The following is a 71,461-nucleotide window of genomic DNA, read 5'->3' as shown; positions in this document are numbered from 1 at the left end:
TTAGGTGGGAATTTACTCTGGATCTCCAGGGTCTTTGTCTTCCCATCTCTCATCCCAGGGGGGCGACTCCGTTTGATTTCCTCTGGAGACGGATGTGGGGGTGGATGCTTCAAAGCCCGTGTTTGTTTGTGTTTGTGGTTCTCACGTGTAGGGATGGGTGATGTCGTAACACAGTAGCATGTACACGTGTGAACAGACTTGTGTGAATGGAGCCAGGGACTTGTGAAACCATCGAGCGCGGATGTAGGCAGGTTGAAGTGAGGAAGTTGTATGGTCGATCTGGTGGTAGAGATGTTACAATGGAGGTCTGTTGGTGGTCTGTTGGTGTGGTCTGTTGGTGGTTTTGGTGGTCAGTATTTTGTGTGAATTGTTAGATGGACAGGCTAAACAGAATTAATCATACAGCAACCATACAGTTATACACACATGTTAGAATAAGGTATCAGATTGTTTAATATGTATGTAATTCAAGTATTTTTTTTGTGTAGGGCACAGGTGATCTGTGACCTATAATATCGAAAAAGGGAGTGAATATATACAGGTGGCTCCTAGATATCAAATAAACAATATAGTTGCATGAAAAATCATCAATTAATAACTATAGGCTACCCAGCTAAACATACATAACAATATACTGTGACCTATGCTTAAACCTAAAAAATAGAAAAGGTTTAATTCATTCATTATTGTTTAAATATCATCAAACTATAGTAATATTCAATATTCAGGTCAGGTGACAGCGCTCAAGTTTCAAAGAGTGCGGCTTCTCTTTTTGAAGTGATTAAGGCAGTGTAAGCCATCTTCAAAGCGCATCTTCATCATTATCGTCAATACACCGTCATCTTCATTCATCATCAATATCACAATCAGCATCATCATCGTCATCATCATACATTGTCATCCTCATCTTTAACCACGTCGTCATCCTCATCTTCATCAACATCACACATAGTCATCATCAGTATCATCTTCATCATTAACATGATATCCAAAAATAAGTCCAGTAATTTAAACATTATTCAGCTTCTTGACATCCATTTTGATGAGCTGAGGATCAGAAACAAAAGCAAGTAATGAACAGACACACCTGTAGGCTTACATCTGAATACACCTCCACTGCAGCGGGCCCTGTCATCTCTCAGAGGAGTGATGCCGTGTGAAGGTAATTTGGTAGTTTGCCGGCGCTGACACCAGCATGTTCGCTGCCAACTGTCCTAGTTTTCTTGTTTCCAGCACCGCTTTTGTCTCCAAGAAGAGACACCATCAATTAAAGTTTGACTTGGTACTCGAGCCGTGCTAGAGCAGCGCTTTTAGCGGTGGGGGGAAAAATGGTTTGAATATGATTTATTAGATGCTTCCACCAAAATGACTGACAGAAATATTCATTTATTTAATAATTGAATGTAACTCTCCCAGAGTATATGCAGATACTGCAGCTACCCTTACGAAGTACGTACTGTTGCACACAGTATGCATAAGATTGGGACATACTTCAGGGGATGTCACTGATTAGCACACCTGAAGTTCCACCCACATATCTTCTGCTGTGCAGAAGATTGTGGGGCAAAGCATGCTGGCTTGTATACTGTGATACACGACTGGATGTAGTACAACATCCAGGTTTTTTTTGACATACTACATTCTCCATACTATATATTGGGACAAACAAAATATATTTTTTAGCATTCTAAATAGTATAGTAGTATGGGTATTGGAACGCAGGGAATGTTTCCTCATAAGTTATAAGGGATAAGAGCATGTGACGCCATTGACATGTGACCAAATGTAATGCACCAGTAATGTGGATAAAACATAGGATGGGATACTGTTAGTACACTACTCAACCTTACCCTGTAGAACATAGGTCTATTAGTCTTTAGATATTTCAATGCAGAAATGTTACATATTAACATAACATAACATTTACCTTTGAATGTTTTAACTAATGTTTTAACTTAAATTGTATTTAATTGTATTTTATTTTCAATTGACTTATAATCATGTATTTGTATTTGTTTTCACAATCACAACCTATAATAGACCTCAACCTGACACACTCGCAATAAAAATGAATCAATCATTGCAGATGAATTCATACGAGGATAAGAATAGTGACAGTATGCTCTTGCCAACACAGATTTCTGCAGTTGTCTTGTTTATTTTTATGATGCCACAGCAATCCATATTTGTCAAAGAAATACATAAAAATACATAAAAAAGAAATAACAACTATTTATCATCTGAATCCTGATGGTAAAATCAGATACACAAGGCAGTTTGTTTTCTCCAGTTGACATTGAGGAGAGTTTCTCTTATTGACTGTTTTTCATTTCCGATGCTGTATAATATCATCACAGAAAAAGTTCTCTTTCATTTCAGAAGGAGAGAGAGAGCGTGCGAGAGAGAGAGAGAGAGAGAGAGAGAGAGAGAGAGAGAGAGAGAGAGAGAGAGAGAGAAGAGAGAGAGAGAGAGAGAGAGAGAGAGAGAGACAGAGAGAGAGAGAGAGAGAGAGAGAGAGAGAGAGAGCAGAGTACTCTACCTGCCCCTTAGTTTGTGAAATTGGCTACAAATTCCCTTCAGGGATTAATAAAGTCATACCTTATCTTATCTGGCCAAATTGCCCTGACCAAATCTAGATATTTAAGCATAAATTACATACAGTGTCTTGAAATGGAAGATCATTGACAAGCTTATATATTGGCAATATTCTGACCAATACTAATAGGTCAGCTGTTTTATCGCATTAAACCTCAATGGAAAGGGACATATTTCTCTGACAGGCCTCCAATACTTACTGTAATCATCACCTGCTGCCATGGCCAGCAGGACTTCATTAGGGAGTCACTAGGAAGCCAATGGCGGCTACATCCTTCAGATAGTCGCATCCTCCTAACCACATGAGCCACACAAGTCCGCCACTTCTCTCTCCAAACAATATGACCTTGAAACATTTACTCTCTGGTGAAATAGTGATGCAGTATCCTTTTTTTTTATTTGTGATGAACATGGAAAGGTAATTGTTGATAGCTGCACTAAATTGCTACACGGCAACTTTCCAGGGTATTTCTTATAATTATGAAATGGGATAGAAATATCCCATGGAAAGATACAACGTTATCTCCCTGGGTAAGATTGGTAATTAGATCTGATTATGCATAGCGTTTTGTCACAATTTTCCACTTCTCTTTGTCTAAAGTTGAGTTCATTTGAATAGAAAATGTATTCTTCACAAAAGTAAGCAGATGTGATACCAGAATTATTTCAGAACCATGAACAATGGGAAATCAAATATCTGTGAAAGTAGAGAGAGAATATAGCATTGGTTCAGTTTTAAACTAGTAATTATGAACACTATGGCAGTGGCCTATATAAGTCAGCCCCTAAGCACCAATGTCTTAATTTCGTCATTACAGGACTATTATTCTTGTGACACCTATATACGCTTATGATGGAAGGTTGGAAGCATTGTTTGTAGTTTACAAACATGAACCAAATAGTTCTTAGGCAACCTTGTTGGGAGTTTTCAGGTTAAAAAACCAGTACGTTCAAGTGACACCACCTGTAGTTGTAGAGGGCTCTGGATGGAGAATCAACATCCATCTAGTAGACACACAAACACACACACACACACACACACACACACACACACACACACACACACACACATGCATACACAAACACACATACACACACACACACACACAAGCACACCACACACATACGTAGGGGATTGTCCACCTGAAATGTAGACATAAGAAAAGAAAAATAATGCTCCTACGCACACACACACACACACATGCACACACGCACGCACACACGCACACACACACACACACACACACACACACACACACACACACACACACACACACACACTCTTCCTTGGGGGTACCATTGTGGTACAGCTTTTGGGTGGAGGTATCAAGGGGCATAGAGCAGCGATGGCCCTGGTGGTGTCTTAAGCACCAGCACACCATCTGCACAAACACACACACACACACACACACACACACACAGACACACACACACACACACACACACACACACCACACACACACACACACACACACACACACACACCTCCGCCTGGTAGCCAGTGGGGCCACAGTTGGCATAGTAACCCCTCACCAGGCTCCTCGGGCACCCCTGTTGGTCCCTCCACCCAGAGGGGACATCATCACCCAGATAAGATTGAACCAATCACAGTGTCACTCAATGGCTGGGGGTGTTTGTTGTTGTGTGTTTGTTGGTCTGTTTGTTTGTTGCTCTTTCAGGCAGCTACCACTCAAGAATCTAAAAAAATATGTCTATAGCTTTGAACACCAGAAAAAACTTATCAAGACATTTGGTTGGAGGAGAACCAAAGCTTGTTTTGGTTGTCATTGACCCATGGTTTAAACAGCCACCAAAAACATTGGTTTAAGCATCAACAAACCCATTGGTTTAAACAGCCACCAAACCAAAAGACAACCAAACCTAATCCGTCAGAATTCAAACAGACAGATTTGTTTAAAAGCAATCAACATAATTGATTCAAAGCCCCTGTCCAGTTTATTCATTTGAGCAAACACTATTCCCATTATAATAAGCCAACTTTAATACAGACATTGGTGCTGCTCATTGGAAGACCTCCCACCTTTAAATCCACATTATTGACAGGGTTAGAATTTGTGCAATTATCTGTTGATGTTATCATGGTGTTTTTCTCACTGTGCTGCATTCATGCATCTAACCTTTCACAGCTGCTCCTCTCAAGTTGGAATAGGGGTGAACCCCTGCCAAATATCACAGAGAGGGGAGACGCTCTGGGAGGGAGGAGGGAGGGAGAGAGAGAGAGACAGGGGGGGTAAGAGTTGAGATTGGAGAAGCCGATTACCCAGCGGCTTGATGTGTAGGAGATAATGCCAATTCACTTTAGATCTCTCTCTCTCTCTGTCTCTCTCTCTCTATCTCTTTTTCTCTCTATCACACTCTTCAGAACTCTCTCACTTGCTGTTTTCTCTCTCTCAATCACTCTATCTTCCTTTCTCTCTCTCTCTCTCTCTCTCTCTCTCTCTCTCTCTCTCTCTCTCTCTCTCTCTCTCTCTCTCTCTGCACAGCAATGTGGGCAGTATACCACCTCATCTCTTATTTTTGTCAAACACGATTTGTTGCTAATCTTCACCAGGGAGTGTGGGAGGAGAATTTGTGCGTGTGTGTGTGTGTGTGTGTACTATAGCTCAGTCTGCTTGTTCAGTGTGTGTACTTATATTATAAGCCTACCAGGCAGTTTTGGGGATTTATTGCAAATCACATTAAATCATGTGTGTTTGTGTGCGTGTGTGTGAGAGGCTTGTGTATGTGTGCATGTGGGTCTGTATGTGTGTGTGTGTGTTAGTTGGGATGAGAGATGTGAGAGATGTGTGTGCAATGTTTATCTTTTAATTCTAGGATCAGTTGCTCCAGATCGAGTCCCACTTTGGAAGTCATGATTGTAATATTGACGTAGTGACATGAGAGTGGACTGTAATTGGATCATCATTAAATGATGAACCTTAAAGGACCCTTTTGGTGTGGGCTATGTAGCCATCGTAACTAGCTCTCCTGGCTGCACTATAACAATGTCAATAGAATTTGTCGACCGCTGTACCGATTCTGCCGTTGACCAATTAGGATTAAAAAGTCAATGATAAACACCAACAATCAACCCACGATCAATTTGGATAATGTTTTAGAGAAGTATCTATAGCCCACTTTGAATGAGTGGATGTGTGTACATGTGTACCTCAGAGAGTGTGTGGCAGACTCCTTATCACCACCCACTCCCCTGATGAAACATCCCCATAGGAGAGGATCCACAGCTTCATCGCCCGGCGCTCTTTGATGACATAATAATGGCTCAATCCATAACAATGAACACCCTTGCTAACGTTGCGTGTTCATTTCCTGCCTCCGATCCCCCCCCAACTTCCCCTCCCCCCGAGCTCTCACCACTCATGTTGGTCTCTGATGTTGTATCGTTCAGTAATCACTCCAATATGGGGGAAGAATATCCATACATAGTTGTAGGGGAGAAGCTCATCTTCCCTTATTTCCTAAAAATTTTTTTTTCTTCTTTTGACAAAATCATACACACGATTTTCAGTTAAATAAATCAAGAAAATGCATCAACAGTGGCGTTGATGGCTCTTGCTACTCTGCTCACCTGATGGGTGTCTTTATTTCTTTATTGAACCCTGGTCGTGTAGCACTTTGCAGAATGTTCTGTTGTGGCTCCAGTATTGATTTTATGCTGCCTGACTGACGGATGCTTTGGATCAAAGCGCCTGCTAAATGGCTCAATGTAAATGTACGCCCTGTTGTGTCTGCGATCACCATTCAAAGGAAGGAAAGATTGTGAAGGTAATCGGCCCTTCTATCAAAGGTGGAGACACCCAGGGCGGCTCACCCTTACCTGGAGTCATCGAGTTCTCATCTCATCTGGCAGGTTTGCTCGCGGTAATGCCTGCAGCAGACACTTTGTCTGACCAGATGATGCTGTGATATCCAGCCCTGGCTTTCATTTGCTGCTAATGGCCAAACCTCCCCTTCTTCTTCTTCTTCCTCTTCTCATCTCCCCATCCCTCACTTACTCACCCTTTTTTCCCCCTTCTTCTCGCGCTGTCTTATGCATGGTTTTGCATATGATTATGTAGACACCATAAACCAATCTGTACAGAAGCACAAACACACACACACATACACCCACACCCACGTATAAGCAGACACTCACACACACACACATTCTCCTTCTCTGGAACTATCTCCCTTATCCATCTGCCACTTCTCTCTATCTCTCTCCCTCTACCTAATCTCTCTCTCTATCTTGATTCCTCTCTTACTCCCTTGAACTTCACTGGGGCTGCCTCAGGTGTGTGAACCCCAGAGGTTTGTTGCCTACATACAGGACTTCCATGTTTTATTCTTTCTCTCTCTCTCTCTCTCTCTCTCTCTCTCTCTCTCCTCTCTCTCTCTCTCTCTCCCTGTCTCTCTCTCTTAGTATAATTCCTCTCACCTTCGGCCCCCAGGAGCGTGGCTATTTTTGGATTCTAGACAAATCTGGGGCAGTGTTGCAGCGGGAGTGACAATTACACATTAAAAGAACCTTCAGTTGAAGAATGCGAACAAACGTCTCTACACACAGTGAGACAATGCTAAGTGGATTAAACATGAACAGTGATCTGAGCTCAATCACAGCATCATAGAGATAGGCAGAAGTGTTGTCTGTTCCGTTTCTCTCTTGTGTCGTAATTGTGTGCTGTATGTGTGAATAATTGTGCCCGCTGGTGCTGCAGGGCCCCGCAGTGTGTTGTTGAAAACGGCGGCCATGTTCCTCCCTCGCAGGCCTTCCCCAGTCAGCCGTCTGGTTTGTTACACAAACCACCACAGAGTACGGGAGAGTGATGAATGAACCGTGGGAAGCATATGAAGTGTCTGACTAAAGGGCCTTGGTAACAGGAAAATAATAGCAGAACAATAGCAAAACAATTCATAAATCCTTGAAATGTCCCGAATGTGACCGTCACGTCCGGTTCCAACTGCGACGCTGGTCTATTTTTCCTGCTTCTTTTATGTAGCGTAGTCTCATGTGATGATATTATACGCCATTTATATTTTCGCATTTACTTACTGATAAACACATTAGCCTTGTTTTGGGAAGTATAAATCGGTGTGTGTGTGTGTGTGTGTGTGTGAGAGAGAGAGAGAGAGAGAGAGAGAGAGAGAGAGAGAGAGAGAGAGAGAGAGAGGCAGGCAATGAGAGCACGGGTCTACCTAATTGTGCACTGTCCTTGGTGCTGAAATCATCAGGCAAACATGTACTCTAGTCTTTCGTGTAACTTTTCAACCTGAAATATCGCAGTAATTCTCCACAAAACCGAAGTCCAAAAAGGCTTCAAGGAGCTCGCCGTACATTAGGTGCTTACGTAAAGCAAGTACTACGTCATTTACGTCAATATCAAAACATCCGCCTTTTTTTGTTTTTGCGCCCGGTTCGTTTCACCACCCCCACAACATGTGTCTCAAGAGACACGTTGTTTATATTCGAATTGTATCGTTTCGCCCAGTTTCCGACTTTCCTTTGCACTTTTGGTTTTCTTAGTTACAAGCAGATGTTCGCAATGCGAACTTCCCATCTTCTATGTTAGCAGGGGAACTTATTCTGTTTAACAATTTCCCCAAAAACAGTCGTAATGCCACATGCTTCCCACATCGAATACCTAGCTCAGCTTTGGTATTGTGATGAAAAGGTGCTAAAAATAAACCTATACGGGACTTGGTCCAAGGTGACAAGACGCTACAGTAAAGCCAACTTAAATTGTGACCGAATCTTCTCGCAATGTTTCCTAAGAAGTCCTGTCGAGACACGCTTCAATCCGAAAGGCCACGGTAAGATAATTTTATGTTTGGTCAGGCTGTATCCCACAGGCCTAAACGACGTGACTTTAACGTGACTTTATTTTAAACGAATGTTGGGTCGATCAGTTATTTGAATGGCACGTTGACGATTTGGAGGTATTGTTGGCCTCTTTTCCGATTTTTGACTTAGCCCTTTTTTAACCCCCTGTATTGTCGAAATGCTGACATGCGCTGTATTACTTGAGCACTGTAGATAAATGACAAGGCTCATTGGTTCACCAATCAATAGTGTTCATGTCGCAGTCGAGAAAGTACCAATAACTTGATTTGATTCGACTATCGTCTGAACATCACCGTTAACATCTTCTCTTGAAACGAATTCCCCGGGGCGCGGTATATCAGGTATTATTGTAACGTTGATTTAATTCCTCCATCAGTACCACAAACATGTTATACCACCACCCATGTTCAACTGTTTATAATGCTCTCTCTCAACATTACAATCTGTCTTATTGTGTTAGATTCTGTATAAATTTGTCTGTCTGTCTGTCTGTCTGTCTGTCTGTCTGATTTATTTATTTATTTATTTATTTATTTACACACACTAGGGTTGGAGCATTTTATTGGTAGTTGAAGTCATCAGTTATACTAGTTGTTGCAGACCTCTGAGTTGCTCAGTAGAGGTAATGGGTTTTTGATGTCTTCATCAGCTATAAGGTTTATGACAATTGCAGAGTAGTTCTTGCAATCTTGTGTTGTATTGTATTATCAGCCATGTAATGTTGCTCAAAGTGCTTTGGATTGTTTACCCTAAGCGTCGCTGTAAACGGTAAATAATGTGCAATCAAAAGGACTGTCATAAAGTACTGGACACTAACATGGCTCGGACCCACAACATTTCATAATAATACCAACACTGTTACTAAACAATTTTATATCTAACAGCGTTCTGAGCTGTATTCTCTGCTTTTTTCCTGCCACAAAGCTGTGGTTCTGATGATAAAGCTTTGTTTTGGCCATGCACCCTTTCCATATGAATTCATTAATTAGGACCTAGTTTGGCTCTCTCAGTAGCTGTGTAGAATCTGCCAAATTTTAACTGGAATGCATCAACCGTGTTTGTATGATTTCCTCTGCAAGGCTTCGCATTGCATTTGAAAAAGGAATGCTGGTCTCTTTTGACTGCATTCTGTAATTAAACTTCACAAAGGTGCAGGAACACAATTAGTGATCAAGGATCAGGAAATTGGCTTGAAGAAAAAACTTGTTACGTTTAATTAAATTGTAGTGGAGACCACTGAATAATGTAGATGAGTGAAGCAATGGGGTTAAACCCAAATTAATCCTATTTCTCTCTTGTTCGTTGTGCTGGTATTTGTGTGAATCAAACAGACAGAATCATACACACGGAATCATACATACCAAATGATATTCGCTATATCATATTGATGGCATTAAGCAGAACTGAAACATTTTCACTAAAATCATACATCACAAATCATATTTTCTGGTACATGGGTCCGAGCCTTAATATCTACCGGTTAAAGCAGTTCAGGAGAGATTAAACATCAAATCTTTCTAGATTTCACGTTAAATCATGGGGCATCAATCCAGTCCCAGTAAAATTACGCAAGCTTGAGGATTTGTCCAATCAACCTTTGAGAAAAGCTGCCATGAAATCAAGCATTTTTGGTTAAAACACTCAAAACAAACAAAACAACTCCTGAGTGGACTGCATTAATGAAAGTTGAGCAGATTGATGGGTTGGACAAGGAGAGAGGCGGGAGACAATCCCTCCCCCCCTCCCCCTTGCCAGGTTGGCCGTCTGTTTGCTTTCATTCCCCTTTCCTTCCCATCACGTTTTAGCTAATCCCGTAGAAACAGGATTAGCCTAGCGCTTCCCTAGAAGGATTTAGGGATAGCCTGTTGACTAGTGTGCCGCGAAACGTCCACCGCATGTCTTACTGGTTGACATGTTGGTTGCGTTGTACCGGGTTCATCTTGTCCCCTGTGCTCTCTCACTCAGCGGATCGGTCTTTCTACCTCTTCTTTCCCGGGGATACTAGGCCTCTCTTCTGTACCAGCAAGGAGATGGAGAGGGTGGGTGGGTGAAAACATAGCAGCAATATAGGACAAAGCGATGAAGACATTGAATGAAAGGAAGTTTGTGGAAGAACACATTGGCATTCAACTTTTCTCTCTCTGACATGGAGGACTGTTGAAGAGGAGGAGGCTATGAAGGTGTGGTATATGGTACCCAAAGAAGAAGTTCAAATATTGAGTGTTAAGCTTTTGGAAAGCTGCAGTCCATGTGTTCTGGAACACAGAAGTCAAAAGTGTGGCCTGAAAAGATTTCATTGAGGATGCCTGACTCTCTTATCTGCTTGAACTTCAGCCAGGAATCCAATCGTATCTATAGATTTTTAAAATAAGTACTTCTCAGAACGAAAAAGGCATTTTCCAGTCCAAGGTTTCAAGCTATTCCACACAAAAACCAAATACCTTCTGAAAGATTAGTTTGAGGATGCTGTAGACTCGTCTTTCTCAAGCTTAAAGGCCAGATCTCACAGTGGTTCTTAAACTCCCTCATGATGAGCAGCCTCTTCCCCCTCGGACCTGTGTCCTCTGCCCTGCTTCGCTCGGCGACTGGCACCGCAACCACAGGCGACAAACCGGCACCCCCTGCCAAGGGTGCCTTCACCCCAGACGGCTCTGACGACGGGGACAAGGAGAAGGAACAGAAGAAGGAGCTGGCCCTCTGTAAAATCCAGCAACAGGCATCTCTGTCCCACCTGGTGGAGGACTACTTCTGGATGGGGAGCAGCATGATGGCCTTCTCCCGCTGGAGGCTGGGCTACATGGGTGAGCCCTGCAGGAGTGGAGTGGGCTGTAGTTTTTTCTTTTTCTCCTTTATGGTCAGGAGAGTGGAAACACTCTGAGGAAGTTGGGCTGAGGAAGAAAGGAAATGACCATTGCCATGTTGTTAGTTCCCTAGTGTCTCTCGGGCGTAGTTTGAACTGAATAATACATCGTATTGTTAGTGTGACACTTGTACAGGGGTGGAAGCGTTGTCACTGTTGTTGATGGTGGTTTTGAATGGTGTGGCGGCGCGTTTTTGTGTATGTGTTGGTTAAGCAGAGCTAGTTGTTGATGGTGCAAATTGCTTCAAACAAGAGTGCAGTTCACAAAATGTGATGTTATTTACTTTGGTATGTGTATCCATATTTGGTAGGACTGCCTATTCAGGGTCACCATCTGACAGAAGATCCTGTCACAAGGAATTTTTGTCTTTTTGAAAGTCTTCTGAAAAGCTTAAAAAAGAAAAATGTTATTAAAGGTGTGTGTGTGTGTGTGTGTGTGTGTGTGTGTGTGTGTGTGTGTGTGTGTGTGTGTGTGTGTGTGTGTGTGTTCGCGCTATCCACCTCAACATATGGAGCTCAGACTATTCTCCTGGGCTTAACCCAGTCTCTACTAGCCAAGAGGGGAACGTTGCAAACTCCCATGTGGCCCATATTTTAACATTTATTTTTAGCCGTGACGGCCCAGACACTCGGGTCAGTGGGACCACTGGCCAGTTGCTCCTCTTCTCTCTTCTTCCTCTTGTGCTTGCACACTGCCCTTTCTCTTTCAAACAGAAGTATCGATGTGTTTTGTACGTTATTTGGCTCCCGCCGTACTTGTGTCCACTCCGTACAAGTGTCCAATAGAGCTCCTGTGGTTTGAACCGCAGTAGGCCTCAGTAAACACAGTAAACCAAAGCAACACTCTTTGTTTTTAATCTTTATTGTTGTCGTCCTCCTGGCACTAGTCTCATATAGGTGTCCCTGACAACGTAACGCAAAGTGCTATAATGCCAATGATGGAACAAAGCATTGCCTATTGACCTCGTAGTGTGGATATGAGCCGTGTGTTTTAAACCTTCACAAGCCCTTCGCTCACACCTCATTTAAATATACTACCACATTCTCCGCCGTATCTTCTCCACACACTTTAACCCTGGCGACGTTACCATGGCAACAGACCTAGACCCCTTCTTTAGTTGGAGAGAGAGAGATTTTGCTCCTTCTCCGTCTCTCACTTTCTTCCTTGATTCCATCTCCTTCCCAAAGGCGTGTCCTACCACCTCATCTTTGCCTTACTTCCTTCTCACAATTACAAGTCTTGATTTCTCAAGTCTTGAACTCCATCTCTGCTTTGTTCTCTTGCTCCTTACTAGCCCCTCTCCTCAGGGAGGTATGGCCCCCTGCTCCAAATTCCCTTACCCAGCCCTCATCCCCCCCACATTCTCCCCCCCTCCCCCCCCTTCCTGGTTTTAATCAGATGGCCTGTTTACGTTCAACAGACTGTATTTTTAGCACTCTGTGCTGAAGCCTTTAGCATGAGCCGATAGCATTACACACACACACACACACACACACACACACACACACACACACACACACACACACACACACACACACACACACACACACACATTCACACTCTGTTTGCTAATTGATTGCAAGTGTGGTGGTTATTCAGGCTCCATCAGTGCTCTGTAGGCTATGGCTAACCTTTCTACCAACAACAAAAGTGGGTCACTGGCTATTTCTTAAGCAGCTTCAAAGTGACTAATTGTCTTGTTTTTGGTAATATGTTTGTAAGGATTACCATCTGTAACCTAATACCTGAACCCTGATCTATAACGTAATCTACCATAGTCAGTCATTAGTTGTACATTTGTTTTGTGGTGGTCTTGAGGTGTGTGTGTGTGTGTGTGTGTGTGTGTGTGTGTGTGTGTGTGTGTGTGTGTGTGTGTGTGTGTGTGTGTGTGTGTGTGTGTGTGTGTGTGTGTGTGTGTGTGTTGAAGTATAGAAGACAGAAGGGGATTGCATCCTCTCAAGCTTGCTATACCAATGTGTTACATCAGGTCAAGTCAAACTAAATATCAAGGCTAGGTGCAGTGTTTTGTAGACATATCTATGTGATTATCCAGAAGAATTAGACAATTATGGTAAAGCATTAATTAAAGCAATCAATTCGAAAATAGATCTTATTTTTTGTGTTTTATTTGCAATTTGGCTGGGCATCATATTTAACGTGAAAAGTAAGAATGAAATGTGTAACTTTTTTCGATATATTTAAATGTAAATGTGTTTTGTAGAGAACTGTCAGTCAAATGTAAATTGTAAGTCTAAGTCAATAATGACGGCATCGTTTGTAACCAGACTCGGTAGATATGTCAGTGATTGCATGGTGGGTTTTCAGAGTCGCTAGGCAATTTGATGTTGATGTGTCAACATCACAACATCCATCCAAATCAAAGAAAAAGCGTGATTTCAAAGCCAGCTTTTGATTAACATCACAGGGGCGATATGACTTGTGCGGTGGTTGCATCTGGGGATGATTGTATTGGCCGTTGTGTGTGTGTGTGTGTGTGTGTGCACCATAGCTTAGTTATCCGCTTGTTCAGTGTGTGTACTTTGTAGTTTTATTTATTTATGAATCACAGTGATTCTCACGTTACTGTTAGTGTAAAAGAGAGGGGGGGGGGATTGAGTAGAATCAGTAGGAAAGCAAACATGCAACAAAGCTACATTTCACATTGCCCAAGAGGGATGAGGAGACACACACACATCTATGCACGCACACACATGCACGTACACGCATACCCACACGATTACTGTTAGTTGCAGCCAGAATGAATGGCATATTAGAGCGATCCATCATGGTTGTTGTCCAGCGTTTTGTGGTCCTCACAATGAGGACACATCTCCTGAAATCCAGCACCCTATGTCGCAATCCCCCTGGCTGAGAGCGGTCTGTGGATCTGAAGGTAGCACAGGTGATTAGCATCCACTATACTCCTGTATTGTGGCCTCCAAGCAGCCAGTGTGTGTGGGAAGTGTGCGGGCTCCGTGCGGAATGGAACACACCCGCTGACTTGTTAGAGCATCAAGTAAAGATGTCCCCCTGCTCCCCCCCCCCCCCCCCCCAAAGAAAAAGGCTGAAGAAGAGCACAAAAGCCAGTTGTCCAATTATACAGTGTGCATGTCTCTTTACTGTCTACACCCTTACATGCGTGGCACCAATTATATCTTTACTTTTCTGTTCTCTCTCTGGGCATCCAGCAAATGTGGAGAGCCACTGTTGTATTTGGTGTCGGACTGAAGCCACAAAGTGGATTAGGGACCTCTTGTTCCAGGGTCTGTTATATTGATCAGTTTTCTCCCAGCCCCTGGGTTCTGTTTCTCCATGTGGTTTGTGAACTAGGGGTCGTGCTCAAGATGAGGTGCATCAGAGGAGCCATGGCCTTTCCCTGCAGGCCTTTCAGATCTCTCCCGTTCTCTCTCCCTATTTTCCTGCTTCCTCCTTCCACATCTCACTTCCTCTTCATCCCCCGAGGCTAGCAAGGTCCTGTCAGCTTTGACAACCATGTGTAATCTAGTGTGTGTCCATCCGTGCACACGCGTGACTGTGTGAGTTAGTGCGAGTTGATGTGCTGCATCTTTGTCTGTTTTTGCAAGCTCTCCTGACTAGAAAGCAGATGGAAAGATGACGAGTGTGTGTGGATGCAACACATACACACACACACACACACCAGTATGCACACGCACAGTGTCCCCTAACCCTTGTGCGTGCTTCAGTTATGTAAACACATTCTGTCCGTCTCTGCCGAAATGACCAAGACAAGCACGTATGTACTCGTATCCCCAGCTGACTCTCTCCATCTCTCTGTCCCCCTGTGTTTTCTCCTCACAGTGGAGAAATGCATGAGCTGCATGCAGACCGGGACCCAGATGGTGAAGCTGCGTGGGGGGTCCAAGGGCCTGGTACGCTACTTCTACCTGGACCAACACAAGTCCTGCATCCGCTGGAGACCCTCGCGCAAGAACGAGAAGGCCAAGAGTGAGTAGCTCTCTTGTCATAAAAATTTCCTCCTGTAAAACATAACTTTAAAGAAAGACTTCAGCAGCATTCAGTTCCAGAAGCTGCTCCATGGGGTAATTATGATGGCAATAATGTGGTTATATTGCACAAGTTGGACCGCTCACTGTCATGATACTGATTATTAATGTTTAAACCCATAATTTTCAACCCATGGTGATAACCATCATCCTGGGCTTACTTAGAATCATATGAGATGTCTGTCTTTAGGCCAGAAGTACTTCCAGCAAAACGCCCACACCAGACGCTTATTAATAAATCAAATCAACGCCTAGGATCATGTTAATGCATCAAGAAATATCCTTATGGGTGCATCATGAAATGCCTTGTAATTCCAGCCCAATAGATGCAACTCCAGCTAAATATTAGATAGGAAAGTATGGGATATGTTTCAGGTAATTGCATATATCTCACCAATTGAGTACTAATTATTCCCTCCTCTGCAATGCTTTCATCCACGATAGCCATGTTTGTAGTCCTGCGTTTTGAGTCGTTGACGCTAAGCCAGTGAGTGTGAGGGGTGCGAGAGCCCAAGGCTCCTCCTCCTCCTCCTCCTCCTCCTCCTCCTCATTCCTGGGTGGCTGCTGTCACGGGACCTAATAAGCTGCTTAGCCAGCCTCAATTATTCATCATGTTGGATCGGCTCCTCCACTGTCTTTAGCGCACAGTAGAGGCAGTGGAGACATCGACAGGCACCACCAATTGGCAGTGGGACATTTTATTAATTGCTTTAATGGTTTATCAGGTTAAAGTACCAAATACTTGATGCCTTCAGAATTGCTAAAAATAATGGTGATTTATCTACACCATTTTTGAGGGTTCTCTTATCTCTTTTTAGATGCACCAGCCATAATATTGTATGAAATATATTTGGATTGTAATTTTTTTGGAAATACCAGATGATCTGACACGCTCACAACGTAAATTTGTAGACTCAGCCCCGCTTTCTCTAGTGGCTGCTTGTGGGAATTTACCACGTTGTGGATGGAAGTGCTTAAAACCTCAGCCCTGGAGTGTAAAGCAGTGCCGTCAGGCCAAGGGAGACTCAATTCAACGTGCCACTGCGAGTTGGTCAGAACACCGTATACATTAGGCCGTCTATCGTCTACTAGGACCCTGGCCCCAGGGATTATATTCAATCTCTCTCTCTCTCTCTCTCTCTCTCTCTCTCTCTCTCTCTCTCTCTCTCTCTCTCTCTCTCTCTCTCTCTCTCTCTCTCTCTCTCTCTCTCTCTCTCTCTCTCTCTCTCTCTCTCATATCATCATGGACGTAGTGTAGGACGCCCCCAATTAGCTCCTCAGCTCCTCACTGACCTGGAATAAAGCACGTGTCACGCCGTCAGCTTCCCGTGTTAATTATGATCTCTGATACGAGAGTGAAAGATTGCTGTTTTTCCTCTTCATTTACACAGACCACAGGCCATGCTTGCTAAATATAGAGTGCTTAGACCAGGGCCACCACATGAAATTTTAACCAAAGCTGCTTACAAGTGATGTTGATCACAAACAAAATTGGAGTGGCTACAAATATAGTGATGCACAGTCTTGTTAATAAAGCATTGTGTCATTTCAAGAATCCATATTGTATTTATTTGTTATTTGTGGTAGTGCGTAATGGTACATTAGAGAACGGATATTTCAGAAGAGTGCATTATACCTTTTACAGTGGAAGTGCAATCATCAAGGTAATTGATCGTTGGGCTGCTTCTGAACTGTGCTTAGTCGAAGTAAACTTGTAGAAGTAGTGTTCTACAAGGGCTCCACGCAAGCCTGTCTAACTCTCATAGAACGGAGGTTGGATGGATCTCAGAGACTCAGGCATAGCACAACTTCCACAGGGAGGCTATTAAAAACATTCACACTAACAGTTTCTGGACTTTAAGGTGATCTTTGATCTTTGATCCGGTAACTAGAACATGTGGAACATTCTGGAAGTTGAGTTATCGAAAGATAAACAGTGATATTGAAAGCGGTGCGCATACAGTAAAAAAAAAAAGACTGTCGTGTTGGTGTGAACAATCGGACCCAGTGAGATATTTCTTGAGACATTGGGTTCTATTGAAACGTGGAAGGGCTTGAATTTCAATGCTTCACACATTAACATTCATTGTAATATCTTTGTGGTGGAGTAAACATTGCCAAGTTAGGGTGTTGTTCTATTGAATGTGTTTTAACTGTGTAATCTCCAGTTTCAAGTGATTTGTGTTACAAGCCTGTATAAACATCTCCACAAAGTAAAAAGAACATTTAAACATGCAAAGACATGCATAGATACTTAAATAAATTACAAAATGTTATTGTCCATCACCAGGGACAGGATTCTGACTAAAATAACAATCAACCAACCAACAACCAACAAACAATTTACACATACAAGTTAAAAACAGGTGCACTTTTTTTAACATTCACCTTCCTCCACCTTCTTCCTCTACCCGCACTCTCCTTCAGTCTCCATCGACTCCATCCGGGAGGTGTGCGAGGGCAAGCAGTCGGAGATCTTCCAGCGCTACTCGGAGGGCAGCTTCGACCCCAACTGCTGCTTCAGCCTGTACTACGGGGAGCACATGGAGTCCCTGGACCTGGTGTCCGGCACCGGGGAGGAGGCCCGCACCTGGATCACCGGCCTGAGGTACCTGATGGCGGGCATCAGCGACGAGGACAGCCTGTCAAAGAGACAGCGCACCCGCGACCAATATCCTTCACATGCATGGAGCTGGGGGACGTTTGGGGTGGGGGTGGTTGTGGTGGTGGGTGGAAGGATTGGGTTGGTTGGCTGTGATGAAGGCGGAGTTGGGTGGTGAGGGTTGAGGGGTGAAGGTCCAGGGTGGTGGTTGGAGTGATGGGGTTGGGTGGTGTTGGTAGGATACTAGCGGGTGGTGAAGGGTATTTGGGTGTTTTGGTTGTAGGGTTGGGCCCTAGTTTGGGTGCTAGGGATGGATGGGATGTTGGGGGTGGTGTTCTTTCTTCCCACAGAAGAACCAATCCATCCAATCCAATACAAATGTGTTGGATATTAAACCATTACAAGCGTGTGGATGCGTTTGGTTAACACCCTTGTCTTTTATTGAAAAAATTATGATTGACGTTGGGAAGTCAGGCTGCGGGGTTAATGATAGTGATTAAGGCCTACGCCAAACCTCCACCGGGGACTCAAAGGCAGTGGAGCAGAGCTAGCCCCATGTTTGGTCTCCTCCTTAACCTGATGGCGGTCGGTACGTGGCTGAAGACGACGTTCACGGAGGCGGATAAGAACGGCGACGGCACCCTGAGCATCAGTGAGGTCCTGCAGCTCCTCCACAAGCTCAACGTCAACCTGCCACGCCAGAAGGTCAAGCAGATGTTCAAGGTAACCTCCGTCAAGGACTCAGTCCCAAATGAGTTGAAGCAGCGTCTTAGCGGCGGTCGTAAGCATAGAGCGTGCTCCCCAGGGTGTGTGTGTTAACACAGGGACATCATCAGAGGTTGACACCAGGGTAAATGAAGCAAGCAGGGGGAAGGATGGTGTCGTGGAGGGGTTTCGACTAGAGCCCCAATGTCTGCAGCTTACCTGTACGCCCCTCGAGGAAAATGCCCGAAGCCTTACCTGCCTCTAAATGGCCTTGAATTTATATATCGGAATTCACTGTTAATTGCTTTGGATCAGAATGTCGGCATAGCCCCCACAACATTGCATTGCTTGCTGTAGTATTCAATTAAATTTCGCTTTTGTGTAGCTTTGTTTTTGTTGAAGATAAAAGTCAACATACCTTTTGAAAATGATTTGTTCATCAATAATATAGAAAATGCTGCTATTTAAACTTTTCTGCAGATGGTTGATTGGCGTCATGAGGAAATATTTAAAGTGTGTCTTTATTTGTCACAGTCTCCTCTGAGTGGAAAGGGTGGGGGGATCCCATCAAGCACCGGGCATCCTAATTAATTAGGCTCTGCTTCTGTTGATGCCTCGTGTTTAAAATCAGAAAGGCAAACAGGGCTTCTATTCAGCCACTGGTACTTGTTTACATAATTTAGATACGATTTAAAATTGAAGAGCAAGCAGCCTTCTTGGCTCACTGTAGAAAAGTCTTAAGACGCAGTGTTTCTGTTTCTGGCTCATGAACAACAAACATCAGAAGTTACACCGCGGCACTGGGATGTGCCAACGCAAAAAACTCTCCCTCTTTCCCTCTCTCTCCCCGTCTCTTTCTCTCTCCATCGCTCTCCGCCTCTACTGTCTTTGAGAAAGAGCATCTGTTTTTGTAGCTGGAAGCGGCTGTCAGCCCGGCCTTAGTATTAGAAACGCTGCTTGGAACGACGACATGACAGGTATGAGATGGAGAACAGAGCTGGCTGGAAGCGCAGATCAACGCTTGGCGTTTCCTCACCAAGTCAGCCACTTTGCATCTGTGGGTGCCTGTGTGTGAACAGTGATAATACTGTTAATATAGCCATGCAGGCGTGGTTTGATTTTAAGTGGGTGTTGAGCCGCCATCTGTCCAATTGGGATTTTTTTGTTTTATTGCGGGCAAGGTTTCCCAGATAGTTTCTTTATTGATGACCATTATATGCAGCATAGCGTTTATGCTACCTAAGGCATTCTAGCCTGGTTCAGCCCGCCTCCGTACTTCCGCTCAATTTTCATTTCACTTCAGTACTAGGTCTGGGAGTGCTGTATGTTCGAACGATTTCTTTTCCCTCAAGTTTGTCCCTCCAATCAGCGAACAGGAGGCCTGAGAACAGTGACGTACAGGTCGTGCGCGAGTTTCAGTTGTAATCAAACGAATACCAGGAAGCAGCAGGAAGACCATGGAGAAAGCTATTCAGTCTGTTGTGGAAACTCTGCCGAATATAGATAAATTAAAGCCAGATTTTTTTTGTTTTTGTTGGTGGTCAAGATGTTGTGTATGTTCTTCCCACGGGATTCGGGAAAAGTTTAATTTTCCAGCTGGCTCCGTTAGTGATGAAGGAGTTTGCTAAGCATGAAATACGTCACGACCAAACGTTAGTGATTGGTTAAGGCAGATCCGGAGTGGCACTGGGCAGAGCCAATAGGTTTTAAACTTCAACAGCACCCGCCTTCAAGTGAGAAATCGTTTGTCTCTATAGCAGTTCTAGACCATTGGTATGAATGAAATGAGTACGAAGGTCTAGTTAGGACTAGGCTAAAGGCATTCTCCTTAACAGCCCAAAACATGTTTTTTGACTTTTGACTGGTAGAATAAGTGTTGTGCTCGGTTCCAAATAGACTATTCTGAGTGTCCTTGGGGCAGAATGCTGGCTTTGTTTTTGTATTCAAGGTGAATGTCAGCTCTTGTTGTGTTCGCGCCGCGTTCCAGTGTGTCTTCTCATTCACCTGACATATTCTTTCAGTGGCTGTGAGCCAGTGGCCTTCAACTTCCATCAACCTCCAAGCATTCAAAAGCAGAGCAGCTTTTCCTTTGACTGTCTGGACCTTTTGTTCCTTTTTTTAATCAGCATGTGACCTCAGTTGAACGCTATGCCATTGCCTTTGTGATTATAATTTTTTTTCTTGAGATAGTGTTGCTTGTTTGGACCAACTTTTCTCTTGAATGCTGACTTTTGCCAACTGTCGGTAGTAATTGATCCAAAAAATAGTTGGTGCACGGAGTAACATGATGTTTCTCTCGAGCTAATGCTAAGGAAGATGTGTTCTTTGTTCGGTGGAAAGGTCAGAGAAGGCTGCTTCACTCTGAAAACATCCACTTTGTGTGCGGAAAAGTACACAAACTTCATCCAAACTGACGGAAAATGGAACTAAAACATCCTGGCATTTGAACTTGGTACTCAACCCTCTGTTCTCGTGTTCTCTGAGAATATTCCTCAGTGTTCCTCATACTTCTCCTCCTGGTTTAATCATCTCCCGACCGGCACCCACTGAGTAAACTATCCAACCGAAATGTGAATGGTGACTTGATTGCAAATGTGCCATGAGGTCATGTCAAAAAAGCTCTTACTTTGAACATGGACATGGCTGAGACCCAGAATCCAGCCTTGCGGATATCGCTAATTCTACAGATGTTGCGGCGTTGCATCTCCTCCCACTAAGTCCCCCTGCTATGCGCTGGAGATATACCTGGGGGGTTGGGGATTAGCTTGTTAGCGAGTGAAGCCGCTAGCCCAGGAAGGAAGACTCTCAGGCTCGGGTTTCATCTAGAGGAGTTTGTCAGCTGGTCAGCTCTAAGCCCGCTGGCCTAGTGAGGTTTGTCCCATATGGTGCGGTTTGTGGACAGATGGCCCCGGGCTGATTTGGTGTAAATACCAGGCACAATCCGACTGTGTTGAACATGGGAGGGAACTAGTGTGTTTACAAATCTACTCCATGGACCCATGGCCTGACCTGCTTCAAATCAGGAGCAGTCTGAAATGAAATGATGTTGAACAATCAAATCGTTGTCTGTGTGATTTATGGTTTCAAGTATCTGCTGTACAGCCAATCAATGATCAATCTGATTGAAGTTGCTGAAAGAAAAACACTGATGTTTGGTGTGGATTTTATAAACTGCATCAGTCTGCACTACTTGGCGGACTGATGCAGTATATAAACTACTTTCTATTTCACTATTTCGTATTCATGCCTTTTAACAGACATTTTTATCTACAATGGTTTTCACTGAACTCGCATGTCATTATTGACCTGACAGGTTGGGGCTTGGGCATCAGGCAGAATGCAGACATTGTGGGTAGGAACCCAGAACCTTTCGGCTTGAAGTCGAATAACCCTAATGATGGACTGATCTTCTTCTTGGAGTTGGGGAACAAATCCCTTCAGATGAGACACCCACCGCCTCCTTAGATTTACTGCCTTAATAGTGGCGAGCGGGCTTTTGGTTTCAGAGATTATGGGTGCTGCTGAGGGTGTACACGGGGCATACAGCTCAACACACAGGTCTTTTTCTGCTCGGGTGGGCGCCTCTTCTAGAGGTATTACTATGGATTTAGCATGGCCCAGTGACCACCAGGCAAGGGAAGGCGACCGGAGAGATCTACTCAATGATTTATCAAAGGCCCAGAGTCCCTCGCGATGAGGGGAGTGATCGGAAAGAGAGAGGGTGCTACTGCTACGGCGGTTCCCGCTGATAAATTAATCCAGATTATCTGGCGGGGCTGAAGCGCGGAGGACATGCTAACTGCTTAAGTGCCCTCCTTCGTGCATAATGAATAGGAACGAATGATGCTGGATTGATGTGTTCTGTCCAAACGGAGAGGGAAGGGGGCTGCCCGTCTCTGAATGCTTTATGTAAACCTCCGGGAGCAGAGCTGCCAGAGTGTCTCCCCCACGTCCTGAATAACTTGTGTTGTGTTGCTTGTGTTGTAGACCTCAACTCTGGACTCCAGCATCATGACTTTTTAAACAGCCATGCACTCAAAAGTGCAACGCTGGAGTCGATGTGAGCCGTTACCACAGCACCTTTAATACACAAGGCATGTTTATTTTTAGGATGATATTGCAATTAGGGGTGTGAACGGGTACACGTGTACACGTGTAACCGGTTAGTAAATCATAACCGTTTAGGAAAAATCAGTAAACGAAAACCGAAAAAAAAAAAAAAAAAATCAAATGTACTATTGTGTAAATGTACTATTTATTTAGAGATTAATAAAGCTACAAATGTTCCACTTTGACAACATTAATGCACTAAGAAATGCACGTGATAAATGTTGGATAACTGACCACCGTGCATTACGTCATGTAACACGTGACATAAGTTTCACTCCCCCCCCCCCCCCCTTTCCGCCATGTTGGAAGGTACGCCCCTCCGAGTGCAGCTGAGCTTTGCGTTATTGTTGACACGGTAGCTGCTAGCAGAGGAGGTTGTTGAAATTCTGTACTGTTTTAACAATGCCTGGAAATAACTGCTGCGTTAAAAACTGCTTCAATGTGGGTTACAGTTTGTCAGGTTCCCTAAATGGACAATGCAGTTGTCCCACACTACAAGATTTTTTAATCTTATGTGATTTTTGAGTCGGATGTACACCACACACATAAAGAGAATCTCAGCCCATTTCTTGCTCTCCGATCGTAAATACAAATACATGAGATTCGAACACAAGACGGAACACCACACACGGACAATCTAGTCCGATCATCGCCCGCTGCAGGGCCGTGGAGGTAGAACTAGAGCAACTTGCGTCAACAGTGAAGATGGATCAGCGTCTTTTGACAGCAGTGGTTTCCGCGGTGCTTATGCTTACATAATATCAGAGAATATCCGCGTCAGTTCGGCCACGGCGCAATTAATGAATAAAGATCATAAACTGAATGGCTGTGCAAGTGTTGTGAGACACTGCTGCGAACCGGCAACTTAAAACAAAGTAGTGCCGGTTTGGTTCCGTGCCGTGCCGCTGCCGTATCCAGTGGAATAGCCTACATTGACTATAATGGTTTCTAATGTCTTCTTGTGTTCTCTGCATTTTCACTAGGACCATTTTCCTTCGCCTTATTCTTCTCCATTTATTTCTATCTCGTAATGTCTCCTGCGTCTCTATGTTGCGTATTTCCTCATGTCTCTATGCCGCTCTGACAACGTTGCCCCTGGCAACCGATAGCCGTGGATGCCATCATGGCGGACGGGCTCAAACCCCTCCCCTCCCCTTCCCAAAAATCACGTGACTCCTCATTCTCAATAGCGCGACTGCGGTCCACTTAAAAAAAACAAAAACAACGGTTAACCGTGTACACGAAAAAAAAGGGGTTGTGTAACCGTTTACAATTTTTTGTAACCGTTCACACCCCTAATTGCAATACAAATCAATGCACTGCACAATGCACTGTATCGTGGTTTCCAATGAAAAGTTGCAGGGTTCAATGTGTGTGTGTGTGTGTGTGTGTGCGTCCCTCTGTGATTATCGTGCCAGGATTGCGTTATTGTATGTTCAGTTCATACCTCACATTGCTGCCAACCTCCTACCAGTGTGTGGACGTCATCTCTCTTCAGTAGCACCGTAGTCTCTGGTGCTGGCCAACATATTGAGGCAAAGAGACTACCGGTTACAGTCAGCGGCACATTCAAAATCTGCCACTTTATGGCCCCCCACACACCCATTCCAAGACGGGGCCATAATGGACAGATTGTCATTGCACTCAAACAAATGGTCACAAATGGGTGATATCGACAAAATTGCAATCACAGTATTTCTCAACATCTGTCGTGTTTTTCATCGTGTGTTATCAGTGTAATGTTCATTGGCAGTGTGGCTACGGTCTTGAGTGGCTCAATGCATTCATTGTCCATTCTACTGTGTTAAAGGAGTATTATGTGATTGAAAAATCCAATGTTTATTGTGTAACCTTTTCAAGGCCAAGCACCAGGTCACCTTCGCTAGGCTAAGGTTTAGCATGTCTAACCTGCCGCAAGCCTAACCTGCTACGATGCTTGCGTGTAGCCTGGCCTGCATGTGATGCTAGGATAATGCGCCACAATGTGTTCGCTAGGCTAACGTGTGTGCTAAGCTAACACATCGCAAGGGTCAGTCGTTGCAAGGCTATCGCTAGGCTTTGGCCTAGCTAGGCTTGCTCGTCTGCAGCCCAAATCATCGCTTGGCTAAGGCGTTGCTATGCTAAGACATCACTAAGCTAACGCGATTCTAGCCTAAATTGTCACTAGACTGTCACTTCGCTAGGCTAGCACTCTACCAGGCTTAAGACTCCCCAAGCCTCAAGTCGCTAGGCTAACTAGGTTTTACTTTACTTTCTTGCGTGCAGGAGGCAGACACGGACGACAACCAGGGCACGCTGGACTTCGAGGAGTTCTGCTCCTTCTACAAGATGATGTCGACGCGCAGGGACCTCTACCTGCTCATGCTCACCTACAGCAACCACAAGGACAACATGGATGTCGACGACATCATCCGCTTCCTGGAGACAGAGCAGAAGGTGAGGTGGTGTTCACGTGCAGTATGAGCACGTCTGTAACCTTGATTGCAGATGCTTGTGTTTTGGGGGCACAAAAAACTATGTGGTAGACACTGCGAGTGTACGTTTCATATTATAATATTTTCTGTATGTTAGCCTTTAGGGAAAAGGTCCTTTATCTTATGTTAACTAGATGGCTGCCACCAAGGAAAACCAGAATAGAACCAGCTGTACAATGCCTTGACAGTGGTCGAAACTCTCTGCCGCTTGCCTGCGGCAACCAATATACAGGGCTCCAAATCGTTGGTAGTGAGCTTGTAACTGCTCCGTCACTTTGATCGGGATTCGTTGGAAACCCCTCTTCTCTGCTCTCTCTCTCAAGTTCTCTCCGCAGTGTTACTTGTAAAGGTCTTAGAAAGTGTGGGTTGTCAGCACTTTACTCCCTACCGTTGTCTTGAGGCATTTCAACACAAAGAGAAGATGTTAGTCCGGAACTCATAAGTGGGTGAACAAAGACTTCACAGGCTCTTCCTGGCTAGGGCTTTTTTTTTTACTGGATTTGGGATGCTCCCCAAACCCCAAAAAGCTTCTGTTCTGGTGTCCCAAAAGCTGGTTCCCCTAAAATGACAGCCTTCTGTGGTTCAGGCCTATCAAAAATTCCCCCCAGCAGAACCCTCCATCACTTTCTCCCTATTAAGAGATGAGCTAGCTGACAGCCACTGAGAGAGGCCTCTCCTCATTCCTCCACAAAAGGAGAACGATGCATCTCTCCCATAAGGTTCCACAGTTGTATTTCTTTTTTGTGAGATCTGTTTGCTGACCAGATGGTTAATGGGTTTCCTTTTAGACTTTCTGGGAGGGTTGCTATAGTGCTAATAATACGGTCCAACATGGAGACAAGCTTTGGGATAAGGTATACTGACCTGTTAATGATGCAGCTGCGGGAGAAACCTAGAGCCTTTCGCATTTATTCACCCGTCGGATATCTTGCTACTTTATTTCATGTCATTTACACCCCAGCTAATTTTAATGCACTGTTTGGAGATGGCAGGATGGTCTGCACGTTTCAGACGGCAGAGTGTATGTTTCCCTGAAACAAGTTCTCTGCGTTAATCCCTGGTGCCGAGAATGAGATGTTTTTTTTGTGATATCTAGGCGGCAATGGGGCTTTTAGTGAAGTCATTTATTAAAAAAGACGCTTGAGTTATCTCTGCCTGCACCATTAGCCCCCATCCTCCGAGGATCTAAAGGGTGTGTGTGTGTGTGTGTGTGTGTGTGTGTGTGTGTGTGTGTGTGTGTGTGTGTGTGTGTGTGTGTGTGTGTGTGTGTGTGTGTGTGTGTGTGTGTGTGTGTGTGTGTGTGTGTGTGTGTGTGTGTGTGCGTGCGTGCGTGCGTGCGGAGGGGCCTGTGTGTGTGCGCGAGTGTGTGGAGGGGCCTGTGTGTGTACGTGTCTGCGTGTGTTTGCACAACGGCTTAGATGTGGCTCATTAATGGAGTGTGGCGGTGGTTTCCTCGGCATGCTGACAGGCGAGGAGTTAGCGCTTGTTAGCGCTGTGTGGCTCCAACATGTTTATGTTGGAGCCACACAGCGCCCCGCCCCCCCCCCCCGTGCTGTCTAGAACGTGGCGCTTTTTAGTAGGGGCCTAATACATGACCAAGGTTTAATTACATTAATTGGCTCAATGTGATTAACCACTGAACAAGGATGCAGGGATAATCGACTGTGAACTATAACAAGGAAGGACATGTTTGTTCTCCATCGTCTGTTTATTAATCAGTCTTGTTGGAACAACGTGACTGACAGTGAGGTTGAGGATAAACAAAGCAACAAATACATTTTGGAACAATTCCAAATCAAACTGCGGCCGGACTAAGTTTCCCCCCCGTAGCTACCAATCAGTGACTGCAACACACACACGCACGCACACACGCACATGCACGATTGACACCGATCAGCCAGTTTAAGATAGCAGCTATCAGGCATCGAACCAGGATTAATTGGCGGGCTTGTGTATTTAAAGCCACCATGTTGGAAATCTTCCTAATTGGACGTTCCACATGTCACCATGGTGATGGGAATTTTCTTGGGAGTCGGACACAGGCCAAATGGTACCTGATGATTACTTCACCTAATATTTCATTTAAGAAAACCTTGAATCTCATTTCTTTTTGTGCATTAGATGACGAAGGTGACCAAGGACCACTGCCTGGAGATCATCAACAAGTTTGAGCCATGCTCACAGAACCAGAAGCAAGGGGTTATGGGTATCGATGGTGAGTAGATATGATATTGTGATGGGGATACAAATTGTGATATGACACCTACTGTGCCATGTCTTCATGGCCGTTTCGCAGTAATTCAACCCCAAATTCGGGTAAAGCAGATATTGCAGAACATTCTCCACATGTGGTTTTGCCCACAATACAGAGGATGCACCGGTTGGGGTCTTGAGTGAACTTGCTGGTAGAGATGTCTCATCGTTCATCTCAGCCTCAAGACATGCAATAACTGGCTCATGCTGCACATATTAACACTCGTTTGAACTTCAAAATCACTTTATTAAAGTCATCTGATAACATCTTAGGCGTGAAGATGGGAAATTAGTTGTCGATTTTGTCGTTTTATTGATACATATTACATACAACTATTATAGTATTGCCTAAAATCTTTACTCAACAAATATAAATGGCGTGGGGCCAAGGCACTGTTTGGAAGGAGGGGTTGGTTTCAGGGTTGTCCCAAGAACACGTCTCAAACGCACACAGAGGTGTCTGCATCCTTGCCCGTCTGAAAGATTGATCTTATCAAACCGGTCTCCGAGGACGTTCTTACAAGACCTCAGGTCCGTCCTCGACTGTTCTGTTCTCAGAATGGGCCGAGGTCACCTCCTAACCCTTGGCCCTTTTCCTGTCTTGGTCTGTCTGTGTCTCCCGGTGAGGGACATGACAGCACTTTGATGTGCGATACCTACTGTAGCTGTACTATAGCTACTACAAAAACTTTTGGAACCAAATGGTTAAAAGATGAATTTGTTAACCTTGTGTTTCAGCTTCCATTGCCTCATCTGCAATCGTTAGTGTAGCACTCCAACTTATTTGCCTTGATTGTTCTCTGCCCCAACTTTAAGTTGCTTTTGAGCAAAGCATCCGCTTAATGACTAAATATTTTTTTGGGTGTGCATGACATCTTGAGTATTACAATAGATCCACTGTAGTGAGTTTATAAAGAGCATAATGTCGACCCACTGTCTTCTGTTTCTGTATTATGGAGGCTAGTTGTGCCTCCCCCCTCTGCTTTTTGTCAATCCAAATCATATCAGCCCAGATCACATTGCCCTGCTGGTATCTCCTCTTATTAGTAGTGTTTAGAGTATCTTATGGCTGAGGTTTTCCCCGGGCTTTCTCTACCTGTGGCGCCGGCTGACATTTCCCCTGGTCTCGTACGCGTTAATATACCCAGACGGCCACATTACTCACCACATTACTGCGCAGGTTGGGATTCAACGGGGCCATATTGTTTGTCTCAGGCACTGCCAAATAAACATTTATCAGTGCCTAACTGCTAACATAAACCTTTTAAAACATTTTTAACTGTATACATAAGCCCCACCATCATTATCCTAATACCTAACTAAAATAATGTAACGTAGCCACTTCTAACTGTACAACCATCTCTTACTCAACCCCTAGTCTCACAAATCAGATGGTCTGATGGCTGACAAGCTCAAATCTGGGTTTCTCTTTCTTTCCCCCAAGTATTTGTTTTGGACAATCTTTTTCGCTGGAGGCTGAGATCTGAGGGCGTGTAATTGGCTATTAACAGCGAACACAAACTCGGCAGGCAATAGTAAACAGTAAAAAGGAGAATCTGTGAAGGCTTCAAATCAACATGGTATTGGTGTAGAATGGCCACTGTAGAAATACACTTATTAAAATCCCCCGCTGAAAGCTTTATCTACTCGCACAAATCACTTTCTCTTTGGCGTCTCTCCTGAATGAAACGGGGAACAAGGCATAACCTGTTCCTTTTTTTAAGATTTCCTGCCTGGGCTATGTGCCGTCCCATCTCCCGGGAATAAAACCTAATGACGACCCGCCCACATTGGAGAGGTTCTTTTCTACGACCCGCCCACGTTGAAGAGGTACTTTTTTAGATGGAAACGTGACGTGCCTGGAACCAAACCGAGTCGTGCCGAGTTAAGTCGTGGCGAGTCGAGCTGGTACTGTCGGTGGAAAAGCGGCATAAGGCACCCAAAACCGACCAATATCAGCAAATGGATAAAGAAAATAAAAAACATCCAAAGTGGGCGGGCCCCTGCATCCATCCATCCAACCAGCCAACCACAATCCTTCTCTCCGCCCAAGGCTTCACCAACTACATGCGCAGCCCTGCGGGGGACATCTTCTGTCCCGAGCACTACGAGGTGAACCAGGACATGGACCGCCCCCTCTGCCACTACTTCATCGCCTCCTCCCACAACACCTACCTGATGGGGGACCAGCTCATGTCCCAGTCCAGGGTGGACATGTACACCTGGGTGCTGCAGGCTGGCTGCCGCTGCGTGGAAGGTGAGCGTTGCTTCACACATCGCATACGGGACGGACCGCAATCAGGGGGCTCACGTCACCCTCCCAAAGCATGGACTGCTTCAAAGGGGAATATAGATGAGGAGACGATGCTCTTTATTCATCCCAGACGGGAATTTCTGAAATAACCAGACAGAACTGATGATCTTAAATGTAACTCGCACCAACGATTAATTAATTACTCTAATAAAAATTGTTAAAGGGGACATATTATACCACCAGGTGTGAGTGTGGTTAGCCATTACAAGCCGTTTTGAAAATGTGCCGCTTCTAACATCACAGGTGGGGATGTCTCCTTTAATAGTCTTCATAGCCGTTCCATTTTAAGGACATGGCTGCTCCCAGGTCTATGGAAATATAATATGAATATTGCAGATTTCCCCGATAACATGGGAAAAAGTCAATAGACGTGATCTCTTACACACAGTGCTGGGGTTTTATTCAAAACATGCACACAAATGCAGCAAAATTAAATAGTAATTCATTTATTAGATGGTTTAAAGAATTAATTAAAAAAAGAAAACGGTGACCTTTGGGGCTACGGCCTTTAGTGAAACTAAAAATAGAGAGGGAGAAAAAATGGCAGGAACTTGGCATAGAAAATATAACAACACCACCCAGCACTGCACGAAGCTAATGACAAATGGCAATGAAATGTGTCTTCTTTGAATAGAGGATATACAAATGTGTGTATTATGTTTCCCGTGTTAAAACTAAATGCTTGCTCTTGCTCTTTCATCCACTCACTCATTCACTCACAGTGGACTGCTGGGACGGTCAGGACGGCGAGCCCATCGTCCACCACGGCTACACGCTCACCTCAAAGATCCTCTTCAAGGACGTCATCGAGACCATCAACAAGAACGCCTTCGTCAAGAACGAGTGAGTTACCTCCAGGCCTCTTTTAGTACCCATCAACCCCCACTTAGCATTGGCACCACATTGAGGTGTGTGTGTGTGTGTGTGTGTGTGTGTGTGTGTGTGTGTGTGTGTGTGTGTGTGTGTGTGTGTGTGTGTGTGTGTGTGTGTGTGTGTGTGTGTGTGTGTGTGTGTGTGTGTGTGTGTGTGTTCTATGGCATGTTGGGCTAAATCCTGTCTAAAGCTTATCCTGGTCATGGCTGCTGTCACAACCCATTTGGCATTTAGCGTACTGCGGCTCATTGGTGATTGTGTGTGCGTGCATACCTTTTTGTATGTGCACGGGTGGGTGTCCTTTCGCTAGCATATGGAAATGCAGGCGCCAAAGCCTCTTTACGGGCATATATGCTGTCACCGCAGGTTACAGCACTCACCTCTGAAGAGGTTCATTTGTTTGAAATCTAGTGGGAAGCTAGAAGCGCAGGAATAATGACCCGTGGAATTCACTTGCAGGGCTCTATGGGTTCTCCCGTACTATAGGATGCATATTGTGCTGCTCTGTGTCTGGCTGAGCAAGGGATCCTGCCTGTGTGTTCCCAGGCGCAGCGAGCTGTATTTTACAGGACGGATTATGGTGTACAGGGCTCTACGGGACCATGATAATATGCCACTGGGCCACCCATAAGAGATTGCTTGGGTAAATTGGTCTGGACGCTGTATAATCCGGTGGAGGTTCATTACATTGAAATAAATGTGGAGATCAATTGGAGCTAATGGATAGATAAGGCGACCCAGCGGACTGTACCGGCCTGATGGGTCTGATCTATCCATCCATACATCTGGACAGTTACCTCCACGTGTGATCTCACTTCAGGTTTGGTCACTTCATGGTCGCTTGTGTTGGCTAATGAAAATAATAGCTGGTCGTTAAAATAGATTTCCTTTTCAGGTTATAATAACAAACTCTAGTGTTACATTAATAAAGGCTTTCCAATTTAAGAGTGCAGCAACATGATAACATTGACGTTAACACGGAACATCCTCCAAGCCCTCAACAAACAATTGGCGTCATACTCACAGGATCCGTTCTCCGTGGACTGTGCCGTCATGGTTCGGCTTCGGTTCCAATGCCTGTAAGGTTCAGTTTAATTTGACGAGAGAGCTGGTTCTCAGCTCATGGGAACTGTAGTTCTCTAAATGGGCAGGTCTTAATATATTACAGTGGGCCCCGTCCTCCACCCTCCTCCTTCAAGCAATAAATTAATGGGAGATAAATGGGCTAATATGTGTGCGTCATTAGCCTGTGTGATTCAGATCAATAACGACAAAAGCAAATTAACTCGCCTTCTAGGCCAATGTGTGATCTTTTTTGTTCTTCCCACGTCGTGGTTATGAACACACAGACTTTATTCTGTGGGGAATACATATTCTAGTTGTCTAAATTATTTCTTGTGTTTTGCACAATCCACAGTCACATGATACAGGGGCGAGGACCACACACACACACACACACACACACACACACACACACACACACACACGTACACACGTACACATGTACACATGTACACACGTACACCCACACACACACTTTGCATTAGATGATCCTGATACGATGCCGCCCCAGACCTGTGGCAGCATCAGAGGGTGTTAATCCTATCGACAAGCTCACAATCTGGGAGCTGCTGTGAAAAAATAGGCTATTTATAGACCTCTGTCTCACGAGTAGAGTAAAAAAGGGAGTATTTGTATGTGATGAAAACGGCTGTGTGTGTGCATGTGTGTTTTGGGAAAACGGCATTATAATTTTTTTTTACACACTGCATTCTTTGATCTGCTGTTGAAGTGTGGAGCATGTGAAAGACTGGGTCGGACATCAAAGCGGGCTGGGTTTAGGGAGGATATTCCTGAAGAAAGGTAGTGGTGAGGACGGGTGAGGAGGGGTGAGGCTTATCTCTCCTCCGTGGAGAATGGGAGGAGAGGGAAGGCCCGTCATGGCCCGATGGGTTTGTGAATGGGACTTCATTTTTCTCTTGAATGTGCCTCTGTGTAAATACCCTCTCTGTTATTAACTGCATTCGCTGTGAATGGAACACAAGGCCGGGAGGAATTCAAAGGCAGGAATGCAATGCCAAAAAACTAAGTGGTGCAATTTCCAAGATGTTTATTTCCAAGAGTGCATACCATCAAATTTAGTTTTAATGCGACGTAAGAAGGATGTGATGCTAATTGGGCTAGCCCACTATTTGAGTTCTTTAGAGGCCGTTAAGACAATGAAACAAAGCACTGTCCTAGCAGTCAGATATCCTGGCTTATTTTGATTTGTTGCATGGATTTTATTTCAAGCTTGTCCCATTTTAAACCACGCTTTCTGTTTGAGCTCCGAAAGGTCAATATGTGTCCGTCTCCCGGGTTAGCTCCATGTATTTGTTAACTGAAGGGCAAAAACAACAAGGATCATAACAAACTGAACAAATGCTCTGTTGAGTCGAGATGTTCCACACTGTGGATTAGCTCCGCTTCAAACAGAAAAAAAAAGACTATCAATCCGACCAGACAAATCCAATTATTGCAATCTGGTATCTCCTTGATAGAGCAGTACTCACACGTCAACACTTCAGCACTTCAACAGGTCAAAGGTTAAAAGGAGGATGTCCACAGTGCTAACAAGTGTGGGGTAGTTTGGGGACCAGGGTCAAATTGGGGTCTTTTGAAACGGTCAGACTTAACAGGGTGGGGTCTTTGACTGCACTTAAACTGGATTAAGACTGAATTGTGAATGGAATATTAATTGCGACTTTGGCCTCAGATGAATTCTTCAGATTTTATTGCCTGGCCGTTACATTAAAATCAAATTACAAACTGTTTCAAGTCAGCAATAGACACTCTAACCAAAAATCACAGGCATCGGCGTTAAGAGTGCTAGATGTTGTGGGTCTTGCGTGTTCTGAGGCGTCACTGATTTTATATATATATATATATATATATATATATATATATATATATATGCTAGATGTGGTGGTGGCCAGGTTGGCAAATTGTTTAATACTCTGTTAACCTAGCCCAGATCTTAACACGTAACCCCCCCCTCCCTCTCCAGCTACCCTGTTATCCTGTCCATCGAGAACCACTGCAGCGTCCCACAGCAGAAGAAGATGGCAGAGTACCTGAGTGACATACTGGGAGACAAGCTGGACCTGTCCAGCGTCAAGGCCCATGACGGTGGACACCTGCCCTCACCTGAGTCGCTGCGGGGCAAGATCCTGGTCAAGGTAAGGGCCCGGCCGTCACTGTGTACAGACTGGCTGTGCTGTCACAGTACTGGTAAACTACAGGGACATATTTAGATGCAGTGTAAGTAATGTAACCTGGTACAAAAAAGCTATGAGTTTTACCGTCTTGAACAGAAATATGTAATTATCTTCAAAGGAAGAATCAGATTTACTTATCGTGTTTACTTTTACAAATGTTCATCAAATAACAAAATGGCATTGCAATATATTGATGACAAATCTCTTTTGCTTTCTAAGCAGCTTTTGTTTTGGTTGAAACAATCTGGCCGTTTGGCTGACGCACATTAGCCTAAAGCAAACAGACAGCCGTACTCTCTATACACAAGGAATATCTTCTCCATCTGCTTAGAAGGTACAAGATGGATAATAGTTCTTGTAGTTGAAAGAATTTATTCAAAGGTCATTTGAAACCACAATATATAAATCCTAGTGTGCAGTCAGCTACATGGTGTTTAATCTACAACATGAAGTAAAGCTGTGTTATGAAACAAAGGACCGGTGCATTCTACCAAGCAGTTTGCCGTGGACTGAATGTCTGTTCAATGGAGAGTGGGGCAGAGGTGAGGCTGTGGGGTTAATGAGAATCTATGGCCAACGGATGATTGCTGTACGGTAAAGGCCAGGCTGCCCTGTGCTGGGAACGGGCTAGAACCCTCCATCCCGGAGACACGCGGGCGTGTGGTGGGGCAGTTCAGGACCACGGCACCATGTGCAATCTGGTTCTCAAGATACCCACAATTACATTGTTTTTTTGAATGGATGGTTATTGAAATTAGATTAATATTGAAATAGGAGGCCGCAGACTTTGTGGGAACTGCAACTGTTGACCCCCACAAGAGAATGCCAAGTGCTTCTGGTCCGTCCTCCTACAAGTGTATTTAATAGTCCTCCACTTGAGTACTATTTTAGTCTTTAGTCATTTGGTGCATCACTTTTATTCACAGTGACTCCCAGTGAATTCAGGTCATATCCCGAAGCAGCAGGCCGGGGTTTGGGCAGGATGCATATGGCGGTCTGTGGCTGGGGATATTGGGAATCAAACACACAACCTTTCAGCTGCAGGGTTTTAACAGCCTAGCCACTACACTATCCTGCCTGTAGTAGTAGGACTGTGATAATTAGTACTCGAGTGGAGTGGTACTGTGATGGTAGTACACTGGTAGGACACTCCTGTCCTTCAGCACATGAGTCTGCATCTCTTCTTGAGGAGTCCAGGCGTGTTTCCATGCTACTGGGAATGCAGTCACCTTGACGGTCATCTTGTTGATATGGTGATGGACGATGAGGACGATTGCTTTCCCATTGGATCAAAACAAACCTTGACAAGAGCAACAGGCGGGGCTTATAATTGCTATGAAAGAGTAATGGAGTGCAGAGCTAAATCCTGGGGGATTTCACTCAGAGCAGTGCCAACTGACATCTCCCAGGTGTGCCTTCAAAATAAAAGCGGCTGACAGGTGCTGAAAGTAACACAGAGCCTGATCAGAACTTTTTCAGGAAAGTTTGTTTATTTTCTTCATAATTAACTTTTTGACGGCAACCAATTGGTTCAATATTTTTTTTGTAATTTAATAATAAAATGTCTGAAGACTTCAACCAATCCCCCCACCACAGCACACCTTTGTGGGAAAAAAGGCGAGAAAGTGCAAATGTGTTTGTCTAATGACAAGTGAGTCCATGATGTTGGACTCATGGTGTATGAGTCCAACATCATGGACACGGGCCCTTCCCTCCATGTGATGTAAATGTGAACACTGTGTGACCATCTGCCCACCCAGGGGAAGAAACTGCCCCCCAACATCGACGAGGACGCTGAGGAGGGCGACGTTTCAGACGAGGACAGCGCAGACGAGATGGAGGACGACTGTAAACTAATGAACGGAGATGTAAGTTCACCCTGGACGCCTCCTCCCTCCCCCTGCTCCTCTTCTTTGTCCTCCTCCTCCTCTTCCTCTTCCTCCCCCCCAAATGGACTGTTTATGGGTTCACAGTTCTTATGCCACGTGTGTGTGTGTGTGTGTGTGTGTGTGTGTGTGTGTGTGTGTGTGTGTGTGTGTGTGTGTGTGTGTGTGTGTGTGTGTGTGTGTGTGTGTGTGTGTGTGTGTGTGTGTGTACGTGGAAACACACACATACTCGTGCTGATGTGAGACCGCAAGAAGATCGCAAGCATTGCCCTTCAGTCTAGTTCCAACCCTACATGAAATAACTCCCCTACATGACGTCTCCAATTCTATTGGTCAGTTTTTCCTTGTTCCATTTAACCAAGTTACGTAGGACTATGTAAATAGCACTATTCCCCACTGTAAAAATTTGATATATATATATATATATAAATATATGTATATAATTGTCTAAAAAAAGTGATTAAATAGTTTAGGAATGTGATTTGAAATGATTTTCTAAACAAATGGGACAGAAGAGAAGATGTACCTAATAATAAATGTAACAGCGGGACAGGCATTTCCCCTACTGGGGAATTCAGTAATTTGGTATATTGTTAAATCATACACTGCATGCTCCTCTGCCTGTCTGTGCCAGACAGCCCCACTCACTGGTTGGATGCCTTCAGCAGAAAAGCAAAGACAATGAAATAATCAATAATGAAAGAATATCCAATTTGTTTGTTAATGACTTTTGGCCTGGGGTGTGGCAGCCTTCTGGAATGTGCTGAGGGGGTGACCTCCCTGGTAGAACACAATGTGGGCTACCCTTCGTGATTCATATGAGGAAACCATTCAGCGGAGCTCTTCACAGTGTCTTGCTGTAAATGAGGGCTGTGTTGTCATTGTGCCGTTATATATTTTGTTGCCGTGGGTGATGTTTGCTGTATATACAGTACCTATACCCTTTCTCTGAATAAATTGTATTCTTTCGCTGATTATCTCTTTCTGTGTTTGTCTGTGAGTATGTTTTGTGAACGCAATCTTTGTTTGTGTGTGTGTGTGTATGTGTGATAGCGTGCATGTGTGTCTTTTCGGAAATCTCTTGTGTGCTGTCTCATGGCTTTGTTTCCCTCTCTTCTCTCTCACTCTGCCCATTTCAATGTTGCTCTCTTCTTTCAAAGTGGAAGGTACTGTAGCATCCCCATTTACTTCAGAAACCCCCCCACTCCCCTCACCACAACATATACTCATATCATACCGCCTGTTTTAAAGTATTTGGTAAAAAAAAAATCAAACATGAGAAAATGGGGTTCTCTAAACATTACCAAATAGTTTAAAAATATCTAACGTAAAATGCATGAATCTGAGTCTGAAACCGCAACAAAGGTTTAGAGCATTCTGCAGTTTCTTGCCTTTAGGGTTGGTTACACTTAGTGGTCCTTGTTTAAGTGTCATGAGCATGTACTTACTGAACACATCATTAATAAACCCGATGGATTGTGGTAGATTGTGGCTGCCACCTAGTGGACGAGGTGAGCAGGTGCTTGTTGGTCCTCCCATGTAGTCCATTCATGAACACAGCGTTAGACTTTAACTCAAGATGGTTCAGTTAAAGCATGATGCTTGTGCGAAAGCTATGATAGCGGTTACGGGACGCTTGGCTTCACCTGATGACATCACGAAGCAAACAATGTCATCATGGTGTCGTCATGATCATCATTGTCATCACCGTCAAACGTACCACTATTGGAAAAAAAAAATCAGCTTTCTGAGGTTTTTGTTTTTTTGCATTAGGACCTCATATCCCTCAGTCTTGACTCCTACTAATGCAAATGTAACCCTTTGACTGTCATTCTGCGCATCATAAGTAGGTTACCAAGTTCAATATAGTTGAACAATCCCAATACATCTTCAATGAATTGATATAGAATTGCATTGGCTCTGTTCTGTTTGCCAATAAAAGGGCTGAGGTGGCTGAGGTTCCACTACACATCTTCCTTAACCTTCACAGCTTCCCTTTCACTCCATTCTCTCTCTCTCCCTCTCTCTCTCCCCCTCCGCCCCCTGCAGACATCAGCCAATAGGAAGCAGGTCGAGAGCCTGGCCAAGAAGAAGCTGGACAGCCTGATGAAGGAGTCTCAAATCCGGGACAGGGAGGATCCCGACAGCTTCACCATCGCCGGCCTGCCCCCGACCGGGAAGCCCACCACGGACCAAGGCAGCCCCAAGGTGGGTCATGTGGTCTGTGCCAGTACCGCCCACACCTGCTTCTAGGCCCGGCTCATTTGTTGTGTTTTCCAAAATTAATTCAAAAGAAAGCCTTCTCTTATTTATACAGACCCTCCCCCCGATTCCAAGCCCCCCACCCTAAAAATACATGAATAAATAAAGGTTTAATACAAAATAAAAACAAATTGTAATATTAGCAGCATGAGGCAACCTCATTCATACATCTAGAAGATGGTAGAACTTAAGCTAATAATGAATTCCTTTCGTCTCTGATTTCTCTACCACATTCTCATTCACTCTTCTCTCTTTATGCCTCTACCTATGCCTGGCTTTCTCTCTGTCTCCTTCTCTCCACTCTGTTCCTCTCTCTCTGTCTCCTTCTCACTCTTCTGTCTCCCCCCCCCTCCCTTTCCCCCGCTCTTCCCCAGTGGATTTTCTTTAGCTCTCTCTCTCTCTCTCTCTCTCTCTCTCTCTCTCTCTCTCTCTCTCTCTCTCTCTCTCTCTCTCTCTCTCTCTCTCTCTCTCTCTCTCTCTCTCTCCCCTCGCTAAAACACTCCACAATCTCCATAATCAAGTTGGGGAGCCTCGGGCAGGTGTGTGCATGTGCATTAAGTGGGCACTTAAGTGGGTGTGCCAGTGAGCCCCGCGGCACTAACCTAAGAAGTTTTGCTTCCGCTCTGGAGAGCTTGCTTATAAGCACACAATCCCAATCATCGTGCTAATCAGATGTAGTACCTTTTAACATCCAATTTATTTTTCAACAAAAAAAACATTTTGATTATTTGGAGGAAAAAACACGATTGGACAAAACCATTGTGTATTATTCTTCTTTACAATTATATGCTACAAAATTACATTATTATCGAAATAAATCATTGCCAGTCAGCTTTGCATTCCACTTTCACAAGGTGATGGTAAAAGGATTGGACAATTTACCAAAAATGTATTGACCTTTTGTGTACCCAGAATAGGCCTTTGGGTTAGCAGAATCGTACACTCTTTCTTGCCAAGCACTCTTAACACACAGGCTACCCATGCACCATAGCACACTTAAGTAAATCCACTTGAACATGTGCATAACAACTCCACAGAGAAGGGTATCAAACCAAGTACCCGTTCAAGCTTTGAGGCATCAGTGATCAGATTTATTGCTGTACCCCAGTTTTATAACTGTAGCTACAGCGCCACCTGGTGGCTCTATCATAAATCGGAAGACATGCACACCCAGCACATTATAAAGGTCAACCCTTTATGTTGGTAACCGGTTGTGTGTGTTAACCCTGTGGTGGTGTGTGTTAATCCTGTGGTTGTGTGTGTTTATGTGTGGGTTCACCGTGTGTTTGTGTGTGTGTGTGTGTGTGTGTGTGTGTGTGTGTGTGTGTGTGTTGACCCTGTGGTTGTGTGTGTTCACCATATGGTTGTGTGTGTGTGTGTGTGTGTGTGTGTGTGTCCTCAGAGCAAAGGAGACGATGGCACCGACACGGCAGACGAGTCCAACTCCAGTGGCACCAAGCGGGGAGGGGGGCGCTCCTTCATGGGGAGCTTCTCCAAACGCAAGGTCTGGACCCCCGAGGTTCAACTGTACTCCAGGCTCCACAAACCTCGACAAAGATAGATGCATGAATCAAAAGAAACGAAGACTGGACTCTCTAAAGCTCTCTAAAGCTCATCCTTGGGCTCCCTCTTTTCCAACCACTAGTCTTGTACCCAAGCCCATACTTAAATTAGCAGTGTTGGTCGTGTTACTGGTGCACTAAAGCTTCTATCTGGGACATGCAGGTCACCACTACAGGTTATCTAGTACCAGAGAAAATCAGACCCTGTACCCAAATCAATGTTTAACTTCATCTGAAGCATTTTAGCCTTTATTTTGGTTATCCCCTCTGGGATTAGTGAATCCACTGCTACTCTTCTGGATGATGATGATGATGGTGGTGGTGATGATGATGATGCTAAAGGTATCATCTCTCCAGAAAAAGGCCAGTAAGCTGAAGAAGGCGTCCAGCCTGGAGGACACGGACACAGACCCAGAGAGTTCCAGCAGCGCCTCCCGAGTCCCACTGCACAACAAGTAGGATACTCACTCATTCATTCACTCATGAAACACTCACAGAAACTCACTCAGAAACACACGCACTCGACACACACACACGTACATTCACAAACACACAGACAAAATGACTTTCATTTTCAATCAGAAGGTGCGATATTTATTCTTTGATGTTGGAAAATGGACAGTGAAACACATTTACAGATGACAAAGAAGAACAAAGGAAAAATGTTGCCTCAGTAAATGTTTTTCAGATTTTCCCAGGCCAAGTATTTCATGGTGTTGTCACCTTCTTCAGTTTCATCCCATTCTCCCATTTCCAAGCTCATTCCAAGCTCATCTAAACCTCTGACCTTCTGTGACCTGTGACCTCTCAGGAAGAAGAAGACGATGAAGCTGTCCAGGGCGCTGTCAGACCTGGTGAAGTACACCCGCTCTGTGGGCCTAAATGACATCGATGCCCAAGGTAAGACACATCGTCAGTCTGCTTAATCATGTGGGGACCAAAAGACGGACAGATACAAAGGGACAAGACTTCCACAGAGATGGACACACGCACACACATGCACGCATACATGCACACACAAAGACACACACACACACCCTTGCACATTAGGGCTTTGACTTTTGCCCAAAAATCATATTCAAAGTTTGTTTGTTTATTAATATTAATATTCAAATATATTCAAATATTTATTATTATAAAATGGGCTTAAATCAAGCGATCTGATTGGATCCTAACTGTTGTATAATGGGCATATACATAACTGCTATGACGTCCAATCAGTTTGCAGAGTTCCACATCACGCCGTGCCTAACTTGAACTGTTTATTTATTTACAAAAGCAATAGCATAGTTCACTGAAGCCTAAAAATATGTTGCTTGATGGAGAGGGTGGAAATGTTGTAAAGCAGTGGTTCTCAAACGGTGGTACGCATACCACTGGTGGTACGCGAGCGTTCTCTAGTGGTACGCGGAGTATGAACGATTTTTTTTTTTTTTTAAGTTGAAGCAGAGCTGGGTTCACCGTAACTCTCAAGGGTTCACCGTGTGACACACGCTTTTGCCTGCTTACACACACGCCACACATCCAACAACAATAACAATCCTGATCGCTCCCCCCCCCCCCCCGTCAAAAATCCCGATTGCATTGTTGACGGTTCATTTATTACATAAATGAACTGGCTACAACAATGAAACAATAAATGATTTACAATGCTCCGAATGAGCACATGTGTGATGGCCGTGCAGTGTTTCCCACACATAGGCCAATGTGTGGTGCTGCGCCACAGATTGAACAACGAGCGCCACAAATTGATTCCGCTTTTCTTATTTATTTTTACTTGAAAGCGTTTTTTAAATGTAACTCCGCCAGCCCGTAATCGCGCCCCCGTAATGCTGCCAGTCCGACATGTTCCCATTCCGACAGTCCTGTGCGTGTATACAAATTAGCCATGTGCGCCAAACGAAGAAGGGCCCTATCTTGCGCCCGGCGCAATTTACTTTCTACACCGACGCATGTGTCGTTGCTAGTTTGCACCCGGCGCAAAGCTGATCTTCCCCCGCAGCAACCAGGCACCACTACACTTGCATGTTAAATATTATGATGTCAAAGATTATTCATGCGTGTGAAACTGCATAGAAATAGCGTGTGGATTGTGGAAACATTTTTTTTCCATAGGGCTGCTTGAATGAACATGAATGAAGTATAGTAGGCTATGCCATGCGTTAAAATAATAACAATAATACATTCGAGCAAAGTATATTCCAGGCTTCCAAAACAAAATCTAGTTTTAGGGTAAATGATTGGTTAAATGATTTGGGAAAGAACAGCTGATACAGCGGTAAGTTGTAGGCCTACTTTTAAATCAATGCATCTGCAAACACCGTACAGCAAACACATATGTTCTTGACCCAGACATCGTGTACAAGCCCATTACTTTTAGGATTGAAGAGAAAACATAGGCTAGTTTTACCGCGAGTGAGTGTTTAAAAGAATGAATGAATGCGGGTGATGCTTGGTGCGCATGTGTGCGCGCGCCCATCTGTCTAAACACACGCAAATTAAACATGTAAGTGTATGAGAAGGAAATCGAGTCAGTCGACCTGCGATAAGCAGCTGATTCTGAACGGACTCGTTTTCGAGATGGACGTCTTCTAACACATTTTTAATCAATGAAATGTTAACAAAAGTATATATCTGACCATTTAATTTTCGAAATTTTAGGTGAAGCCGAGCTTCCCTTGCAGTCGAGAAGTCGCCACTACGAAAGAATGCAATGTATCCAACTAGCGGGATCTAAACAAACTAAGCTCCAGCGAATTACTACAATGCAGAAGTAGTGGAGAATGGCGAAACACAGCAACTCTAGCCTACTCTCAACCAAAATAAAAAATAATCGCCGCCCGGTGCAGCAGTGTGAACTGCCCCGTTTTTAGAACGTCTCAGCCCGTCTCGTCGCAAGGAGTCGCAAGGAGTTGCGAGTGGCAAACAGTTGCGTCGCGAATCTTTGGTCTGAACTGGGCTTTAGCATTATAAGCAGTGGCGGTTTTAGCCACGGGAGAAAAACGAGACACACGAGAAAGAAAATGATCCGCATTTTCTATTAACGATAATGCCCCCCCCCCCCCCGTCAACAAATCCGCCACACATTGCTACCTGGTCTGTGGGAAACACTGCCGTGATCCAAATGCAATCGCGGATGCGACGTGAATGCACGGTAAAGTTGCGCAACACAGGTGGAGCTTATTGACACAACATCATGAACCAAGTCTGAGGCTAAAGCTAACCTCAATCGACCCAGACATCACAGAACTCTGTTCACAGAGCCACGCACACCCCTCTCACTAAGCATGATAGGCCCAGAGTCGCCATTACCAATTTCTTTTTTATTATTATTCTTATGGGTACATTCCCCAGGATTACTTTGAGAAGGTCACAGTAGGGCCTACTATTCTTAATTTTCAATTTGTGCCTGAGTAGGCTACATTCTCCTTCAAACCTAAACATTATATTCTGACCTGTTGTTAGTATTGTCTCGTTGCAAGTGTTTAAATACAATACATGAGTTTACATAGAGTCTACAGTTGGTTGCTTCAGTCAAGTAAAGTTATGTGAATAATAAATCATATTATTAATATTAATGCCTTCTTTGTAAACTTTATTTTAATTCTGGTGGTACTTGGAGAGCCAAATCATTTCTAAGGTGGTACTCATTGTAAAAAGTTTGAGAACCACTGTTGTAAAGCATTGGCACACGGTGAGTGAACTCGATAGTAGGCTAAATTGCCGGCGAAGGGTTCGAATTATCTTTTCATCTTTAAGGGGGTCTCTCTATCTCATAAAGAAAGTTGGCGCACCGCGCACATAGCCTTACCATGCGCAAAAGCACGGTATTCGTAACGTCTTCTTTAAGTTCTACCTTAACATTTTGCGTGTTTCCCGAAATGTTCTTTGCTATGAATTTCTTTTGTACGTCGTTCGTTGGTAAGGTTGGTCTGAAGCACTCGTAGAACCTTCTTAGCTCTACCGTAGTGATGTTTCAGTCTCCACCTTTAGAAATCCCTGTTGCACATGTTCATTCCAAGTTCGCATCCGTAGCCAATTGAGGCCAAATGAAACGGCATGTTTGAATTAAGGATATTGTCTCGGCTGTTCTGTATTTTGGGCCGTGGGTACAGCAGGCAAGGTCAGCTGGACTCGCTTCCAATAATTTCAAAAACTCGCAACTTCAAAAAATTATTTTATTTATTTTTCAATTCAAAAATGAACAAAACTGTCTTCTACATTAAGGAAATGATACTGGGAAACGAATAAACCATTATAAGCAACTAGTGAACTTAATAAGCGATCAAAATACTTTTTGAAACCACCGCCTCTTTCCCTTGACATTTAGTTTTCACCTGACATATGTATATGTATATATGACAGATGTAATTAAGGCAACCTGGTCTCACAGGAATCCGTGAAATGAGTCAGTCTACGTCCCGTTTACAAAAAATAATGCCCATAAAAGGTTAGAATATTAAGGGCTGCCTAATATTCGAATATTATAATTTTTTTTTAATATTCAAATTATATTCGAATAACGAAGTTCAGAGTCAAAGCCCTACTGCACACACGCATACAAACACACCCCTGCACACACAAAAACAAACAAACACACACATCCACACACACCTGCACACACACATGCAAACACACATACCCCTGCACATACAAACACGCCCAAACACACACACACACACACCCCTGCACACAAACGTACTAAAACACACACACCTCCTCTACACAGCTCTACACAGTTTTTAGTCCTGAATCGGTTTGTGACCCTCTACCTCCTCCACCCTCCAGCCGAAAGCCTCGGCTGGCAGGTGTCCTCCCTGAGCGAGACCAAGGCCCACCAGGTGATGATGGCGAAGGCTGCAGCCTTCATCCACTTCAACCAGAGACAGCTCTCCCGCATCTACCCTTCGTCCTACCGGGTGGACTCCTCCAACTTCAACCCCCAGCCCTTCTGGAACGCCGGCTGCCAACTCGGTACTGCTTGTTTGTGTGTTTTTAAATAGAAACGCTCTACCTTGAGCTGCAACAGCCTCCACAGACACATTGTTTATTCCTGCTTGTTTATTCCTATTTTTTCACCTTGGTTAAACCATTGACAGCCTTTCCACACATGCTTCATGCTGCTGGTGTCACTCAAGTGTATAGTCGTTGTGTTGTCATTCCCTGTGCACATGGTGTTACAAGTTCAGCATAGGAGTATAGATGGGGTTGATGAGAGTGACCTTTCCTGAACTTTCCATCTGGGACTACCTATTTGAAAGTGCCATCTCCTCCTATCTTAACTGTCACCACGGACGTTGTGCTTTGTTTTCAGTGGCTCTGAACTACCAGTCGGAGGGCCGGGTGCTCCAGCTGAACCGGGCCAAGTTCTACAGCAACGGGAACTGTGGCTACACCCTGAAGCCCACCTGCATGTGTGAAGGTACGGTCAGACCACACACTGTCCTCCTTACTGGAGTTCTCTTTGCTCGCTTATATGCCTTGTTATTGATATTGGCCCGATACCAGTGTTGGGGTAGTTACTCCAAAAAAGTAATTTGTTACTTATTAATAGTTACTTTTGTAAATTGTATTGTAATGAGATTACTTTACTCGTTACTGCATTTGAAAAGTAACTTCACTACTTATTACTTTACTTTCAATAAAAAATATGAAAATAAAGGTCACTTTATCCCCTACAATTAAAACAGAAATGCACTTAAGCCGTGGTGACACATGCTGTAACTTTATGTGATGGTCCAAAGGCTGAATGAACCTGATCTATTTTGCAAGCTATGACATCGTGTCTTCCTCTCACCCTCTTGCAGGCAAGAGCAGCCTTCTCACGTTTAAAACTAATGCTGTCTATCCAGTGCACCATCATTCCAAAGTAACTTCTGTTGTTGGCGGACCAAATGTCCGCAGTGGTGGACACATGATCCAGGGACTCAAAAGTTATTTTGAGCTTTGATTCCATGTCAGAATAACACTTGTCCAAGTAATGGGATAATGTTTTCCTGTCGAATGTTGGCTTGCGCGTCGCAGGTTCTTTATCTAGTATTTTTCTAAATCTGGGTTGCGACAGTTGAAAGACGCCTGTCGCCTGGGCATAGAGTGCATTTGACTCGAATATTTTTGTCCTTTCAAGTTATAAACTGAAAGTAATCGCCACTGGCCAAAACCCCCTGTCTCCGTCTCCGTCTCCATTCCCTCTCTCCTTCGCACCAGCAGCTACGTCACTCAAATCGATCGCTATGGCAACGTGCCGAGGCAAGCATCACACACACAGGCAGCATGCATGCACGCACCACTTAAACAGATCAGAACTTTACACACAGGCAAACACGGCTTGGGTAACGCAGGAACAGGCATTCCTATAGAACTAGTAAAGTAGTGTAGTTACTGATATTTTTAGTGTAATGCGTTACTTTACTTCCTTACCCAAAAAAATAATATTGTTACTATAATCCGTTACTTTACTTTACACTGCCCGATACCATGCTTAAGACAAAAATTGGTCAATCTAAAATGTTATCATTTCGCAAACACTTATCCAAAGCGACTTGCAAGTGAGGTTGAGGAAAAATGGAAGGACCCCAATAAAAAGATAAGATGCCAAGTGTCCTGTGATGACCTAGTGGTGACCTGTATTGACCTGGTGGTGTCCTGACTTGACCGGTCCTGGGGGTGTTCTGTGTTGACCTGCTGGTGTGCTGTAATGCCCTTGGGGGCTGAATGTGATTCTAACTCTGTGTCTGACCTGTCCTCCGTGGGGACCCTACCACCAGGTGTCTTTAACCCCCACCTGGAGGACCCCCTGCCAGGCCAGATGAAGAAGCAGCTGGTCCTGAAGATCATCAGTGGACAACAGCTGCCCAAGCCTAAAGACTCCATGCTGGGAGACCGGGGAGAGGTACCACTATACACACACACACTACAGTCTCTCTACTTCTCATCCTTCCTCTCTATACTCCTTGTTCTCATTCTCTGTTGATCTTAGTCTTGTTCTCTCTCTCTGTCTCTGTCTCTGTCTCTGTGTCTCTGTCTGTCTCTCTCTCTCTCTCTCTCTCTCTCTCTCTCTCTCTGTCCCCAACCCTCCCCCTGCCACCCTCCCTCTCTCTGCCTTCCTTCTTCCCTACCTCTCTCTGCCTCCCTCTCTCTCTCTGCCCCCCTCCCTCCCTCTCCCTGCCTCCTTCTCTCTGCCCCCCTCCCTCCTTCCCTCCCTCTCTCTCTGTCTCCTTCCCTATCTGTCTGTTTGTCTGTCTGTCTCTCTCCCTTTGTCATTTTCTCTGTCTCTCCCACACACATGAATGCAACATAGTCTCATGTGAATGATTCACAAATGAATGAGCCTCACTTCCAATCGGTCCTTGATGCATGTCCTCCACTCAGCCCCCGGCTAGTGTCAGGTTATTATCGTCATGTACGTGTTAACTATAATTTGTCTGTTTGTGTCAGATCATCGATCCCTTCGTTGAGGTGGAGGTGATCGGCCTGCCGGTGGACTGCTGCAAGGAGCAGACCAGGGTGGTGGACGACAACGGTGAGACCCTCAACCCTCCAGCACACCATCAACAACATGACGATGATAACACACTTATAATAGATTAATAATATGATATAATAGGATAATGGTAATTATAGTAATTATACTAATACTAACAATGATAACCCCCACACTTGTATTGTAATAACACAATAATAATAGTAAGAATCACATTAATAATAACATTAATAATAATATATACTTACCCTTTTGTTTGTTTTCAAATCAAAATACTTTTTGTCCTCTCTGGGAAATTCAAGGTGTTTTCAAAACAACAAACAGGAGATGACGTCATGCAGTATCACTCATACACAAGCCTACAGACAATACAGATATCACAACATCAGGTTACAATTGCAGAATGATTCAAGTTTATAAGCGACGACCATCCCTGTGACAGTTTGAATTCACTCTCCTGATCACTGATATCTTATTTATATGATAAGGGATATAAGGGATTTTGAGATAATCTGTGATATTTTGTGTGTATTTTGAAATACGTTCAAAACAACAACACAGCCTTAATGATCTGGATATTGATCATGTTATAGACATGGCCGATGATATAGCTATTGATAAGTACCTGACTCACTGTCCATCGGGAACTAGATAAGCCACTCAATGGGGTGTGTGTGTGCGCTTGCAGCTGTGGTTATGTTGTGGATTCCTGTGGCCTGTTGTGATATGGATTTGTCTGTGTGCACGTGTGAGAGTTGTGTGTTCACTTGCTGGTAGGTGTGTGTGTGTGTGTGGACACTTGGCATGCTAGCTTCCGTTCTGAATATAGTTTGATCTATAATGGATGAGCTCAGCATTGGGCGACATGCATAGACAGCATCTCCCTGTCTGCTTACCCTCTCTCACACACACACACACACACACACACACACACACACACATAAACACACACACACACACACACACACACACACTCCCTCTCTTCAATTATTCATGATGCTGAGCTTGCTCCCTACACTCTATCCTTGACTGTCCGCTCTCTCTCTATTTCTCTCTCTCCCTTTCTCTCTCCATCTTTCTCTTATTATTTGTGTATCCCTCTCCCTCTCTCGCCATCAATCAACTTCTCCCTCTCTCTCTATCTCTGTGTCTGTCTCTCTCTCTCTCGGTATATACTTCCCTCTCCCTCCCTCTATCCGATTCTATCCCGGACTCTGCCTGTCTCTTTCTCTGTGTACCTCTCTCCCTCTTTCCGCCCACATTGCCCCCTCCCTGTCTCCCTCTTCCTAGCCACACATCTTCCCTTGTCATTCTCTTCTTCCCTTCCATCCCCCCCCCCCACCCCCCCTTGCTCCCTCTCACCCCCCTGCACTCCTACCTGACCAACTTCCTAATCCCTCCCTCTTTCTCTCTCCCCCGTCAGGGTTCAACCCCATGTGGGAGGAGACCCTGGTGTTCACCCTGCACATGCCCGAGCTGGCCCTGGTGCGCTTCCTGGTGTGGGACCACGACCCCATCGGACAGGACTTCATCGGCCAGCGCACCATCTCCTTCAACAGCATGATGACGGGTAAGGTCGCTGCCCCCGGGACTACCACACACACACACACACACACACACACACACACACACACACACACACACACACACACACACACCGCTACCCCCCCCCCCCCCCCCCCTTAGAGTGGAGGCATGGCAGTGGGGGCCCGTCCTTTCATAAATTGGGAGCCCACTGTTGTAGATATTGATGAGACTTTTTATCACAAAAAATCGAATGTTTCAGGAAGCTACGGTATGCCCCTCCTGAAATAGGCTTTCTAAGGTTTATTAGGAAACTACAATCCTTTTTTTTATTGTTCTTCATCTAGGGGCTACCATAAGTAATTTTACCATTCCTTTCTAAAGAGAAAAAAATGTATATTTAAAAAGCTCCACAATGATGATTATTCATGCTAAAACTCTTTGATCAATAACTTTGTGTTTGGCCTCAAATGTTCTCTGTGGTCAAGGTATCCTGTTCTAGCCTGTTCTGTAGCGGCTTGTCCTCTTCTGACCTGTCCTTGGCTGCTCTCTAGTCTAATACACAAGTGTTGTGTTTTGCTCCAGGTTACCGCCATGTGTACCTAGAAGGTATGGAGGAGGCCTCGATCTTTGTTCATATCGCTGTTCATGACATCACTGGTAAGGTAGGTACCACAAACCAGGGACAGCTGGTTCTTTACCACCTCGGCCTACGGTCTGTATTGTTTATTAAGCCTCAGACAGAATGCTGATGAGCAATATCCTCTAAAACACCCAGGTTAATAATTTATTGTATATCAAATTTTATATGATTGCTTGTACTTTACTAATATATTTGAAGAAGATGGTTGTCCACCAAGAAATTACCCATATTCACATATCACATATATTCTAAACTACAAACGTGGTTAATTCAGTATTTATTTATCATACCACGTCTGTTTTTCTCCTAGTTAACTGAAGTGTGTGTGGTCATAGCATTGATCTCATAAATGGCGTTCAGTCAAGGACAAATGGACTAATTTTGTCACAGCAGATTGTGTTACTCTTATGCATTAGTCTTGTTACATTTAGAAAGGAGATGTATTTATACCATGGTAACACATTTAGAGTCTGTTCCTTGGGAAGACTGAACTGTATTTACTCTTTCACCTCATCAACAAAAAGTAGTATTATGTTTGTGTGTCTCATTATATCTTGGACCTGACTGATCACTGTTTTTTTCCTTAAATATACAATATGGCATTAAGTCACTTTTTTCACACTTTATTTTGATACACTGCCTCAAACCGCAGTGAAAACAATCAAGCAAAACCACTCTGGATTTTCATGTGTTCAGCTTCTCAACTCTCTGTCTGTTCCCCCTCTTTCTCTGCTGTTCTGATCTATGTGCCCTCCCTCCCCACCGCTACCCTGTTCTAGTCTTCTTGTCTTCCTCTCTTCTCTAGCCTCCCTCGTCCCCTCTCTAAATGCTCTCTCCTGCTCTTCTTCTCTTTGTAATTGCAGTGGAGCCCTCTTTGTCCAGCAATCGCTGCATGTAGAGGCAGGACTTGGTTAGCAGTCCTCAAGCTGCCATTCAGAACTCAGGTGTAGTGCTGCCCAATCGGCATCTTGCATGCGCTGCAAGCACCCTCCCACTCTGCCCAGGGCCTCCCTTCTCCTCCTCCTCTCCCCACCCAGGCCACGCCTCTTCCTCCTCCTCCTCCTCCTCCTCCTCCTCCTCCTCCTCCTCCCTACCACCCCCCCCCTTACACCCACCCCTCCGCCGATAGCCAATGAAAAACATTGTAACGGAAAAAGGCCAACTCATGCACCTCATGAGTTGTTGAAAATAACACCATGTAACTTGCTTGAGCTCCCTTCCCCCTAACATTGTCGTTGACCCTCTAAAGTAGATCCAATGCTGCTAACGGCCTGTTAGTTCACTGGTGGGACCCACAAGATGTGAATGAGAGGGGCAGAGGGAGGGCGTGAGACAGAGCAAGATAGAGAGAGAGAAAGGGAAACAGGTATCCAAAAGAGAGGTGGAGGTCGTTCAGGGATAGAGGTTGACCTCAGTGTTTTGGTGTCATTATTTCTCCTACTGACTGGCACCATTTTGAGTCAACAGAAATTGACACGGGTTTCACCCAAGCTGCCCCCGAGATATTAGGTTTCTGTTGGTCGCTGCGTTTCATTGAGCACAGAGTTGGAGAGATTTACAGACATCTATCTCGTTGTTTTGTCAATAGATCATTATTTTTTCTTTTAGTTGATCTAGAGTTTTAGATTTATTTTTCGTCCATATGTTCCTTGCTGTATTTCTCTTTTCTTCTTGTCGTGTTTTGTCTTTTTGTCCATGGCTTTTAAGATTTTTTTATGTCTTTGTCAACCACGTACACAGATCACTAGATAACATGTCAAGGCTGGGGCTAGTTGGATCTACTTTGCTCTTGGTGTTTGTGAAAGCCCATTGAGTATTTGTTTAAAGAGTAACTACAAACCAGACGACTTTTCTGAGTTTGCTGCCACCTTCAGGTTAAAATCCATCAACTGTCAATGTGAACCGCTGTTACTCATCTGATGACTTGAATCTTTCATGAGAAAAAAACGATTTAATTGGAATAATCCACCTACAATGTATTGCTGTATCAAGTGGACCTGGACGGTTTTATTGATTTTTTTAAAACCTTTTTGTTATACATGTAACTTCCAATGGGAAGGATTCATTGCTTCTCAGCTAATCTTGGCACAAGCTCATTGCCCACATTATATCTTGCACCATTATAACGAGAAGCTAACATTGATGTCAACTTATGTCTTGATCAGCTTGTATGAATTCTAGCCACCCTTGCCATAGACGATTTGCAATTGGTTAACAAGGTAACATCCTGATGGATATTAACGAGCAGTCCTTGCCTGTTGCTATCTCAGGCTGAATGCCAGCCATTGACATTAATATTCATGAGGTATATAATCAACTCAAGGCTTGGCTTGGCAGGGATTCTATGAAAACAGTTTCATATTGCTCTGCAGTGCCTTTAAAGTTGACCCATGGTGGTCCTTTTTTAAGATTCCGATTGATTTCTATTTTGATAACTATTTTCACTCCTTGCTATGGGTGTAACGATACACAAAAGTCACAATTCGGTACGTACCTCGGTTTTTAAGTCACGGTTCTGTATGTTTTTCGGTACAGCAGTTTTTATTATTTTATTTTTATTAAACAATTGGATTTTGATTTGATTTATTCAATTGCATCAAACAAATGCCTTACACAAATGGAAAGACATCAAATACAATTGAGGATAAAAACACAATAAAGTCCAGGACTTATTTCCATTGTGGTCCTCAACACAAAACATCAGGACAAGACAAGACACTCACAGAGTGTGTGATAATCAATAATAAAAAAATATATATACATTTATTTAATTTTTTAATTTTTTAATTTATTTTTTCACCGGGGGGATATATATATATAATTTTAATTTTAATTTTATTTTTTCTCTGTACGTACCGCAATGAAAAGTCGAACCATTAGACCCGTACCAAAAGATTTCTGTAAGAATGAGTATCGTTACACCCCTACTCCTTGCAGTATCAAGTTAGAGTATCAAGGTGGGTCTATCATGTTTTTAACCACTAGATGGCAGCAAACAAAAAAAAGTGGGGAACCTAGTATTGTAATGTCCTTGTGTCAGAGTGTGTCCGTGTACAAGTACCATCCTGCCTGCACAACGTTGGTGTTGTCTCTAGTGTCACTGCACTGTTCTCCCACACTATCCTCACCATCGTCCTACTGAGCCAGCTCATCCGTCCCGTGCTCTACATATACAAACACATGGCCCTGCCACCACCTAACCTTCATTCCATGCCATCACTTGTTTGTTTTGCATATGACTTGCAGTCATATTCTTCAAAGATCAGTGCCAGTTCAATTCAAAACAGTCTAGAATCTAACGGCTGGGAGAGCCGGTTGCAACTGCAGCATTTGATTGGCTCACATTGGCGTCAAGGGATGTCCCTTGCAAAACAAAAGGTTGAGAGTGACATCCCCTGATGCCAAATTCAGGGGAGCCAAGGGTTCACCTGAGATTGTGCTCTTTGCAGTTTGATTCTAATGATTGGTTCATATTATTTGACTGTTTTATTACAAGAAAACTAAGGTAATATGAACAAATATAATATTGATTGGATTATTCCAGTGACCTTATGCTGCTATGTTCAGCATAATTCAGGGATACATTTTAATACCTTCATACCTAAAGACCTTAATTGAATATGATTCTGTACTTCTTTCTCATCACAACAAGCTAACACTAGAGATCATGTATGGGCTGTGACCCATATGTCCAGGGCGTGAACCATGGTTACTAATAGAAAAGAGAAATTGGCCTTGATATGATCATTATCTAAAAAAATTCTGTTAATTATCAAGTTAACACTTTAAATCCAGAATGAACCCGTTCAAGGCGAATAACTTGTTTTCATCATCGGTGAGCGTATTCTATCAAGCGAATCCTGATAGGATTCACTCAGGATACACATATTTACCTGATGAAATGCTAATACAGGGAAATATGTAGATATATGTGATTTGTGTGTAATCTAATGAGATTCCAGTGTTTGAAGCATGCAAATACAACATTAGCAAAAACAGCTAATTTGTCTACCAATACCAGCCATGTTAACAGATTGTCTCTATTGGTTTCATGGGCGTTATCCAGAGGCCTGTTACTTCCTCTACATGTGTGTGCGTGTGTTCAGGTCCATTTTGTTCTGTTCCCTAACTCCGCTTCTCTCCGACACAGGCCAGGGCGGCCAGCGGCATAAAAGGGCTTTTTCACAGAAACCCAAAGCAGTCTTCCCTGGACAGCCATGCTGCTGCTCAGCTTAGCCGCAAGCACCCGTTTGGCGCCCACCTCCTGCGCCGCACTGCCAGTGCCCCCACCAAGGGCCAGCCCAAGGTCAAGAAGGGCCTGCCGGAGATCGCCATCGACACCAAAGACTACAGCTCGGAGGGCGCCAGCGAGGACCGCGAGTCGGAGGAGCAGGGCGGCGGGGCTGCCAGCACAGACCCCCAGGATACCACATCCCAGCAGCAGCAGCACCAACACCACAACGGGGCGGCCCGGGACCATCCCGGCACCACCAACGGGGCTTTGCACCCGGAGGAGGGTAAAGGTAAGAGCCCGCGCTTCCCCCGCCGCCGCTGCCCCATGACGGAGCCCCTGAGGCGGGTCGCCCGGCTCCGGCTGCAGGAGCCCCTGGACCAGGGGGTGTTCGCCCGCGTGGCGCTCAATGGCTCGGGGCGGGTGGGCGTGGCGTCCAACTGCATCACGTGCGTGGTCGGCACCAAGGAGAGCCCGGAGGCAGAGCGGAAGGCTCAGTCGGGCGACAGGCAGGCAGAGCAGGATAGGCAGGAGAAACGTCCCCACACTGTCCCCATGCACGTTCAGCCAGATCCTGTGGCCCAATCAGAGTCCACACCGTCAGGACCTGACCCCGACCCCAAACGCACCCTGCCCCACCTCAGGGCTCAGCCCGAGCCAGGTTTCCAGTTCAGCCCCCAGTCCTTGTTCGGGGCCATCCCCTTCGGCCCCTCTGACGCCCGGAAGACCCTCGGCGTCCCGCCCGGACGGGGGCCCCCGGACCCGTCCGAGAGGAACGCCCGCAGCTGCAGCTTCCCCCGCAGGCGCTTCCCCAACGCCGTCGCCCCCGCGCAGGCCCCGCCGCGGGCCCCCCCGTCCCCCCGCCACAGCGACCAGCCGTGGGAGAGCGCCCCACCCCCCGACTACAGCACGGCCTGTTCGTCCGCCTCCTTCGCCGACGCCACCCCCTGCGGCTCCCTGTTCCTCAGCGACTCCAGCAGCTCTGACAGCTGGTACAGCCCGGGTCAGCTGGGGTCCCCCCCCGCGCTCCTGCCGCGCGCCGCCCTCGACAGCCGCAAGCGTGCTGCCGGCACGCTGCAGCGCGAGATGAACGCCCTCTTCGCCCTGAAGATGGAGGAGTTGCGCTCAAACACGCCCATGTTCTTCGCCGGTAAGGCGTAGACGCTAGAGACTCCCCCTAGCAGTCGCCCGGGCCCGTATAGGGGTGTTGGCTAGAACCCTCTCCCTTTGTGAAGACCAGCTGCCCCCGTTGTGATACCGCTCCCATTTGGAATACCTTTCCCTGTTAGGCACCACCTTTTGTAGTCTTGTTCACTTAGACTCCATTGACTCCATTAATCTAAATATGAATTTGAATCGGTGTTCCCTCGGTTGTGTATTTTGATGTATCAAACTCAACGTATGGGTGACAATGTACCCCATTGCTGGTGAAACCACTGCTGGTGAAACTCAACCCGACTAGAGTTTATACCTGTTCCTTGCTTTTATTGAATCGCACTTAAAATAATCTATACTTTCATTAAGACGCTCTATTCTCCTTTTTCCCTAAACACTTCATGCTCACACTCTGCAGATAAGATAACTGGTAAGTCTTATAACCCCAAAGAAAGCTAGAACCTAGCTTTCTACCCTACTCTAGATCGGATTTAGTTGGCTATACTCTCTCTTCTGGGCGAGTTTAAATACACTGCAATCTAGCTTTCCACTGTTCTCTAGACCAGATTAAGTAGGCTAGAACCTAGCTTTCCTCTGTTCTCTAGACCAGATTAGGTAGGCTAGAACCTAGCTTTCCAGTGTTTATTGAAAACTGTATTGCAAGATGATTGAGCTCACATCCACTAGTCCTAGCCGAAGACTCTGAAAGCTCCTCCAGAGTTCCATCCGTTGGGAGATTAGGGTTGGTAGGCGTCCAGACATATAATGGATGCATTCTCATGTTACAGAACATCCTGTTAAGCACAGTTTATGGAAAGCTATTGGTATTCCTACTGATCCACATGAGAATTCAGGGCCGAATTTTCTTGAATCGCTTTGAATATCATTATGCTTACAAAAGAAGGCTTATTATCAGACTTTCTTTTGCCTTGATACTCACACTGTACCGTCTTTGAAATTCAAAGGCTGTGATCCTCTGTAATTCTCTCATTCTCTGATGTGTTTCTCTGTCTGAAGTGCTTTTATCTTCTCCCCTATACGCTTGTCCCTCTGCTATCTTAATATCCTAACTTCCTTCTGTCCCTCTTTCTTGCACGCTCTCTCTGCCCCTAGTGCAGAACTGAAGGGATGACCAGAGCCAGGTAAACTTAACCCTGCAATCTTCCCCCTGCGCACTTAGAAATAGCAATCCCTAAACCCTCACTGTCCACCTCGCCGTCCCATAACTTGTTTCCCAATGACCTATGACCCTAACCCTGTGTCACCTCGATCCAGTGTGTTGAACAACTAAATACTGAAGACATCTGTGAGTTTGACACCATCAGGTTAAAATGGGGGGCCATTAAAACGGGGCAGGACAGTGTCACGGCTAGGGTGTACGACTCCCAGCTGAAAGGTACTGGGTTCAATCCCCTTTGTCTGTAGCCCAACCTGTAGAAATCCCTGAGAAAGAACCCTTACTTACCCCTGCTCCTTAATGTTATGTATCTGTATTTGCTCTAAATTGCTTCGGATTAAAGCAATGTATAGATACACTGAGTAAACCATGTTTGTAGTTTACTGGGTGATGTCCATGATAATTCCCCAATATATTTTGGCTTGCCCAGTAAAGAGAGAAATTAAGATCACTTTTAGATGAGAAGTTGATGGCAGAAGTTGATAATGGCAGCAAACTCACACATGTGCACTTAAAGGTTTGGTGCTTTGTTCACGTTCTGTTATCCCACCTTCACCTGCATGGATCATTCTGGGGTAGCACTCACTCAAAATGGCGGCCGTGGCAGTCACCAGGCCTTCTCCTGTCTGTTCATATCAAGTGCTGTAGAATTGCTGCAGGGAAGCCTGCGTAGCCCGGGGTTGATTTCTATTAAGTTAGCAAACAGCCATCAGTCACTTCAGTGGTACAGGGAGATAGTGTTTTGTTAGTGTAAAGATGTTGAATTACAAATCATCTTTGTAAAATAATTTTTTATATTCCCATATTCAAAAATGCATCTTCAAATAATTTTCTATGTCCCAAATCCAAAGTGTAGCTGTATAGCATTAGCATTTCTATAACTTAAGCACACTCCTAAGATACTGATTTTCACATGTGAAAAGTTACCTCTTGCTCCGTCTATGCTCTGGTCCTTCCACCTGGTCATGAATTGACTGTTCTCCTCTGTCCCCGTCCTCCACAGAGTGTGTTGCAGAGCAGAGATCAGCGGCCCCACTCCCACACCTCCCACCACCGCCCCGCGAGGAGGCCATCGACCGGACCCTCCGCCACTCCACCTCCACCTCGGCTGCTCCCGTCCACAACCACCTCTGCCACCACTCCGCCGTCTCCCCCTCGCACCGCACCCTTCCTCCAGCACCACCACCCTCGCCATCCACAGCAATAACCAGCGGTGCCACGCCCGCCGCCTCCCCTAGCGCGGGGGCGGTGGCAGACACCCACCCCGGTCACCCCAACGCCAGGGGTCACCCCAAGAAACCCCTCGCCTCTCTCTCCAGGACCGCCTTGTCCCCCGGGACCCTCCTCCCGGCCCATTGTCCGACCTCCCCCAGCGCCCTGACCCCGTGCGGTCAGGACCCTTGGGTCGCCATCGGCACCTCCGCCCCCGCCTCCTCTGTCTGCACACCTGATCCAAGGCAGGCCCCAAAGGCCGACCGCGGGGACGCCCAGGCCGGGCCTCTCAGCGGTGTTCCCGTTGCTCCGAGCGCCGGTGCCCCCGCTATTCAGAAGACCCCGGTCCGGAGGGCTCTGTTCGCGACGCTGCCGTCCCACCCGCCCGTCCGGCGGTCGAAGAGCGAGGGGCACGTGCTCGCGGCCGTCATCTCGGACGGCCGCTCGTGCGTGCCGGAGGTGTGCACGGACGCCACCATGAACGACCGGCTGTGGAGCAAAGTGGACCCGGGGAGCCACCGCGACAGCATGTCCTCCTCCTCCAGCATCTCCTCCAGCGACACAGTCATCGACCTCTCCATGCCCAACCTGGTCCGCAAGAGCCACGCCAGCCTGCCGCTGGGCAGCGGCGTCACCGCCTCCTCCACCTCGAGCTCCCCCTGGGTCAGCTCCTGCCGCTCCTCCTGCGGCGTCGCCGGCTCCCCCTACGTCACCGCCTCCCCCTACGACGCCACTCCGGTGGCCAAGAGCAAGTCGAACCCCAACCTGTGGCCGGGGGCGTCCCGCCCGGACGACGAGCTCCACCCCCGGCCCCTCGGCACCCCGCGGGGGGAGCCCCCCCGCGGCGACTCGCCCCGGGAGGACTCCCCCGGCGGGCTGACCCAGCGGCGGCACACCTGGAGCCGCCTCTACATGGACGGGCTGAAGCAGCAGTCCTCGTCCGCCACCGCCAAAAGGGCCTCGCTGGCCGCCCCGCCACCCGCCCCCACCGCCTCCTCCTCCATGTCCAAGAGCCTGGGCGACCTGACGTCTGACGACATCGCCTGCAACTTCGACAGCAAGTACCGCAGCATCAGCCGCAGCTTCGTGACGCGGCCCCCCCGCGAGCAGCTCCTCCGCCGGGCGGGCAGCCTGCACGGCATGCGGCCCCCCAGCACCCTGACGGAGCAGCTGCGGCGGCTCACGGACGTGGAGCCGCTGACGGCCAGCGACTTCTCCTCCCCGGCCCGGCACTCGGCCGGAGGGCGTCGTCCCCCGGAGCAGCAGCAGCAGCAGCAGCAGCAGGAGGAGGAGCCGTTGGCGCGGAGGACGTCCTCCAGGAGCCAGAGCAGGGTGCGCTACATCGCCAACCGGGCCAAGCAGGCCCAGGAGAGGCAGCGGCTGCAGGGCCTGGCGCAGGGCCGCACCGGTAGCAACGGCAGCCCCATCGGGGAGCGGGGGAACCCCGAGGGGGCGTGCTGTGTGGCCCGCAGCCCCTGCACCAGCCACGACCTGCTGGGGCAGATGGCGGGCCTCAGAGCCCCTGTCCCGAGACCCCTCAGCGGCCCGCCCGACCCGGACAACAAGGAAGTGTTCTTCATGCTCAAGCTGTGAGGACCGGGGGCCCCGCGTCGAGGGCCACGGACGCTCTAACACACTTAACGGAAATAGAGCAAGAAACAAACAAAACGCGCCAAAACCTGGTGATCTCTGAGACATTGTGGCTGAAGCTGGCTCAGACCATAGAGGCTTTTAATCTTCCATTAAAGTGGTGTCTTGTGTTGGTCACCGTCACCGGACTCTTAATGGTAGGGACTGATGTGCTAACGCGATGAGGCTCAAGATCAACTCTTCTTTTTTACTAAAGAGAGCATTTAAACAATCCGTCCGAGCACTTTGTTCTGTCTGCACCAAATGTTTTAATAAAGGCCAGAGTAGAGGAGAAGTGGGGACAGACATGTTTCTATACGGTTGCTTAACCTTTAACGTGATCAACCCCATTCGTCCCGATACGTTTTGATGTGAGCATCTAGTAGCAATAGTGCACAAGTTAAAGAAAGAAAATAACTCTTGTGTCATAGTGCATTTGATTGGAGCAACATTTCACCTGAACACTACCAAGTTCGAAGTCTTCAGTCGTAAGGTCCCCTTAGCAATATTTTCAAAATAATGGCGTTCAAAATAATGGCAAAACACGTACGAATCCGTACACGTTTCTCCAAGGTCTTTTGCTTTGACCAAAATGGGAGGGGAATTTCTTCTCCCGCCCTGCAAGATGAAAAAGTATCTGTGTTTGTTCTCATTTCACATCAGCAGACCCCATTTTAGCTGAGTGTCTGTTAACGCAGCATGTTGCTCCTCAAAGATTTTATACTTTTAATTTGCGGTAGAGTCATCTGCCGCTGCCCTCATTTTCCTTGCTCCGATGTCTTTCTTATTTTTTTTTTTAAGTGTACTGCATGTCTTTAATGCACTGTAATAACTATCTTATCTGCATTGGCTCTGCGTCATTTTACCAAGAAAAGAGAAAACCTTTTTATACGTTCTAGTTAGACTGTCAGGCGGTTCTAGGTCGCAATCCCAGTGTTCCGGCGGGTCTGTGGAAACAGGAATGACTTGTGTCAGCGCACGTTTGTTCGTAGGACTACTGTCTTGGTTGCACAGCAATGCACGTTTGGTGTGTGTGCAACATTTTAGGGAAAATATTTAATTCAGCTCATGTATAATTATGACCTAAATAAACCTGAAATTAACATTAACATGGGTATCACGTTGTTGTCTTTATAATGAGGGTTATTATTTTATTACTTGTACTTGTACTTGTATTGACATGGTTACTTGTATTTATATTAATTAGACACATTCCTTCCCTGCTTACGACCCACTTTGCATCCCCTCTGTAATGTACACAAACACCAACACAGAGAGCAGCAGCAGACGTGTCCAAATCGCTAACACAACTGAACATGAGGTTAAAAATAGGCCCTGGCCGAGTTGTCATGTAAAGTCTTAGTCTTGGCAACTTCTGCTGGCTGTTCACTCTAATTATGGACTGTTCGGGTGACGGTGTTTACCAGCCCTCACCCCTCTCAACCGCCAGGCCCCCCCCCCCCTCCCCCCCGCCGCTGGCCCATAGAATGTTCCACAAACAATGACTCAAAGCCCCCATTAAGCTTTCAGCTTCTTATTCCTGTGTGAAGCAGACGGACACGATTGCATTTCACTTCCAAATGATGCACTCTGTAGCATTAAACAGCCGCTGTGGTTTCAGATGTGCCCAAGCGTCACAACAAGTCCTGGCTCTGCTCCGCTTGGCTTGACATGACAATCGGTAGCCCCGGCAACGGCCACCTATGGCGAGCTGTCATGGGAGACTCGGGACCCCTTTCCCTGGGCCCCCTCGTTCGACCCCTGATGCACAACAACCTCAATTTGGGGACCCAGGGTCTCGTTCCCGCTGCCACATAAACACAAAAGATGGCTTCATTAGGATTCCGGGTGCGGGCCTGACTCCTTCTTGAAGACTGTTTTTATCTGGGCCATTTGGCACAGTCTGGCTCCTTCAACCGAGAAAGCTTGAGCACTCCCCCGGGGGCCAAGAAGGGTTAGTTTTTGTTCCATAGTGAATTAGGCCCCCCCCTTCATGTCGGAGATGGGATAGTGGAAGATGTGTGCTTACCACGCTGTTTGATGTTGGCTGGTTGCAAAGAGGGTGAACAGGCGGTGGGGAGAGATGTCTCGGCTAGTCCGAGCTACTCTACACAACTACATGGTGAGATCGTTAGGCAGGTGAGATCAATAGGATACATGGGCTGGAGGTTACTGTTGTATGTTCTGAAAGTTTGAATGTAATTGGCTGAAATGCTTTGAGCAGCATCGATTTATTTAGATACATCGTGGTAAGCGAAGACGTTACATACCTAACCCTACAGGAAACGGGTCTGATGGTCATTTTCCTCATACAGAAAAACATCCTGTGAACAGCCTCTTATTATCCTCACACTCTCCAGTTCATTGCTCTTCAAAGTTTACTGTGACTTTCTCAAGCCTTATCATGATTGATCTGAGTGATTCCGGTTCCACTGAGAGTGGATGGGAGTGGAATGAGCCTCCGGTGTGTACGTAACTCTCGGAATTGCCCATCTGGGAAAAATAAAGTACATCTTCTCTTCCGTCCATCATCCTTCCAATTCCGTCAAATGAGGATCAACTGGATTGTCAACAGCCAGCTGTATTGTTTTCTCTGATGATTGTACAGTTAGTACTTGTCTCAATTGAACTCTTAAGTTGCAGCTTTAGCCACCTGAGCCCCTACGTGTCGTGCACTTATCATTCAAACGGAAGGTAATTTTCTGGAAGGTCAGGTCCTTGACCTTCCAGAAATCCAAATTCCAGACAGGAAAAGTCAGGGAATTTGCCAGATTCTTGAGACAAGTCATGGAATTGTATCTGCCTCTTTCCAAAAAGACTAAAAAACTAGAGAAGGTATTTCTCCTCCCCTTTGTCAAGCTCTGTTCACTGAATAGGTTGATTGTGGTAATAAGAAACTGATCATATAGTCATATAGTATACTTATATGTTGACTTTATTTATACTTTTTGATCATAAAGAAAATGTCTTTTTTATTTTTTAAAACCTAATGGAAATTTACTTTTTAGTGAGGGAAAAAAAGCCCAGGGTGAGAGCCCTGTATTAGTTCAGCCAAACATCTGGAGGTCGTGGATTGCACAACAATGTTATCCTCCTGCTTCTGTGGTTATTCAGCCCGGTTTCCTCCCCTCTCCTCTCCCTCCCTTATAAACCCCGCCTTTTTTTGTCCTGTTTGAGCAACACCCCAACAGTCCCACTCCTGCGAGCGCCACTTCCAGCCCCACTCAGTTGTCAAGAGGCCGTACACATAGAAATTAGTTCAGTTGAATCGATTTCTATTCTTTAGATTCTTTTTCATCTGTTAATTTTTTTTGTGTCAGGTAGGTCATGTTTTTCGTACTTTAATATGAATGTAATGAAATGGCATTTAATTATTGAAAATAATTCAATCATTATTATAATCCCAAAAAAATATTTATTATAATCATTTATTTGATGTACTATGTTTTTAAAACTTTCCTCAAAAATACTTTTGGACACTAATGAAATTTCGAATAACTGGCAATTCAACTTAATTTGTATGGTTTTGTGTGTTGTGTTGTTTCTTTAGGCCAGCATCATGGATGGGTACTTGGCAGTTTGTCTGTGTGTCACAGCCCTCATCTCTGCTCCACACAGCACCAGTAAGACCTACGCAATACCACTCCTAATGGCTCCCCAAAGCACGGCGAAAATCTATACACACGTTCATATTTTCTCTATAATTAAGTTAGTTTTTTGTAACTTTTTTCTGTATTTAATACTTGCTGAGCTGTGGTTTGTTATACTGAGTAGAGGATATAACCTCATATGAATTCCAGGATATTCTCTGGAAAGTCTTTTGGCCCCTGCCATCTGAACTTAGCGGTTACGTAACGATACACTCAAGGTTTTCCTATAGTTATTCATTAAAGTTTTGTGATATAACCATCATTTACATTTTGATTATGAAAATAGGTAATGTGACCTGGCAGAAAAATGAAATGTTTACGTTTGTTCACATTAGATGCTCTTGGCAATGGTTGAAATAAGAAAATATGTTTTTCCAAATTTGCAAATCGTTGCACTTGTGAATTGTAAATTCCAAAAAAAAACAACTAGTCGGCGGATGATGAATGACACTATCTGCTTCTTGTCAGAGGTGAAGAGGGAGGGTTGCTGTGGCCAACTGCTATTTCTCACGGACTGAACCGAGATGAATCAATTAATGGTCTGAGGGGGGTGTAGGGGGGTGCTGTGGCCAACTGCCATTTCTCACGGACTGAACCGCGATGAATAAATTAACGGTCTGAGGGTGGAGGAGATGGAGGGGGGGAGGGTTCCATCGGGCCATGAACTGACAGGCATCTCCGCCTGTAGTACAGGGGTTCGAGCCATCCCCTCCAGAGCAGGCTGTCAGTGTCATGTCCTTCAGCGCTGAGGGTTCTGTGAGGGCTGCATCCATGCTGGAGCAGCGGTGCTTCTGGCATGTCTCCTCACCCCTCACTCTCTCTCTCCCTCTTCTTCCTCTCTCCGTGTCTCTTCCCTTGCTTCCTGCCTCTCTCTCTCTCTCTCTCTGTCCATTCTCCCTTTCTCCCATCCTCTGCGTCTATCCTGCATCCGTCCCCTCTCTTCTCTCCTCCCTCCCCCTAGCTCTCATTACGCCATCTTCTCCCCCCATCTCCTCCCTCCATCTTATCCCATCCTCCTCTCTCCCCATCTCTTCAGCAAGGCAAGGCAAGGCAATTTTATTTATATAGCACTTTTCATACACAAGGCAGACTCAAAGTGCTTCACATATAAACATTGTCATACAATAAAAGAATATAATAGATAAGTAAAAAAGTAAAATGGATTGAAAACAAGGCAAAGTTAAAAAAAAAAAAAGCATTTTAGAAAGTGCAATGTATTTAAGATCAACAGTCTCTGATACCCACGTCGGGACTCTGACCCGACCTAAAGGAACTTGGTCCTTACCCTCCGTCCTCTCCCCCATCCCCTCTCTTCATCCTCCCCCTCTCTTTATCCTCTCCCTCCCTCATCCTCTCCCTTCACCCTCGTCCCTCCCGTCGGTCTACTCCGGCTGGGTTATGTTATGTCTGAGGCAGACATGTCTCCGCGGGGGGGCCCTTGGTCCCAGCCAGGGAAGTCCCCCAGAGCTGAATAACAGCGAGTTCACCAGACCCACAGTGGGGTGAACGGGGATGGACAGAACGTTTGGTATGGCATGACCCCTCTCTAATTTGGTAGTTTTCCTCTAGGAGCCATTTTTTTCATAGTTTCAGATTAAAATATAGAAAATAATGGTTATACATACATAACAAAAACACAAAAAGAGAGAAAAGGTTTGGCAACCACAGATAGATTTGTGCAAACCTGGGAACGATTGAAAGCAGTTGTCGTTGTGGTTACAGAACGTAGGTCTTTTCAATGAACACTGGTATTGTCCCTCTGTTGGCTTTTCACATAGTTCCATGGCAAAGAACAAGGATCTGATATGCTTCATTAGGACTTCAGAGTCCCTGGCCTTCAGATCCAAGTGATCTCAAAGCAGAAAACCCAGAAGCCTGGGCAGAGCGAAGAACTGGCTTTTCAAACAAATCCTCTTTTAATTTGTGCCGGTGCTAATGCCCGGTTTCTTCAATAGCAGTTTGAGTTGAATTGATTGTTTTTCTCTCTCTTAGGTGCCAAGGAGCTATCCATCACCACTATCAAGGTATTTATATTCTCCCTGGTTAACAGGCTAATGAAAATGACTATCCTTTAAAGTAAACATTTGAGTGTGTTCCTGTCCTCAGGATGACCCATACACCATGTCCCGAGGCTCTGAATTGGAGGGTTACTGCATCGACCTCATCGCCGAGCTCTCCCAGAAGCTTGGCTTCACATACAAAGTCCATTTAGTGAAAGACCAACGCTATGGCGCCCCCGATGCCAGCGGCTCCTGGTCCGGCATGATCGGCGATGTGATGCGAGGGGTGAGTATCTAGGGTCGAACGGCACCCTCTAGTGACCACGCCTGGTTTCTTGCATCTTTATCCCTGAGTTTTTGGTCCTTCTGTCCCTCTAGGAAGCTGACCTGGCCGTGGCTCCACTGACTGTCACGGCGAATAGAGAGCAGGTGGTGGATATGACCACGCCGTTCATGCAGACGGGGCTGAGCTTCCTCCTGCGTAAGGACATGGCCCATGAGGAGCACCCCCTGGGCTTCCTGTCGCCCTTCTCCATGGAGATGTGGGTCGGGGTGCTCGTCGCCTTCCTGCTCACGGGCCTCTGTGTCTTCCTGGTGGCTAGGTGAGTGAGTGCTTCCATGAAACGTCAGCAGAAACTGATGTTCCTCTCATTCAAAGTTTGATGATCTTACCCCATACATTCCTACTAGTCTAATACAGCATGGAAGGGTGAGTTGTTATTATAGAAAGAAGAAGGTTCCTTTCTGCATCACTATGTTCAATACATCCAAAATCCAATCCAATTCTGATATCCGGTATGCTCAGGATCAGTCCTAGAGAGTGGGAGCCAGAGGCCGAGGGCCAAAGCTTCACCTTAGTACACAGCTTCTGGTACATCACTGGGGCCCTCACCCTGCAAGGTAACGCAGCCCCTCCACAAAAGTACTAGAATTTTAAAAATGTATCTATTTTTCTTCCCTTCGAGTAGCTGTGTCACGGCGCACTCATCGTATTTCTTTTAACTTAATGTTTGTTTTGGTTGAACCCTGAGGCACAATTATGCTACCGCATCAAATAGCCATCGTAGCTGCACAGTGGGTTTATATGAAGGTGCTTGCATTTATGGTACTTTGCTGATGATTCTGAGAGGTCCACCATAAGTTATATAAATAGATCATTACTCTTTCAAGCTGACCACTGTACCTGTTCCACCACCACTACCCTGTCTATCTCTCTCTCTCTCCCCTCCTCCTCTGTCTCTCTCTCCTCCTGTCTCTCTCTCTCTCCTCCTCCGTCTCTCTCTCTCCCTCCTCTGTCTCTGTCACTCTCTCTCTCCCTCTTTGTCTCTCCCTCTCTCTCCTAAGGCCTTGCTTGTTCTCTATCTCTTGTGCTCTTGCCATTTTTTTTTTTCACTGAGGGTGTATATTACGTCACACCTGATGATCTTTATAATGAAGTCATACTTGTGTGTCAAAAAATGAAAACTACCCCAGCTCTTCTATCATACATGATTCAGAGGCAGGACTGTAGTTATATTTTGTGTAGTTACAAGCTGCATAAGTGATGTAGAACCTGTAGTGCTCCTGCGCCGGAGATTCGACCCAGAAATATAATTTGACTGTAACCGTTAAAACCATGAGGACCTCGCTTCCAGTCACTCACTGTATTTAATGTCCCCCAGGTGCTGGTCCTCACCCCAAATCGCTGTCCGGTCGTCTGGTGAGTGCCGTGTGGTGGGTGTTTGCTATTCTGCTGCTGGTCTTCTACTTTGCCAACTTCAGCCACATGCAGCACACCGATAACAAGCACGCGTCCATCAAGAACTTTGAGGACCTCTCCAACCAGGATGTCATCGATTACGGAACTGTGGAAGGTGGCTCCTCAAAGTCCTTCTTTAAGGTGTGTTGATGCCCTGGGTTCAGTCCCCAGCCTACCTACTTTAGGCATCCATGAGCAAGATGCCTGAACCCAGAAACCTCAGAAAGAGAGACCCGTTTGTTAACAAGTCTTTTCTTTTGCAGAATTCAAAGAACCCAGTGTTCCGTCGTATCTACCAGCACATGGAGCGCAGTAATTCCTATGTGGCCAGCATGGAGGAAGGCATTACTCGAGCTCGGGAGGGGAACTTTGCCTTCATCGGCGAGGCGGTGTCTCTGGACCTGGCCGTGGGTCGCTACTGCACACTGACGCGTTCCGAGGAGCTTGTGGCCATGAGGGCCTACGCCATCGCAGCACCCCTTGGTAAATGCTTGCCACCCTCACCCAGCTACTAAGTGATTGTTTTATTAGATACAGGTCATTAAGGAGCAGGTAAGTGTTAGGGATATTTTGCTCAAGGATGCCTACAGGTAGGCTGTGGATTTTGGGGTTTTGAAGCTCCCTCCCCTCTCCTGATTGGCTGAAGCCCAAATGTTGCTCAAGGCACCTACCAAATAGGTGACCAAGCCGCCGATTAAAGGGCTGACTCAGTCGGTGTGGATCTGGGTTGAAGTCTGATCTGGTAGTAGAGTCTTCATGTGTTTGGCATCGACCCGACGATGCAGCTCGGTGCAAGACTGATCGTCAAGACCAGGAGTATGTACATTGGCCGAAGTTGGCCCCGACTTTAAAAGTCACTTACTGGGTCCGGGGCTTCAATATACCTGCAGGAATCCTAGAGAATGGTGCCTAGCCCCCACCTGCTCTTAAAAGACATGTATCCGTGCAAGCAAATGCAATTTTCTTAATGTTTGTCACTTTGGATAAAAGCACCTGCTAAACGACAAATGACTACTATTTATCATCAGCTCAGCTCTAGACCTTCCGGGTTGGAGATGTGTCTTCTCATCTGTCATTTTCTCTCCCCTCAAAATACACCAGTCGTCTACCTCAATCCTTGTTTCCTTCCTTCCTTACCTTCCTTCCTCAGATTCCCCGATGTTGAAGAACCTGACAGTGGCCATCCTGCAGCTCAGCGAGGGCGGGGAGCTCACCTACCTGCATGACAAGTGGTGGCCTAACAACTGCGTGGAGAGCCAGGACGTGCACTCTGCCAACGCACTGGGGCTCCAGAACCTGCTGGGCCTCTTCCTCCTGCTTGGGCTGGGCCTGGGCCTGGGCCTCCTCATAGCCTTGCTGGAGCTCCTGTCCAAGGCCCGGAACCTGGCCAAGGATGGGAAGGTAATGGTGACCGTGTTGGGTGGAGACACGTTCCAGGTTCAGAAGGAATGCCGGAAACAACTGCCACCCTTGATTTATAGGGCCATTACACAGCACATTCATAACGCACTCTATAGTGGCAGCCCATGTGGAAGTGTCCACCCTGATTAATCAGCCGACGAGTTGGCACAGAGACCAGGGTGGGATGTTATGTTAATCCATCTACCACATCTGGTGGTCAAATATAATCATTTGACCACACCTGGTGGTAAAATAGGGACCCTTTAACTGGTCAGTTGAAAAATAAAGTTCCAAAAATGTAATTGTTGAACTTCTTCAAGGTTGTGTGTGTTGTGTTTAAATGTGTTTTGTGTGTGTTTCTCTCTGTTTTTGTTTTTAGAAGTCGTGCTGCTCAGCGCTGTCCACAGAGTTAGCTCAGCGTTTCAGAGGCACGGCAGAGAGCACGGACCAGGAGAGCTCAGACAAGAGCAAGGCGTAACAGACCTGAGAAGAGATGCCCAGACGCTCATAGTGGCGTTTCAAAGTTGGAAGGAACCAATTGTAGGACCTCATTCTGAATGGAAGCAGCTATAACTGACAGAGGTTATTTTTTTTTCCAGTGAGGATAGGTATCACATTCCTATAGATTGCTTTTAACCTTTTTCTAGCTGCCTCTTCTTAACCATTCAAATAACTGGAAATGCACCGTCTTCGTGTTCACAGACGTGAGTGTAAAACTGCTATCAAGAAAGTGTATTATGAATGAAAAAAGCCTACATTGCAAGGTGTTACATTTGCTAGGCTATAGTGTAACAGCAATAATCCATGATATGCAAGAACAGATTCAGCCTGCCAAGTCAGCTCGTCACCATTTTACATTAAATAAAGGATTGATGAAATAAAGATTTTTTTGGAAGTGGTATTCTTTGGTGTATTGAAATATGAACTACCATTATGGCATCCCAAATATTGCATGATAAATAATGTTGACCGCAGCCATAGTTTAGTTACTTTAATGTATAAAAAGTATGTAATAATTAATGAACTAACGTTCTATTTCATGTAGGCTACGCCGTCTAGGCTTCGCCTAACTGTGTTCACACCAAACGCGACGGGGCGACACGATTCCATACAAAGTCAACGTAGAGAAATTTGTCGCTAGAAAAACCTGCGGCAAGATTTGATTGATGGTGCGACATTTTGCCCTGTCATGGGCGAGCGCGTTCACGAGGATTTGCAGCACGACAATTTCGCTGGAGTTGAAATATTTGAACTTTTCAGCGACATTCACGTGATGACAGCCAATCAGCGTTCACTCCCTGGGTGAAGTAACGTAAAACAGCCAATCAGCGTTCAACCGGCCGGGCCAACCGTTCCCTGCACTCCGCAGTGAACCGCAGCTTGGAGGAGAAAGTGATTGTTGCCGTTTGCGACTCCCGGAGCTCTATATATATAATATTATGATATTATATAATATATACGATATATATAATATCACGGCACAAAGCTGTGTGCGCCTCCGGATGATATTATGAACCCATAAACAACGGGCATTCCGACGTCTCTCCCTCTTCCACAACAGGTAAAGACATGCAATGGTGTTATCTCGGCCATGGTTGATGAGAATGAATTGGCATAAAGCACCGTTGGCGGGCAAAAGATGTTGCGCGACAAAATTCGCCTGACATAACTGCACAGCGACATATTATGATTTGTCGCGCGACAAAACTTCGGCGACAGCATGACCAGGCGAAAAATGTGTCTTTTGGTGTGAACACACAGTTATGGGCTTGTCCCGTGCACGTGCTCGCACACACTGAAAATTTCAGCTATGCACCAATCAACGTGGGCACCGCCCACATTCCCCACGGCACCGTGTATATAAAGCGGTGCAGAGCAGTGTCTGTCCTGCCTTTTCTTTCAGCAATTGCTGAAACCAGTCAACTACTTCGACTATCTACGATGAAGAAACGCAGTTGCGGCGTGACGGAGCCCACAGAGGTAAGGCCTCTCTGCTCCTCCTGCCCGGCGGCGCTTCCGGCAGCGCCACGCCGTTCGCTTTGACGGTGCCAGTGAAGTCGGCATCATAGAAGAAGACTTAACATGGTGGAGGAAAAACCCCTAAAAGCGGTATACTGTCCAGACCCCGGGTGCTGTCCGAACGTAGAGCCGCTACCTCCCACCATCCCCAAACAGCTCGCCTCTGTGGGATAGACATGTGTCTGTACCTCACTGAGCGCTGCGGATGTTACCAACATAACTTGCTCGCCTCTGCCTGTCGGCCATGACAGTCTCCTGCCAGACGACGTAAAACGCCGTCATCATCGCTACGTCGAGGGGGACCAGACCGCGGAAGGACCGACCTGTTTTATCTTTCTTTCCTCACATAATGATATATATGTATATATTGTATATATAAATTATGGAAAGTTATAAAGTCACTTTAACAACCATGTGTAGAATTGTCACTCACGCCCCCTCGCTCTCACTTCAGCCTAGTGGTTGTAGTGTGGCGTAGTATAGCCCGTGTTCGTCCGCCTCCATGCGGCGACCCCGTGTGCTTCATTAGCGGGCTGGGGACTCGTCGCACGTTGCCGCACGTGCGGCCTCGTTTACCAGTCCCCTAGACCCCGACATTTCCCCCTCTTCTCTTTACAGCCGGTTTGCTGTAGGAGAGAGCGGAGTTGCTCGTGCCACATTCCTCTATCGCTCGGTCTCTTCGGCCTGCCTCTGCTTGCAGACGAGCCAGACATCACACACGTTGTGAAGGTGGGAGGGGCCAGACCAGCTTTAATCTGCTGTCTGCCCGCCCTCTCCCAGAGCGCTATGCACTTGGGCAAGAGCCCTCCCTACAGTCGGTTCGCTATAAGGAGAAGGCGGAGTTGCTCGTTGTACGTTCCTCGGTCGCCCTGTCGCTTCGGCCTACCCTGCAGCGGTATTAGGCCATAAGGTGAACCTGTTTTTCATTTCATCCCATTCCCATGTCTGGGCACTAAATGATTTTTGGTTCTTCAAAAAGATATATTGGTTTTGAACGAGAAAAAAAAGGTTATCCTCTTGACATCCTGCAGTATTTGTTTAATTAGTGTTTAAAGTTGGGACTATTTCTTGCTTAGCGTAACAATATTTTCGAGTGGTAACGTTTGTCTCATGCTATTTAACTGTGGCTGTGACATATTGCCGTATGACATTTAGTTATGTTATTAAACTATTAGAGCAACAATCAAAAAATCAAAGGCTTGGCCCCCCCAAGCCTGTCCCACTTACACCCGCAGTCCATCGGCCCTGATAGGCGTAGCCGTCTAGTTTCCCACCTGCTGTTCCCTCTAATTGCTGAAAGAATAGCGTGGAGCCTAGATGGCTACGCCTACAATCATAGAACTAGAGTTATAATTAAGCAATAGATCACGACAGGCTGTGAAGGGGGTCGCCGTCCCGACGCGCAGCGGAGGGACGGACAACGCCCCTTAACTGTGGTATAATGACCGTATACCACTGACTGAAGTGATCTATTGCTTTTATAAAACGGTTACGTAAATATGGCGAAATGAAAGTCAAAGACACCCTCAATTTAGAAAAAGCTAGAAAAAAAACGGAAAAAGCATTTTTTTTTTTACAAAAAAGTAGTCCCTCCTGGCTGCCGGCAAAGTGTACGGCGGTTGCTATGCAACACACTGTAGCGTCCTTCAGAGAGAAGGCTAGAGACGGTAGCTCGGTTCGCCGGCAATTTAGCCTACTATCGAGTTCACTCACCGTGTGCCTATTGCTTTACAACATTTCCACCCTCTCCAGCAATCAACATATTTTTAGGCTTCAGTGAACTATGCTATTGCTTTTATATATACCAATCAGATCGCTTGATTTAGGCCCCCCGTTTTATAATATTATAAAACGGGGGGCCTAAATCAAGCGATCTGATTGGTTCCCAACCGTTGTATATTGAGCGTATACACACAGCTATGACGCCCGTTCAGTTTACAGAGTCCAGTATCACTCCGCGCCTAACTTGAACTGTTGT

At 45.6% G+C, this 71,461-nt stretch overlaps 2 protein-coding genes across 2 annotated transcripts; both read left to right on the top strand.

Moving 5' to 3' along the window:
* Window positions 1–10,964: 10,964 nt before the first annotated feature.
* Window positions 10,965–58,639, top strand: plch2a (phospholipase C, eta 2a; the record flags this gene model as incomplete). Its single annotated transcript, XM_084479794.1, has 24 exons — window positions 10,965–11,238; window positions 15,118–15,264; window positions 17,751–17,994; window positions 18,519–18,648; window positions 25,006–25,176; window positions 27,336–27,429; window positions 29,521–29,724; window positions 30,504–30,624; window positions 33,701–33,872; window positions 35,672–35,779; window positions 37,847–38,005; window positions 39,462–39,563; window positions 39,979–40,076; window positions 40,433–40,521; window positions 44,410–44,595; window positions 44,936–45,043; window positions 46,389–46,513; window positions 47,059–47,143; window positions 48,528–48,674; window positions 49,214–49,293; window positions 53,422–54,652; window positions 55,076–55,087; window positions 55,958–56,053; window positions 56,838–58,639. 24 exons carry the CDS (start codon window positions 10,965–10,967, stop codon window positions 58,637–58,639), a joined length of 5,985 nt encoding a protein of 1,994 aa, XP_084335920.1.
* A 3,245-nt stretch (window positions 58,640–61,884) lies between these two features.
* Window positions 61,885–68,275, top strand: LOC311360279 (putative glutamate receptor). Its single transcript, XM_084480388.1, has 10 exons — window positions 61,885–61,995; window positions 62,226–62,298; window positions 64,318–64,349; window positions 64,432–64,611; window positions 64,704–64,927; window positions 65,131–65,225; window positions 65,987–66,204; window positions 66,327–66,546; window positions 67,214–67,464; window positions 67,844–68,275. Exons 2-10 carry the CDS (start codon window positions 62,235–62,237, stop codon window positions 67,940–67,942), a joined length of 1,383 nt encoding a protein of 460 aa, XP_084336514.1. The 5' UTR covers window positions 61,885–61,995; window positions 62,226–62,234; the 3' UTR covers window positions 67,943–68,275.
* Window positions 68,276–71,461: the final 3,186 nt, after the last annotated feature.

This window comes from Micromesistius poutassou, assembly GCF_964030765.1.
Source record: "Micromesistius poutassou genome assembly, chromosome: 15".
NCBI classification, from domain to species: domain Eukaryota; kingdom Metazoa; phylum Chordata; class Actinopteri; order Gadiformes; family Gadidae; genus Micromesistius; species Micromesistius poutassou.
Note: the sequence above shows the minus strand (reverse complement) of the source record. Positions and strands in the feature narration are given on the sequence as shown.

Bases quoted from the DNA above. Each gene is read 5' to 3' on its own strand.
- LOC311360279 (XM_084480388.1), top strand. From the start codon at position 62,235: ATGGATGGGTACTTGGCAGTTTGTCTGTGTGTCACAGCCCTCATCTCT. The intron at 62,299-64,317 runs GTAAGACCTACG...TCTCTCTCTTAG, and splicing joins CTCTGCTCCACACAGCACCA to GTGCCAAGGAGCTATCCATC. The intron at 67,465-67,843 runs GTAATGGTGACC...TTTTGTTTTTAG, and splicing joins ACCTGGCCAAGGATGGGAAG to AAGTCGTGCTGCTCAGCGCT.